This window comes from Nomascus leucogenys, chromosome X (assembly GCF_006542625.1).
Source record: "Nomascus leucogenys isolate Asia chromosome X, Asia_NLE_v1, whole genome shotgun sequence".
NCBI lineage: Eukaryota > Metazoa > Chordata > Mammalia > Primates > Hylobatidae > Nomascus > Nomascus leucogenys.
Genome location: NC_044406.1, coordinates 128,987,153 through 129,059,241, shown reverse-complemented (window position 1 = coordinate 129,059,241; position 72,089 = coordinate 128,987,153). Strand labels below are relative to the sequence as shown.

The following is a 72,089-nucleotide window of genomic DNA, read 5'->3' as shown; positions in this document are numbered from 1 at the left end:
CCTCTAATTAAATTACTAGGTTACTATATTTACTTTTTCTTCTTGAATTCAAAGATATATGTTCGTTTTATCACTGGTATACTATTTTCTAGTTATATTCACAGTATTATTCTGAATGGTACTATTTATATTACCATTGTGTTACTACCTTTGCACTATTTGTGTCTGTTGCTGCATTTCTGTGGATTGAGGATATATCTTTAATTATTTGTTGTAAAAAAGACATATATAACAGATATAAGAAATAACATTAAAATGACATTCTCGTATATTTCCAATTATAAAAATCTATGGTGATACAAGTGAGAAAAATTGCTTATATTTGTCAGCATAGTGAGATAGAGGGTATACCAGTGAGGTTTATGGATTACTGGTAATAATCTATATCTTAATAAAAGTGTTGGTTACATGGATGTGTTTACTTAGTGTTGTTTGGATACTTTTAGTATTTTTGCATATTGTTATGTGTATTTTCTCGCTCTGTCACCCAGGCTGGAGTGCAGTGGCATGATCTCTGCCCACTGCAAGCTCCGCCTCCCGGGTTCACGCCATTCTCCTGCCTCAGCCTCCCGAGTAGCTGGGACTACAGGCACTCGCCACAATGCCCAGCTAATTTTCTGTATTTTTAGTAGAGACGGGGTTTCACTGTGTTAGCCAGGACGGTCTCGATCTCCAGACCTCGTGATCTGCCTGCCTCAGCCTCCCAAAGTGCTGAGATTACAGGCATGAGCCACTGTGCCTGGCCTGTTATGTGTACCTTATACGTTGCAAAAATGTTTTGTTAATGACGTACAAGTATATAAACTTAGATGAACTATGCCTGCTAAATGAGGTGCCATTGAGATTAATCAGTGCAATCTTAGAGTACCTGTGGAAATTTTAATAACATAATAAAATTTGAAAGATGATTTCTGTAAAAATTATGATTAATCTTGCTTTTAATTCTTAATTTTGTTTCTTTTGACATCACTATATTACCCGTGGAACAGCTAATATATGTACAGGGCAAAGTGTCATTAACCAAACATTGAAGAATGCTGATTTAGAAAGTGGATTTCAGGCCAGGTGCAGTGGCTCACGCTTGTAATCCCGGCACTTTGGGAAGCCAAGGCGGGCAGATTACCTGAGGTCTGGTGTTCGAGACCAGCCTGGCTAACATGGCAAAACCCCATCTCTACTAAAAATACAAAAACTAGCTGAGCATGGTAGTGGGTGCCTGTAATCCCAGCTACTCAGAAGGTGGAGGCACGAGAACCTCTTGAACCCATGAGGCAGAGTCTCCTGTGAGCTGAGATCGCACCACGGCACTCCAGCCTGGGCAACAGAGGACAGAGTGAGACTTCGTCTCAAAAAAAAAAAAAAAAAAAAAAAAAAAAGGTGGATTTCAGATACTTTGCTTTCTACTTTGTTAATTTTGCTTAAAGCAGCAATAGTATTTGAAGAACTAACATATCCCATAAGGTGGGTTGACCCATAGTGTCTCTCTGAAGAAAACTTTCAGTGGGCATGATGTTCCAGTTAATTCATAATTAAATTTTCTGACAGATACTAGTTATGCATATATATTTTGTTTGTTGTTGAACTGAACTGAGAGTTAACTTCTTTATCTACCCTTCCCAGTCATTGTTCTTTCCTGCCCTTAGGGGCTTGAGCTGAAGCCGCACACTGCCTCCTAAAGAAAGTTTTCCTTGGTGAAATTGCTACATATACCGCTTCAAGTCACTGTTGAGCCCCGCAACTGGGGACCTGAGCTAAAGCTGCACACTCCCTCCTGGGGAAATGATGCTTTGGTAGAACCATTCCATCCACCTGTTTTAGTTGTGGCTGTGCCCTGCGCCCCCAGGCCTGAGCTGAAGCTACAGCACTCTTTCTTGAGGAAAAAGTGCCTTGGCACAGTTGATCCATCTACTCCTTACAGTCAGTGATTCTGCACAGTGCACCTGGGAACCAGGTCTAAAGTTGCACACTTCATTTTAGGGAAACAATGCTGTCATGGGGCTGTTCCATCTACCTCTCCCAGTCCCTACTGCACCCTGCCCCTTGGGGTCCAACCTAAGTTACACACCCCCTTCCTGGGAAATGGTGCCTTGGTTAAGTTGCTCCATATGCCCTTCAAAGTCACTGCTACGCCCTGTCCATAGGGGCCTGAGCTGAAGCTACACACTTCCTCTAGAGAAATTTAAAAACAATAACAACAGCGACAACAATTAAAAACCTGCCAGCTGCTGCTGCACCCTCCCCTAACCTTGCTGGTGCTGAAACAATGCCAGTCATTCTGGGAAAACTTTGCCTTGGCTGTCCATTATAGTCACCCCCCTCTGTGCTTGAGCTAAAGAAGTATTCTGCCTCCTGGATACAATACCATGGCCACCCACAGCAGTCATCCCCTCCCACTGTCTAAGTTGAAGCAGCAACCTGACTCCCAAGAAAAAGTACCTTGGTCACCAAAAGTGGTCACTCACCCTAGTACCTAAGCTGAAGCAATGCCCTGTATCCCAGGGAAATGGTGCCTTGACTGCCAAGAGTAATCACGCACACTGAGCCTGAGCTGAACATTCCCCCAGGCGAAGTGGTGCTTTGGCCTAGCTGAGCAACTACACATCCCAGAGCTGAGTTGACATAGCATCCCACATCCCAGGGCAAAAAAAAAAAAAAAAAAAAGCAGTGGCTGAGCTAAAATACCCTGTCCCCCAAGCCAGACAACTCTAGTAACCTTCATCCCTGAAGCTGGACTAGGCCCCTGGAGTCTGAGCTTCTGAGAAACCTCTCTCTAGGTAGAGGAGTAATCACTGTGCTACTCCCAGCTCCCCCAGGTGTAAACAATAGCTGCACTCTGCCATTCTGAGGTTCTTGCTGCCACTACACCTGGCATCACAGAGAAAGTCTAGGATATATCAGCACCCCACCATTCCAGGGACTACAGTTACCACTAGCAGTGCCCCATCCCTGAGGACCTGAGTTTCCACTGGGCTCTATTGGCTCAGATTCCCAAATTGCAACCACACCCTGATCCCCAGGTCCAAACATCCAGAATGCCCATTCATCCCTGGAGGCAGACCAATGCTATGCCCTGCCCCAAGTGACGGAATTGCAGCAATAACCTAGCCCTGTGGACTAGGAATACAAATAGACCGAGACCAAAAATTGGTCCTTAGTAGTAGCATGTTGAAAGATTCCTGCTGTAAAAGCTACTATTAGTCTAACTGGAATTCCCTTATATATGACTTGATCCTTTTCTCCAGTTCTTCTTAGAATCCACTCTTTGTCTTTAACTTTTGACAGTTTTACTATAGTGAATCTCAGAGAGAACGTTTTTGGATTGAATCTATTTGGGAACTTTTGAGCTTCCTGGATGTGCAGCATCTAGGAGTAAACTAAAAGTGGAATTTATAATTAGAAGAAAAGCAGAACACAAAAATTTGGAAAATATGTAGATTGGCCATGTGATAGAGAAGAGAAGAAAAGAAGATTATCAGGTAATAAATCCAAGGATTTTGTGGATCAACAACTTGCTAAAGAGATTAGCACAAATAAGAGGGAGCCAGGTGCTGATAGCTAAGACAATGATAAAAAGTCCCTGAAGGCATTTCAGAAATCTTCAAGTTCACCCCTCCCAACAGAGGCGCAGAGGCGTAAGAGGACAGAATGATTTTGGGGTCCAGGCCTGGGGCTGCTGTTGCCTTGGATTGCTTTGGTAAGCTGCTCCCTACATCCTCACTCTAGCACCAGCCATGGTTTAAATGGCCCCAGGTACTGCTGGTGCCCCTGCTCTAGAGAATGCACATGGTAAACCTTGGCAGCTTCCACCAGATGTTAAGTCTGCAGGTGACCAGGATGAAGGAGGCTTGGTGGCTTCCAATTATATTCAGTTAGTCATCAGAAAACTTGAGACTTTGGGACAGTGAGAAAGCAGCATCAGCTCTCCTACCTGGTATTGGGAAGTGAAGAGTTTGAACGCAAACTTAAATGTATTCTAAGTTTGCTTCTTCTATGAAGTAGCTTCTTGTATTGAGAGGTGATAACGTGGTAGCAGCCCTCGCTCGCTCTCGGCGCCTCCTCGGCCCCGGCGTCCGCTCTGGCCGCGCGGGAAGAGCCCTTCAGCCCGCCGCTGCGCTATGAGGGCCCCTCTCTGGGGCTGGCCAAGGCCGGAGCTGGCTCCCTCTGCTGGCTGGGAGGTGTGAAGAGAGACTCGTGGGCGGGAGTCGAGGCTGCGCGCAGCGGCCGGCTGGCCGGCGCGGGTTCCTGGTGAGCGCGGGCTCAGCAAGCCCCGCACTCGGCGCCGCCGGCGCCTGCTGGGCTTGATCGGAGGCTGAATCCCGTGCGTGGACCACCGTTCCCTCTTCCCGGGATCGTTGGCCATGATAGCAGGTCTCCGTCTCTTTTTCGCTTCCCCTCTTGATTGTCTGAGACGAGCTCCCCTTGGGCTGCCGGAGTGCCCAGGCGAGATAGGCACATGGATATGGTAAGTAAGGTTCTGAGGAGTCCATTCTGAAGCACGAGTTTTTTACTAGGATGCCCCCAGAATACCACTCCCCCCTTTCTCCTATTTTATACAATGAAAACTATATTTTAAGATTAAATGGAGTGCGAATGCACTAAGAAAGCTCATTGAGGCACAAACCAGTATCAGTTCTTAGGTGAAAGATGCTAAAAATTGTTGTGGTTCATATGGACTATTGATTTCATCAGCAGAAAAAATACAGTTTCGTTCATTTGAAAAATCACATTCAGTGCTCCATGGCAAGAGTATTAAAACAAATTCTCTTCAAATTCTCCATGTTTGGTGTTCATAACCCACAGGGTCAAGATAGTAAAGTTGGAGCAGTCCCTTTGTCAGGGAATAGAAAAAACTTTGGGAGGAAGTCCAACAGAGTTAAAGAGTCCAATGATTCAAAAACAGGAAGCTGCCCTCTCAAGAATGCATATGCACCAATAGGGTCTAGCCATCAGGTATAAACAGAAATCTAGTTTAGACAGATAGTCAGTACCAGAGAATTCTGGCATTATGCAGCCAGTATCAGAGACATTATTGAGCCAGAGGGCTAAGTCACAATAGCCACACTTCTGGAAGGATTAAGTGATACAAAGTGAAACTCTAATCCCTAATTCTAAATCCTATAAAGCTTGAAGGAAAGCAAACAAGTGAGGAACATACAAACGGAGGGAAAACCCATAGATCCAATTACTGAAATCAGAGTATAAGATAACAGTTTTATTTCCAAGGTGAACAGGCAGGGTCACAAAGTTTGAGCTTTAGTAAAAAGGAAAATATCCTTTCAAGAATGCAAATGTACCCCACTTTGGGAGGCCCACACGGGCGGATCATAAGGTCAGGAGATCAAGACCATCCTGGCTAACACGGTGAAACTCCGTCTCTACTAAAAGTACAAAAAAAATTAGCCGGGCGTGGTGGCAGGCGCCTGTAGTCCCAGCTACTCAGGAGACTGAGGCAGTAGAATGGTGTGAACCCAGGAGGCGGAGCTTGCAGTGAGCTGAGATCGCGCCACTGCACTCCAGCCCGGGCGACAGAGCGAGACGCTGTCTCAAAAAAAAAAAAAAAAAAAAAAAAATGCAAATGTACCAAGAGTGTCAGACTCAGAAAGAATGGTAATATAATGCCATTTCCTGCTAATTCAGAAATTCAGACTTAATTGGTAAGTTTAAGTACAAGACATTTTGTATGTTTTTCTTCCTTTATCCAGAATATATGTGATTAAAGTTTATATAGATTACGATCTCCACAAGCAACTTAGTTTAAGGCTCCTCAGTTTTCCACCATTAGTAGCTAAAAAAGTGGTTCTCAAATAATTTATCTGAGATGAAAGTTAACCTCCACCATGAAAAATTTTGCAAGATGTCTCATTGTAAAACAAGAAAATAACATTGTTCTTAGAAAATGAGGCCAAGAGACAATAAAATCAGCACACAGTGGTTCACAGAAGAGATTTTAAAGTGAATCATTTTGAAGTGAATCTGACCCCCACGTCCTTAGACTTGACTGAAGATATTAACACATTTATAAAGAGAGTGCTGCTGCCAAGAAAGTGTAAAAATGAGACAATCTCTGACACTGAGTCTGAAGCCCAGACACTGGACTATAGTGAATTCATTAAAGTTATTTCTCTCAATAGGGCTTCTATTGGAAACACTGAAATATATATTGAGCTTTTCATAATCTCTCTCTCTCTCTCTCTCACACACACACACACACACACACACACACACACACACCTACTTGACACAGGAGTAGTATACTTTATCAGCAATGGTTCAGAAAGATTAGTTTAAAACTTGCATATCGGAATGTGTTTTGCCAAGGCTGACATCTACAACTCTTTTAACTTTGTGATGTTAGATACTCAGAATAATAGTCTTAGAGTCTTAAAAATAAAATTAGCTAAGTGAAAATATTGTTCAGAACCCTTTAGAATCATTTTCTGAAGTTTGCAGCTCATAGTTTTCCTCTAATTAAACTCTGCTTGTTCTATTCAGCTATTTAAATTACACAGAATTTGATGTTCTGTCAAATGCTCTTAAGGATAATGTAGAATTTCTCTCACTAATTTCCATCTTTCATTCAGCAATTCTGTTCTGCTAACACAATATGATGCCAGAGAAAGAGGTGCTTTCTTGTAGCTTTCTTAGCAAAGTGAAGAGGGCAATGAATGAACAGAAAATGGATTGTAGGAAAAGTTACTGTGAAGACGTTCAGCAACCGTATTTCTTGTAACCCATCAGTTTAAAAAACCCAAAGAGTTTGCTAGAGTGTGTACTTCTACAAACCTGAAACTCCTCGTTCAAAGACAGCTCTCATTTCTGAGCAGGAGGGTGCTTCTAAAATCATCAGAAGAGAGTATTCCCTGTAGCTTCCAGCTGAGAGAGACAACAGGCATTTAGCTTGCCATTAAGGGCCCTTGGTACAGTTTAGGGCCCTCAAAATAGTGACCTAGCAAACTGGAGAATGGATAGGTAGGAAAAGGTGAAATCTTGGCCATGCAAAACTAGTAATTAAAAAAATAAAAAGGAGATCTTGCACTGAAATGCACTGAAGAAGCGACACCTTGTGCTGAAGTGATACACTTCGTCTGTGATAAAGTCGAGGGCAAAAATAACTAACTTTGAGAACAAGGATGGCATGAGAGTTTTTGTGAAGCCTCTCTCTACCAATAAGCATCACATGTCTTTTATAACTTTACCTTTTATTCTGTTTTCTTCTCCTTTCTGTTTCTTATTCCCTCTTCCTCTTCCTCAGCATGTTCCTTTCTACAACTTTCTGGCTTTCCTTCCTCTCTGTGAGTCAGCCTTGTCAAGTGACCTGAGGCACCAGACACAACGGAGCTTAGTTGGAGATAATCACACTAAAGTAACCACTGATCCATCCCTGAAATTGTGCATGACCCTTGGCAAACCTAATATGTGTGACTAAATGCATTATGGTAAACATGTGCAGACACGTTCACCGAGTCTTCTAGAAATGTTTGAATACTCTGTGCCGTGAGTATTGGCCCCATTTCAGGTTCATTTTCAGATGAAAAACGAGTGTCCCTGATTTCTGAATTGCTGCCCTTGCTGGAGCTGAGATCTCAGTGGATATCCTGGTGTAAGAGCCTGACATTTCTGAATCAGGATTGTTGAGTTCTCCTGTTTCTCTTTCTAACACTGTCTCCCTTAACCTTGGAGAAGTTTGTCCGTGGGCTCCAATTTCCTCATGTAAATTAAGGGAGTTGACAAGGAAGGAAAATAAGTTTCACCTTTTTAAGCAATCACCACTGATTGGAAGAAGTTGTTGGAGTCACTGTATTCTGAGTATCCTGGTTCAGTATGGTCACTGTCCTCTATCATGACTGCATTATAATACAACAGCTAGGTGCAGGGGTTAACAGCACTAGATTTGGAGTCAAACTTTTCTGGACCCAGTTATCAACTCTAACCATTATCATGCTACTTAACATCTCTAAGCCTGTAAAATAAGACAAATATTTCCTACATTACAGTTTTTCTGTAAAGAATGCATTAGATAATTCATATAAAGTTCATAGCATAGCACCTTCACAGTGTAAGCCCATAGTATACATATATAGCTAATTCTCTTTATGGAAATCAGTTCACTTACAAGCAGAGGATTGTGGAGTGGTGCCTTGCCAGTACAATCTCTACACCGAATACTTTCTAAGGTGCTTTCCATCTCTGGAGTTACACTTCAATGGGTACCAAAACAGCACAGATTGTGTGATTCAGCAAGTTTGATGGAATTTATGTTAAGAATCAGTGGGCTGTTGACAGCTTTCTTTAGTTAGCTATGTCAATTCAGTTTGTCATCCAACTTTTGGATTTCTTTTAACTAATTGTTTCTCCCCACACAGGAAACAATCAGAACCAGGAGGGACCAGAAAAAAAAAAAAACAGGTGATTTTGTTCAACAAGTAGATTAACGTTACACAAAATTGATTTATATCAGCTTATTTATAATTAACTGGTTATCTTTTTCTGTGTCTAATGAATCTAGTATTTTTATGGTTTTCAGTGAAGTTACCACTTCCATTTAAACATTTCTAACTCTCACTCTTCTGTGGATTCTGGTAAAATAATCGTTTAACAATTTTGTTTTTAATGAATACTTGTGTGTCAGGCATTTTCATAGCCATTAGTGATACAAAATCATATAAGACATTGCTCTTGGGGCATCACTTCCCTTCCAATAAAGTCAATATTAGGTGAAAGTGTCCATGCTCTCTCTTTGCCTAACATTGATACACAGGATGCTCCCAGTTGAAATGGTGGCATCCTAAGATGGTGAACCATGCATTCAGCTGTGAACTACCCTACCCACCCTGTCTTCCTCCCTATTTGTGTTGAGCATGCAGAGTGAGCAAATTATAAGCTATAGTTGTAATATATCACTAAAATTTTTGATACTGTTACTTCAGCATAGTATCAATTACATTTATCCTTTTTTATATAAAGGCTTCCCACCACATAAGGATCATACTCCGTCCTATGCATATGAATTACCTTCTCTTCATTTAACCAAACATTTGAGGTTGAAGAATATTTAAAACATCATTTATGCAACATGGGGCACAGGCTAAAACACCAAGAAAAATTTAGTCCAAATATCAAATTTGTTTCCATCTTATGTGTATTTTATATACAATAGTGCTTTTTACATAATTGTTCAGTTTACCTTCTAATGCTAGTGAATTTTGTGCACTATGTTTAGTGCATTTAATACAAAAGTGGGTGCATTTTTTGTTATGATAAATACATCCAATTCTTCAAATGCTTTCCAAAGAGAACATACTATTTTTACTTAGTCAGTTGTAGAGCTGAGTAACACCTGTGTTGATAATAGAGGGCGTGGTTATGAGAAATTGACTTGGGAGTAGAACCAAGTATATAGATGATAACCAAATCCAAATCATTTCTCTATAGAATGTTATTACATGTGTACTTATAAGCTACTTTTCCAGTATTATTAAAATAGTGTAATTATTCCTTCATAATTAGAAAATTTCTGAGTATTCAGAAGCCTTGATCACCCTCTTGCAAAGAAAGAACATAAATGTATAAATAATTTGTAAATGGTAATAAATTTATAGACATATCTATCATTTTTATATACTAACAAGTTAATAAGTTCATAGTCCATGTTGATTTCCATGTGCTTTTAATTGATAAAGCTCATTATTTCTTTAAGTATCAGGTGGAGATGTTCTCCATAAAATTATACTCCAGGTTGAAATGGAAACATTCAGTAACATACTTGTATATTTTGCTTTTCAATACCACCATATGATTATTTAGATATATCTGTGCAATTGATAACATTCAAAGTTCTCACATTCAACTCATGAAGCTTATAATCTTGTTGCGCACACATAAAAGGAAACTAGAAAGCAATTCACAACCTTATGCCTTTATTAAAACTGTTATTACCTTGTATTAAGGTAAACCTTTGTTTACAAGTCTATCTCCATAAGCAGTGTATGAGCTCCTTGAATTTTGCCTCATATCACTTCCTGCCTGCAGTCCTGTTCCCACCTCGCCCAATGTGTTACCTCACCCTGCATCCAGTCATCTTCAACACTTCAGTGGTCTCCCATTAACAACATACGTAATATCCAAGTTCCTAATCATACCATTCAAGTTCCTCCAGGACCTGGTCCTTGGTACTCCCCTACTTTTCTTTCTCCGATCAAACACACCTTATGTGAGATTAATAAAAGTGTGGTCCACAAATTTATCTTATGGGATTCAGTTAAGATATTACTTCCTCAGAGAATCTTTTTACAACTTGCCTTGTCCCTTCTTCATGTTTTCCCAGTTGCTAACAGCAATTCTTGGTTTGATAATATGAGGAAATGAGCAGAATCACCGCTTGTTTACCATTTGATGGCTGTAGCCTTAAAACAGACAGCCAATGTTGTATTGAAGACAGATCACACCAGCTTCTGAGAGCCAATGGTATTCATATCTTCCTGATTCTTTACAGAGTGACATCATTTTGGTGGATTGAAAGAAGTCAGGGTGACTGAAGATGCCACGCAAATTGGTTACATGATACATATCATATTTTTTCCTTCCAGAAAGCTTGTCATTTCAAGATACCAACACCCCGCTGCAAAATGTTTGACTACATCAGTAACGTGATAAATCGTGAAAATACGCCATTAATTCAAACAAATGAAATAGCTCAGTTACATCAAAATTTGAAAACGAAATTATTATTTTCTTAATTAAAATATGATGCTTTCCAAGTCACAGCTTCACAAATGGCTTGAGGATAATTTGTATTTTTTTCAGTAGTAGTTGCCTAAGAATTTGAGTAATTTTGTGTATAACAACTATGATAATTTTGTTAATTTAGTCATCTTGATAACTGTATCAGATTAGTTGTGCAGAAATCTCATAAATGTCAACATGTACTTTGGTGAGAGAAGGTTGTTATGACAAATGTGAAAATACATTCATTTAGTCCTACCAAAAAGCAGTCAGTCTGTACCCAACCAACTATTTTTGAAGTTTGCTCCAAAGAGAAGTTTCAAGCCAATAGCCCTTCTACCAGATAGCAGTTTGCATAGATCTTGAAGTACTCAAACCTCCAGCTGTGCTGCTATGAAAATACCAGACTGGGACTGCTCTGATCAGGAGTTTTAGAGAAAATAATTTTCTCTCTATCAATTTCCATGATATATAAATAGTGTCATAAGAGGATTCACATAAAATGCTTGAATGCAAACTATCAAATATATAAGAATCCTTCTAGTGAAACTCAACTGTTAAATATTTGCTATGAGGTAGTTTAATAATTCCCAAACATTAACTGATGTTGGCCGGTCGAGATGCATCAGAATCACCTGAACAGCTGGTTACAAATACATATTATTTATGTATCCCATAGCGAGAAGGTATATATATAAAATTATATTTTAACAGGTTGTCTAGATGCTTCCAGTATATTGATTGAAAGCACTAGTGTAGTTTTTGATACAATGTCCTCTCCCACAAAATTTTGTTCTAGTTTTCAAGTTTGTCTTTCTTTTATTTTAAAATATATGCTCTCATATCCGAGTAATGACCATGAAGAGACGCCAGACTTCATCAGTAACATCAACAAATAGCAAAAACAATGTTTTCAGTATAGAATACAAAGTATTGTGCTTACACATGAAAAATGAGCGGGGAAATTTAAGCAATGATCTCAATAATTTGGCCTGCCTTTCACTTGATAAAATGTTCTTTCTGATGACCTGTCCACATAATAGAGGGATGGGTGCTGTGATCATTGACTTCTCCAGGTAATTTCCTCAATTCTTCTTTTTGAATAAAGTTATTCTTTAATTGAATAAACAAAATCTGAGGCATTGGCTTTTGGTCATTATTGCTCTACAAAAAGCTTTGCTTATTTCATATGATAAAACTACCTCTTGATTGTTTAAAAGCCAGACACAAACTAGAATGTATTGACAGAATGGCAACTTAGTCTCTCAAAATATATGTGAGTACATAAACAAAAGTAAACCTGCTTTGTTAATTGATAGATTCATTTTCATATATACTCTTCTTTTCCTGAAAAAGATTTTACTTACCTCCGTTGAGTTTGCCTTTGTATTCACCTCAAAGACTGCATGGAGACTTTAAGGACAGCAGATGGACAGCATCACAGCTATAAGCCAATACTCTGCTCATCTTAGTAATGTATCATTCATTTAGAAAATACACACTTGTTTTAGAAACACAGGGTGTGTTTTCTTTAGTATCCATGAGTACATAACCATTCTCACTTTTGTATTTGGTTACACATTTTTTTTAATGGAAAGCCAGAGGTTTCTGTGTTCCATAACCATAGAATTGTTATATTACTCTGTTGTTGAATGCCTCTGAATGTCATTATAACACCATGTAATTTTCATCTTAATTCATAAAACATTTTAAAAATTTATGCTAACTCTTGGAAACCTGGGGAGTTTTCTGAAAACTTCTGAAAACAAAAATAGTAACACTTAACAATACTACCAGTACTTAATACAGGGATTGCTTTGACTGTGTGTAGGGGGGAGGTTAAAGGTTGGATATGCATTATTGACTTTATCATCTTGGTTCTAATGTCTTGTCCAGAACCACTCATTTAATTACTATTTTGAAACACTCATAACACAACACGGCTATAACTGTACATCTATTGGGCTTTACTTGAAATTATTATGAAGACCAGTTATAATACATGATCTGGTCTTCTTTTCTAAGTGGTGTCATTAATCCAAATTAAAATGCTTAGTTAATGTGCTTTCTGCCATACATGGGAATTAATACATCTTTTATTGACAGTGTAGATGATTTGGGATGATAGGATCAGGGTAGATTACATTATATTTATTTTCACAAAACTAAAATTAAAGGTTAAAATAATAAGAATATTATAAATACGTTGGAACTGAAAGCATCTCTATTAGACAGTCATATCGATACATGACAATAGAATGGAAAGAGCCCCGATGCAGAAGTTAAGAGCCTTGAGTTCTAATTTAGATTCAGTTACTATCAAGCTGTGTGACTTTGGAGAATTTACTTAACCCCTCTGGACATCAGTTTTCTTGATTATGATATAAGGATATTGAATTGGATGTTCTCTATAATCTTATCAAACTCTAGTGATTTCTATGGGAGAAAATGAAATCACCAGCACGACAGTTTGAGGCCACAGAGGGCTAGAAACATGACAGCAAATATTTTCACAGATTTATGTTAAAACATGGCTGGAAATAATTGTTGAACAGGCCATTATAGTGTTAGCTGTGTTCTACAGTTTCAGCTGACAAAGCCCTTAGAATAAGAGCAAATGTGCCTAGAAAGAAAAACATAAAAGCAGAATTAGTTGAAAAATACTTATTTTAAGTTGATTAGGCACAAAAATACCACTGCAATCCAATTTGGATTTAGTTTACAAAAATAATTATAATGTGATTCAATCTAAAGTGGTGGTTCCTGCTGGACAAAGCCAAAGGTTAAAAAAATGATACAACTTTAAAATAGGTCAAGAACTATGAAATGTATGGTTCTCATCTTAGACTGTGAAAGTGTGAAAAATGAGTCGGAATATAAATACAGAAAATGCACATATAATTTGAAGGAGAGACTCAGCTGAGAAACATGAGATGTAGATTCAGAATGTAGCTCATCTTTGAGATTTAAATACTCACAATAAATTTCCAGTAATTGGGAATAATAGAATGAAGAAGCATTTAATACAAAGAGTCCTTTTAGAAAAATAAATACTTAGGCAGTGCTACAGAATGACTTCCATTCAGCACAAACACATATAATAATTCATCAGTTTGCTTCCCTTCATAGATGGATCATCTTTTTGCTAGGTGAGATTGGTTACAGTGGGAGAAACCTAATTCATTCAAAATGTCACTGGCCATGTTAAAGCCCTTCATACATTTATTCTGTCAGAGAAAACTGCTGGTGAATAAATAAAGATAGGGAGAAAGTAGAGTAAAAATAACGAAAAAAATAAAGCATAATAAAACAAGTTTGTAATTTACAGTTGCGTACAAATAAAAGATGTTATTGTCCTTGTGATAGTTTGCTGAGAATAATGGTTTCCAGCTTCATCCATGTCCCTACAAAGGACATGAACGCATCATTTTTTATGGCTACACAGTATTCCATGGTGTATATGTGCCACATTTTCTTAATCCAGTCTATCATTGTTGGACATTTGGGTTGGTTCCAAGTCTTTGCTATTGTGAATAGTGCCGCAATAAACATACGTGTGCATGTGTCTTTATAGCAGCATGATTTAATAGCATTGGGAGATATAGCTAATGTTAAATGACGAGTTAATGGGTGCAGCATGCCAATATGGCACATGTATACATATGTAACAAACCTGCACGTTGTGCACATGTACCCTAAAACTTAAAGCATAATAAAAATAAATAAATAAATAAATATGTTATTTAAAAAGACCTTCATAGATCCCTTTGATAAGAAGATCCGCCCTAATTTCAGGAAACAAAAAATTGAATCTCAGAAATAAAGTGACTGGCTTACTTGTTTTCCCCTCTTCCCAAGCTCATACATAGATTCTATTCAATGTTTTCATTTTATTGAATTATTTTTGATGAGATACGGGTCACTTTTGACACTCTGGATGTGATTGAGCCCAAACTCACCAGAGTCCAAATAATATTTATCTTTGAACCACATTATTTTACCTTCAAATAATTTTTATCACCATTGTTAGCCACCATCTTTGATGCTTTATGGTAGATTGGAATTGAAAACCTTGCTCTGCCACTAAATAGTTTTATCACCTTGGAAGATCGCTTTCCTAGGTCCTCAGTTCCCTCAAGTATAAAATGAAGATTCATAAGATGCCGTTCAGATGCACAGCTCAGTGGATTTTATCTCCTCTCATGTGGATCAGCTGTAGGCTTTGTTCTGTGTATTTACACTTCTGTAATCCTTTGGAGGATCCAGTATAGATTTATTCATGACCAACATCCCAAAAGAAGCATGGTGTTCTAAATGAAAAAAAAAATCCAGCTATTCAAATTACCCACTATTTAATCATTTTCTCATTTAATAAACATTTACTGAGGCCCTACTAATTGTCATTGAGATAGTAGGTTTCAAGTGTAATATAGGAACAAATAAGAAAATAAACAATTATAATAAAACATGACAAGGGCATGATAGGGATACAGATCCTGAAGAACAGGTACTGCAGGAGCATAGAAATGAAGAAGCCAGACAATTTGGAAGTTTTCTAATTAGATACAATTTAAGGCTTTTTAAAAAAATAACCTATATGAATAATAGATAAATTTCCATTTAAAAAAATCCACAACCAACTGGATGAAGGGTGACTTTTATAGACTTATTTAAATGGAAAATTATATACACACATACACAAAAACACACACATTAATGTGGTAAGGCTACTGTGAATATTCAGCAAGGTAACTGGAGTCAATATATAATATATCTTTGAAAGTATCAACCATAAACGAACCAGAATGCACTAAGCAGAAGCAATGACAAGAGGAGAGAAAAGAGAGCGTGGCTGCACTATCTCAGAACCACACTGAATATGCACTTTGAAAGGTACACTGATAATTCATTAAAACCACAAAGAGAATCTTACATTACGTTTGCTGGATTTGACTACCTTGCCTCATGATGTGACTAATTACCTGTCAAATTCAAATCTAAAATTATAAAAGAAAAATTATAGGGTACCTCTAAAAAAAGGGGGGGGGGGAATTTCCACAGATCTTCCCCCACCCTCATTTGATTAACTAATAAACAAACACATTTGTAGATCAAGTTAAAGAAAGGAATGAGAACTGAATCTTTCAACAATTTCTACAGAAGTGAGTGGAATGGAGAACTGAGATAATTAAGTGAACAATCTGGGAATAGAGACCTAGAAAGGCAGAACGAGTTTGGGTCTAGGTCACCTGGATGAGTGATCTATGTAATTATACTGCTTGAACAAATGCTCAGTTTTCTATTTTACTTTCCAGTTAATTTCATAGTCCAAAAATATAACCAAGACAGGGTCCTCATCATAAAAGTAAAGTGTTATATTAAAACAATTTATTCAGATGTTTTCGGATCACAGTGACTATCTGGGACATCTTTAGACAAAAAAATATTTTGTTTGCTTTATTTTTGTTAAAACATAGTTGTAATGTGTAGCTGATTCCTCTGATTCTCCACATCACATCTGCTCAGCCCACATCTTATTTCACCTGCAGCTTCAGTGGACAATTTCATGTGAGCTCAGACTCACCTCATGCTGGCAGCATCTCACCTCAGAAGTTCGCCACAATGTCTTTCTGCTTTCTTCCCAGGGCCTTCTCCAATAGCACAGGAATAAGAACATTCTTTCCACATACCAGAAATGGGAGATTATTAGCCTGAAGAGTAATTTTTAACCAGTGAGGGACAAGAGATGTTATATTGCCTCTGTTCATCAGGTGAAAAATTCTGGCAGTCATTCTGTGCACTTTTCAGGAAGTCTCAACACAATTGAGCCCCTATCGTCCACAGCGAAGGTCTCAGTTATATACCCTAGATTGGCATATTTATTTTTCCACCTTCCTATCTTCCTCTCTCTGCTCCCTTACTCCTGCTCCTGGTAACTCCCAAATAAACTACCTGCACTTTGATCTTTATGTTGGGCTCAGCATTCAGCAGAATTTAAACTAAGATGGTGTGATAAATTGTTTTGTGTTCATCAGAATTTCTTCTTCCTGAGTTTAAATGAAAACAATATTTCTCAGTCTCCTGGAAGTAATGGTAAGGTACCTGTGACAGATTTCTGACTAGTGGAATGTCAACAGAAGTAACCTAAGCTGTTTTTATAAACCTCAAAGTATAAGGAGAGCAAGTTCAACATTGAAGGTCTCTCACCATTCCTATAGCACTCTGCTTTTCTCAACACTAGCTCGAGCACTTAGTATACAGAAATTGTTGCTTTGTTTATCTTTCCCCTTACTCAAACATCACTAGATTGTTAGATTTTCACACAGAGCCTGTCACAGAGGAAATTTTTAGTAAATGTTTTTGAATGCATAAATAAAGCCTAATGTCTGAGCAAAAGCTCACCAAAAATCTTAAGTCACTAAGAAGTTGCAAAAATTAAATTCCCTTACTTTACCCTATATCCATTCTCTTGATTATTTAGCCTTTCTCTATGAGCCTTTCTTTTCAACAAATATTTTTGCTCAAGTCTTTTTCCAAAACCAAACCAAACAAAAACCTTCCTGGATTCTTTTTTATAGCATCCAGGTTAGAGGTTATCCTTCTTAGTCAATTTCACAGCCAGATGTCTTTAATGAGCTGTCTAAATTCAACATCTATGCCTCCTCACTTCCTACTCACTCTTCAACTTACTTCATTTTGGCTTCTGTCTGCACAAGTCTGTTGAAACTCATAAATGTCACTGAAGAATTCTATGACTCTAAAACGAAAGAATATTGTACAATCTTCGTCTTGACTTCTTAGCAGCAGCCTTCACAGTTGGCTATTCCCTTCTCCTCAAAACAGTGTTTTAACTTGATTCCTGTGATATCGCACTCATTTAAATTTCCTCCTTTCTAGTTGCCTTTTTTCAGTCTGTTTTGGGGGCTCATCTTCCTCTCTATGTTCCTTGAAATAAGTATTTCTCTAGGCTTTTTCATTTTCTCTTGGCACACTAGTATATATATATACATATATATATATATATATACGTATATATATGTATATATATATATATATATAATTTTGAGACGGAGTCTTGCTCCGTCGCCAGGCTGGAGTGCAGTGGTGCGATCTCAGCTCACTGCAACCACCACCTCCCGGGTTCAGGAGATTCTCCTGCCTCAGCCCCCCGAGTAGCTGGGACTACAGGCATGAGCCACCACGCCCAGCTAATTTTTGTATTTTTAGTAGAGACGGGGTTTCATCATGTTGGCCAGGATGGACTTGATATCTTGACCTCGTGATCCGGCTGCCTCGGCCTCCCAAAGTGCTGGGATTACAGGCATGAGCCACTGCACCCAGCCTGATATAGAGTTTTAAATATTCCACAAACACTTCATGTGAACATATCAAAAAATGAATCCATTGTTTGTGCACTCAGACCTTAATCTACCACTCCATCTGAGTCTCCTGTCTCAGCAGATGGCAGATGAATGCTTAGTAAACAAAAGTAGAAAATTGATAAAACCCTATCCCTTTCTCTTCCAATATCATAGGATCACTACATACTATCAATGCGGCTCCCTAGGTATCTCCCAAATCTATCTTTTCTTCACGTTCCCAGCAGACATCTCCTCATATTAGGTCATTATCATCTCTTACAAAGAATTCCATATTATTATACCTGGCTACTATGCCTACCTCTCATTATATTTCAGTTATCTCTTCGTAAGTCTGCCTTCTCCACTAGACTGAGTGCTCTGAGATAACAAATATTTCCTTATGCATTTTTACAATTTAGAACTTGTTACAATAGGCACTTGAAAGATGTTAGTTGAATAGATGAATAAAATAATGAATGGATGAAGGCTACTCTGTATTTTTCTCTAATTATTACATGTATGTATATATACTGCTTCTTTATATTCCTAGCAGCCTTATGTTCTTGAAGTTTCAAGATCTGAAAAATTTTGCCCTAGGGATTAATATCCAAAAATAGATAAGGAAGTTATACAACCTAATACCAAATAGATAAACAAATAATCTTGTCTAAAAATAAGCAAAGAGCCCAAATAGATATGTTTCCAAAAAGACATGCATAAGACCAATAGGTATATGAAAAGATGTTCAACATCACTAATCATCATGGAAATGAAAATCAAAACCACCTCACACCTGTAAGGAGGACTATATGAAAAAGACAAGAGATGAAAAGTGTTTGTGAGGGCATAAAGGGAACTTTTGCACACTGTTGGTGGGAATGTAAATTGGTATAGCTGTTACGGAAAACAGTATGATGATTCCTCAAAAAATTAAAAATATAACTACCATATTATCTAGAAATCACACTTACGGGTATATATATGAAAGAAAGGAAATCAGTATATTGAAGACATATCTGCATTCCCGTGTTTATTGTAGCATTATTCACACTAGCCAAGATAGAAAAACACTGAATGTCCATCCATGGATAAATGGACAGAGAAAATGTGGTATTATCTACACAGTGAAATATTCAGCTATGAAAAAGAATGAAATCCTGCCTTTTGCATCAACACGGATGAATCTTGAGAGCATTATTGTAAGTGAAATAAATCATATAGAGAATGACAAATACTATGTGACCTTATATGTAGAAACTAAAAACGTCAAACTCATGAAAACAGAGAGTAGAATGGTGGTTCGCAGGGGCTATGGGTCGGGATAACAGGGAGAAAGTTTGGTCAACATGTACCAACTATCAAATGGGAGATGAATGAGTTCTGGGGGTCTAATTTATAGCATGGTTACTATAGTCAATAATACTGCATTATATACTTGAGTTTTGCCTAGAGAGTCGACACTAAATGTTTTCACCACACACACACACACACACACACACACAAAATGGTAAGTATGTGAGGCGATGGATGTGTCAGCTAACTTGATTCTGGTAATCATCATTTCACAATACATATATATATATATATATATATATATATATATATAATCATCATAGTTTATGTCTTAAAGAGATACCAATTTTGTCAACCACTGCTCAATAAAGGTAGCGAAAAAATTTGTCTTCAACACGCAAAATGACCTACATAATTTCTTGAGAATTGATGAATAATCTGGGCTTTCAAAATATCTTTTTAAAGACAATCACATCATCCCATTTTTAAAAAATCTATTGGTTCAAATAAACATAAGTTTTAAGAAACCAAATATATTTCAGCTACCTTGAGGGTATGGGATCAGCCAGCTAGAAAAAAGAAAAATGATGAGTTAATTCTGTCAAACAACTTGAGAGTTTTTTGTTTTGTTTTAATAAAATATGCTAATTTGTTCAAATGAATCAGTTATGTTGGTACTGTCTAGCACAATATATTTGCTAGATGTCTAGTTCTTTTTTATTATTTTCCAATACTTCTGAAGTTTTGCCTTGCTTGCATGTAATCAATACATTATGAAGGTATTTTTATTAAAGTCACTCAAGCCTTAATTTTTTAATTTTATAATAATTTAATACATCGTGGACTTAATTCTCTTAGGCTCTGTGTGCACAAAAATGCAATCTTATTTATAATGTTAAAGAAAAATGTTAAGTGATAGTAAACTGCTTAGAGGAATAAATGCTTCCAAGGACTTTAGCAAAATCAACTTGAATACAAACAATGAGTCAGTTACAAATTATTGTTAAATATTAATTAAAATGAAACTCATTAAATGTTCTATTAAACTATGCTTTACTATTATTTAAATTAATTAGAGCAAGAAATTAATATAAACAAATTCTAAATACTGAAGACTTTTCACCAATTTAGACTGGCTGTCTCTCTAATGAGTCTGATTTAACAATGCTTTATTGTGTTTGAAAAAAATATTTTGAAAAAAATAATGCACTCTTTATTCTGTGCACTACAGATTTTTATCTTCAGAACAGTTGGATTTTCTATATATAGATATGTGTATACATTTACTTCTATGGAAATACTCAGGCATTTCTACTTAACCTATTTTCAGTTTAGTCTGCATCATATATACCAGAGAGACAAACATTTGACCTCTTGTTCATAGGACTGTTTTTATTAGTAAGAAGTAACTGATTTAAATGAAATTTCCCCTTGTCTTCAGGTAACTTGCAAACATATTTCTTCCTCACAGTTAAATAAAAGAGACAATAAATGTGCCCTGAACACTTAAAGTATGTGGTTATTCTAAAGTAAGGTGACACTCTTAAAATTTAGAAGACTCTTTCTCTATAGTAAGACTTTCATTCTAATAGGTTCAGATCTGATAACATTTGTACATGGATTCACATGAAAATCATTATTAAATATCAACTATATTGAGTAGTTTTGGACATCGTCTACAAGTCACATCTGCATAGTCTGTGGATTGTAGACTTTCTGCCAATAGTTGCTACTTAATTTGACCTTGGAAGAGTTCCAGCACATTAAGCATGACATTTATTTAAGTGTTAAATTTATACTACGCTTTTCTGATCAAAAGTTCAAGGAACCAAGTGCAGTGGCATGATTTGCCATTATAAAACTAGTCTCATTAAAATTGTGATAACATGATACACATTTATTTTCTGTAGTGTCTTTGTCTGGCTTTGATGTCATGGCAATGCCAGCCTCCTAAAATAAGTTTGCAAAAATTACTTCTACTTCAATTTTGAGGGAAGAGTTTGAGAATACTTGATGTTAGTTCTTCTTTAAATGGTTGGTAGAATCCAGCAATGAAGCTGTGTAGTACTGTGCTTCTTTGATAGGAGATTTTTACGGCTGATTCAATCTCCTTACTCATTATTGGTTTATTCCAATTTTTTTATTTCTTCATAATTCAGTCTTTGAAGTGTTATGGGTCTAGGAATTTATCAATTTCTTCAAGGTTATTCAATTTGTTGGTATACAATTGTTAATATTAGTTTCTTATGATCCTTTGTATTTCAGTGGCATCAGTTGTAATGCCTCCACTTACATTTCTAATCATGTTTATTTGGATAGTCTCTGTTTCTCCTAGTCTAGCTGAACGTTTATACAAACCTTTATCTTTTATCTTTTTACCTTTTCCAAAAAAACTAACAGTTTTGTTGTTTTTTTCTATTGTTTTTCTAGTCTCTACTGTCTGCTCTGATCTTTGTAAATTGCTTCCTTCTGCTAACACTAGGCTTAATTTATTCTCTTTTCCGACTCTTTGAGGTGTAACATTAGATTACTTCTGATCTTCATTTTTTAATACAGGCTTTTGTCACTATAAATTTCCCTCTTAAGATAGCTTTTGCTGTATCCCATAGTTACGGTGCAATGTGCTTCCATTTTCATGTTTCACAGAATTGTCTAGTTTCCATTTTCATTTTGTCTGTGACCTATTGATTGTTTAGAAACATGTCGTTCAATTTCCCATATTTGTCTATTTTCCACTATTTCTCCTGGTTTTGATTCTAGTTTCATTTCATTGTGATCTGAAAAGATACTTGATGTGATTTCCATCTTCAAATTTTTTAATATTTGTCTTGTTGCCTAACATATAATTTACCCTGGAGAATATTCAATGAACACTTCAGAATAATATGTATTCTGCTACTGTTGTTGGATGGAATGTTCTATATGTGTCTGTTAGGTCCATTTTGTCTAACATATAACTCAAGACAAATGTTTAATTATTACTTTTCTGTCTAGATGACCTAAAAGTGGGGTATTGTAGTCTCCTACCGTTATAGTATTGCAGGCTATCTCTCCTTTCCGATCATTCAATAACTGCTATATGTATTTAGGTGATCCAATATTCGATGTAGATATACTTACAATTGCTATGTACTCTTGATGAATTAGCTTCTTTATCATTACATAAAGACCTTCTTTGTCTCTTTTTATAGTTTTCAAATTAAAGTCTATTTTGTCTGATATAAACATAGTGACTCCTGCTCTTTTCTGGTTTCCATTTGCATGGAATATATCAATCCCTTTAATTTCAGTCTATGTGTGTTCTACTACAAAAGTAAATAAGCAGAATATGGTTGGATCTAGTTTTTCAAAAACTTTATTCAGGCACTCTTATGTCTTTTTTTTTGCCTTTCGTAAAATGCCAAAGTCATTTTCTCTTTTATTTTATTCTTTTTTTTAAATTTTATGTTAAGTTCTGGGTTCATGTGCACAACGTGCAGGTTACACAGGTAAACATGTGTCATGGTGGTTTGCTGCACCTATCAACCCATCTCCTAGGTATTAAGACCCACATGCATTAGCTGTTTATCCTGATGCTCTCCCTCCTGCCACCCCTCCAACAGGCCCCACTATGTGTTGTTTCCCTTCCCGTGTCCATGTGTTCTCAGTTCAGCTCCCATTTATAGGTGAGAACATGTGGTGTTTGGTTTTCTGTTCCTGTGTTAGTTTGCTGAGGATAATGGCTTCCAGCTCTATCCATGCTCCTGCAAAGGAAATTATATTATTCCTTTTTATGGCTGCATAGTATTCCATGGTGTATATGTACCACATTTTCTTTATCCAAGCTATCATTCATGGACATTTGTGTTTATTCCATGTCTTTGCTATTGTGAATAAAGCTGCAATGAACATACATGTGCATGTATCTTTAGATCAGAATGACTTATATTCCTTTGGGTATATACACAGTAGTGGGATTGCTGGGTCAAATGGTATTTCTGGTCCTATGTCTTTTTATAGGCAAATTTAATTCATTTGCATTCAAGGTAATTATTGTTAGGTGAGGACTTGCTACAGAAATTTTATAATTTGTTTTCTGATTGTTTTGTAGGTCACTTATTTCTTTCTTCCTCTCTTGCTCTCTTCCCTGTGGCTTAATAAATTTCTGCATTCTTTGAATGCTTTCTTTTTATATTTCGTGCAACTACTATAGGTTTTTCCTTTGTAGTTACCATAAGGCTTACATAAAATATATTTTTAACTTTTAAGTTCAGGGCTACAGGTTCAGGTTTGTTACATAGATAGACTTGTGTCATGGGGTTTGTTGTTCAGATTATTTTATCACTGGTATTAAGCCTAGTACCCATTAGTTATATTTCCTGATCCTCTCCCTCCTCCTACCCTCCACCCTACGCAAGACCCTGTGTGTATTGTTGCGCTCTATGTGTTCATGTGTTTATAACAGGCTACTTTAAGCTGATAATAACTTTCCTTTAATTGCATACAAAACTTCACATTTTCACCACCTCCCTAACCTTTTATAATATGATGTCAACATTTACACTTACTTTTGTAATTTGTATCTCTTAACAATTTATTGTAGCTATAGTAGTTACTTTTAGGTTTTTCTTTTAATCCTCCTAGTAGGGATAAAATTGCTTTTCACACCATACTTAAAGAATTAGAGAATTTTGAGTGTAACTATGTATTACTGACATTGAATTTTTTCAAATGCTTTTGTTACTAATTAGCAGCCTTTCATTTAGATTAAATAACTCCCTTTAGTAATTTTAATAAAGGGGGCCTACTGGTGACAAACTTTCTTCACTTTTGTTTGTCTGGGAAAGTTTTAATTTTATCCTCATTTCTGAATGACAGCTGTGTCTGTAAAATATTCTTGGTGGGCAGTTCCTTCTTTTGTTCCCTTCAGCACTTTGGATATATCACTCTGTTCACTCCTGGGAATTATCTGCTGATAAATTCCCTGAAAGTTTTATTGGGGTTACTTTAAATGTGATATGTTATTTATCTGTTGCTAATGTCAGTGTTCTTCACCTTTGATTTTTGATAATTTGATTATAATGCCACCTGGTGCATCTTTTGGGCTAAATTTGATTGGTGACATCTGAGCTTCCTGTACCTGGATGCTGTCATTGTTCCCCAGATTTGGAAAATTTTCAGCCATTATATACTTAAATATCCTTTCTAGGCCTTTTCTTCTCCTTCAATATCTCTTATTATGCAAAAGGCAGTTCAACTGATAGTGTCTCATAATTCCCATAGGCTTTCTTTTTTATTATATTGTGTTGCTCCTCTGATTGAATAATTTCAGATGTTCTGTTTTCAAGCTCATTGATTCTTCTTCTGTTTGATCAAGTGTGCTGTTCAAGCTTTCTATTGATTTTTTTTTAGTTCAGCTATCGTATTCGTTATCGTTAGGATTTCTATTTGTATTTTTTATTGTTTCTAATATGTTGCCAAACTTTTCATTTTGTTCATGAATTGTTTTCCAAATTTTCTTTTAGTTTTCTTTTTATTATTATTATTATTATACTTTAGGTTTTAGGGTACATGTGCACAATGTGCAGGTTTGTTACATATGTATCCATGTGCCATGTTGGTTTGCTGCACCCATCAACTCGTCATTTAGCATTAGGTATATCTCCTAATGCTGTCCCTCCCCTCTCCCCCCACTCCACAACAGTCCCCGGAGTGTGATGTTCCCCTTCCTGTGTCCATGAGTTCTCATTGTTCAATTCCCACCTATGAGTGAGAACATGCGGTGTTTGGTTGTTTATCCTTGCGATAGTTTACTGAGAATGATGTTTTCTTTTAGTTTTCTACCATTACTTTTTATAGTTCCATGAACTTCCTTAAGATTATTCTGAATTCTTTGTCAATCATCTAATAAATCTTCATTGTTTCTGGGTCCATTATTAGAGCTTTATTAATTTCTTTTGGTGGTGTTATATTTCCCTGATTTTTCATTATTATTGTGTCCTTATGTTGGAGCCTGCACATTTGAAAAAACAGCTGACTCTTCCAGCCTTTGCAGGTGCCGCTTGCTGGTGATAGATATTTACTATTTAGTCTGTCCTGGGTTTCTGTATGAGTTGGCAGTAATGCCTAACAGGCAGACCTTCGTGTCAGATTCCCTAGAGGGGCTGGACCATCTCCTATGGTCTGAGGTTGAATGGTAATGCTGGCCGTATTCCATGGTCTGGTGAAATCAATGGCTGTACTCTGCCATCAAATGATGTTATTGCCAGTGATCTGTAATTTTCTCTGATCAGGTAAGGTTGAAGGCCGTCATCCCTGGCTCAATGGTACTGTTACTTGGAATCTGTAGCTGAGCAGGTATGTGTGGTGGACTTCAAGACTGGTTGAAGTCTTTGGGGTTACTACTGAGCCACATGGGGTGGGAAAACCCAGAGGTTCTGGTCCATGGTTATGTTTAGACTTGGGCTTGCCTCCTGGCCTAGGGTAGGCTTCAGCATAGCACTGAAATTTGGTGAAGTCACCACTCTGCAGTTGGGATTGGGTGAAGCCAGATGCTTTCTCTGTGGGTGATTGCTGACCTTCAGTTGCTTCCCAGTCTGAAAAAGATTGAATGTAAGCATTGGAACTTGGTCAGATTACCTATTCACTGCTAAGATTAAGCATGGTCACATGCTCACCCCACATGTAATCACTGACCTGCAAATACTTTCTAACCTGGGGAAGAATTAACATGAGCCCCAGAGCTTAGATTACCTCTTCACTACTAGGGTTGAGTGGGGTCCAGATGCTCCCTCTATGGGTAATCACCAACGTACAATTGCCTCTCAACCTGAGGAATACTTAACAAGAGTACCTAGGTTGTGTGGGGAAGCTCGCTAGGGATTCAAGCCTGTAAGATCAATGGACCACGTTTCCAGCAGCATGATGCTGTTGGTTAGCTTCTCTAGTGTGGTGCTTTTCTTGGCCAGAAGGCATAGCAATCATCGGGATCCACACATTGGTAACTGTGTGTCTCACCGGCATTCTTTATTTCTACCTGAACCCGGGTGATCTAGCGCTGCTGGTACTCCTAATGTTGCTTGTGGGTTGAGACATGAGTGACCCTCCTTTGAAGGGGCTCAGCATGGTAGTGAAGCTTCATGTGCACCTCCAACTCACTTTTCCCACTGTGGAAACTATAGGACCAGGCAAGTTCTTTTTGTGTGGTGCTGTGCTAGCTAGGAAGAGGGGCAGTCTGATCAAAAAGAACCATGTCTCTTATAATTTCATTGTGGCTTTTCTCAGTTTTGCATCCAAGTGGCTCGGTCTCATTGCCACATTCTGGGATATTTGGGATGGGATTCTTGCACGTGGGTAGTTGATAGTTGAATTTCTGTGCTGGGGAGTAAAGCGCAAGAACTCCTATTCTTCCAATTTGCTGACATTACTGATCTTGTTTTGCCTTTCCTTTAATTTTATATACATTGAATAATACATTATGTAGTCTCTTTTAACTTTTCATGTAGCATAATTTTTATAAGATATATTTATGTAGTTGAGTCCACCAGTGGTTTATGACTTTCAATATAGAGTATTTTTGCATTGTATGAATATACCACATTTTGCTTATCCTTTCCCCAGCTGATGAAAATGGCCTCTTCCAGTTTTTGGTGATTATGAATACATTTACTCTTACCATTCATATAGAGGATTTTGTGTAAATACAAATTTTAATTTTCTTTACCAGGGAGTGGAATTGCCGTTGGGCCATGTGGTAAGACTATATTTAACTTTATGAGAAAATGCAAAACTGTGTTCTAAAGTGGTTGTCCATTTCGCATCCCCACCAGCAATCTATGAGAGATCTCTTCACTTTGCATCCATACCAGCATTTGTTATTGCCAGGTCTTTCATTTGTAACCATTCTAGTACATATTACTGATATATAATTGAGGTTGTTTTAATTTGTATTTCCTTAATTAGGTAGTAGTATTTTTGCCCAGAAATGTGTATTCCATTTCTTTTGTCAGGCTGTTGTTAATATGTGGTGTTGAGTCAGTCTAGTCAGTAGTTGAGCTCAAAATGCTTGAAGTATTTTCTTGGTAATCCTGTTCCACCCTCAGCTTTTGGCAAGCCTCATATGCCTCTGCAACAGAGTGTTCTCTCTCCACATGCTTGCATTCTCTCAGCAGTAGACTGCTTTTGCTTGTTACTCAGTAAGAGACTTGTGCTGTTGGCAGGGGAGGTCCTCATTCCTCAATTGCCTCCTCAGTTTTTAATACTGTGCACATGAGCCTCAGAGATGGGGATTTCATAGTGCTCCTGCCTTCTTTTCTGGTGACAGTCAATCTCTATCTTTCTGTCATATCAGTCAGTGTATTGGATGGAAGAAAGTTTTCTGCCCCTTTTCCAGTGGTAGCTAATCTCCTAGGATTGAGAAGGTTTTCTACTCTTTTCCCAAAGGCAGATGAAACTTGTGCCTACCTTTCTTCCAGAAATCATAGGACTTTGTCCTGGGGCAGTAGGATTTCCTCCCCTTCTTTCTGTAGCAGGTGGCTTATGAATGGGATGCGAACAAAGTCCAGGGAAGTAGGCAAGATTTTCTGCCTGTCTCCCAGTGGCAGCTTATCACCACCTATTTGCCTGCAACACAAATAAAGGGCACCCTGTTAGGTCTTGTTGTTTTCAACTTTTCTTATGAGCAGCTAGTGAAGGCCCAGGAAAAAACATATTATGAGTCGGGACAGACTCTCATTTTGTCTGAGTCTTTCAAGTGCTCTAGATTAATTAGTAGCCCACAACAGATTTTTAAGAATCCATTAAAATTCAAGTTATTTTCTATTTGCCTGCTTTTGGTGGGCCACCCCTTTCTCCCATGCTCTCTAAAAGATAAAATAGTATATGTTCTTTGCCTCTCTTCAAAGGCAAAGGGGCTTGTCGCTCTTTGGAATTTAGTTCATCTGGTTGCTTTGAAAACTTTGCAAACTGAGCAACTCAGAAATAGTTATGGTTTTGTAAATTATCTGTTTTTTTACTATTGTTAGGATAGAAGCAACACGCTCTTGCAACTTTCTACATCCTAAGTGGAAATATAACTTCTTTCAATGCATGCTTTTTGTATTTGGTCACTCAGCTCACACTATATTTCTTGGGACAGACCATGCTACCTTGCAGGTCACTGCTATGGCTACTGTCATGCTGGGCAAAAGGCACTCTACAGCCTTCTCAAGTCCTCAATATACTACTGGCTCTTGCTCCTAACTGAACATGCTAACTCTGAGAAGGTTATGAGAACGCTGATGTAAATGGGACTTAATATGGACCTTGAAAGGAAGAAAGAATGGGGATATACCGTCCGAAGGATATATATAATGAAAAAATAGATAAGCTTTCTTCTCACTTTTTCATCCTCTTTATATCTGAGACATGTCAGCATTGATCCAACTATGGCACAACCTTTTTAGGGCCCTTCCATCTGATGAGGAGCACTCCTCTCTCCACACAGTCTTTTTCCATTTTATGGCTATGTCTTCATCCAAAATAACTGGCAGTGTAACAACTCCTGTGAGGTAATTTGCATGTATCCAGAAGGAAACATTGCCAGAGAATCGCCCTCTGGCAAAGCCTTGGGTTATACAAATCATAGATTTGTAACCTGCCAAATATCAACAGGCTTTAGCAGTGGGCTTGAAAAGATGGTGTTTTCCTGTGATTTCCAGCCCATGATTTGTACTAGTCTAAAAACCCATTCCACTTTGAATAAATCCTCTCTCCCAGTGGAGCTAATTGATACCTGATGATTCTCCAATTATAAAGTGCATTCCTTTGTCTTCTATGAACACATAGATATGTCTAGAAAAACCGATTTTTTAGGCCTTATCAATTGAAAACATCTCAATGTGAATGAGTATATCATGACCGTTCCTGAGATTCAGGTAAGAGAGAAGAGGTGCAGAATAAAACATGTGCTTACTGGCATTCTAATTGGGTGGGGTATGGGCAGACCTTATGAACATAGAATAAAGAAAGGAGAACAGAAAGAAGAAAATAAACTCATTGAATATGCATTTCTTGTATTTGACCATGTGCCCAACCTAGCTGGTCATAAATTACTGTGAGGAAGAAATGTTCTAAGTAGACAAGTATCTTGTTAACAAAGAAATGATGAGTCAGTCATTACCTTGCCAAAGATGACAAGGTTTCTATTTATCCCACTGCTCTAAAAAGAACTCAAGAGAAGAACTTGATGTGAGGTACTGAGCAGACACCTTCTGCTCTCCACACCTCAGTTTCCTCATCTGAGAAATGATGACATTAAATTTGAATATTTCTCAGGACCCTTCCATATGTACTGTGATAAGTTTCTAATTTGTGGTGCTATTTCATTTGAGTGATATGAAAGTTATTACTGTGGATACATAATATGGAACTGACATTTTAGACTTTTTTTCTAGCTTTGCATTTGCCAGTTAGAAAACCACGTATCAGTGGCATTGATTAAGTATTTCATTGCCTTTCCTTCCATGATTATTGATCATCTTCCAAGTAAAATTTATTTTAAAACACCAAGGCAATGGTCTTGGAAATGAAATAAAGATGAATTGTAATTCTTTATGAAAAAAATGGGTTTTATTTCAGACCTGGTTTCTCATCATCTCTTTTGGCACATGCTACAAGGCACTGTGAAGAGAAACTACGCATAGCCTGAGTAAAGAAACATCTCATATTCTTTTTACACTCAACCTCCTTGCCAAGAATAAGAAAAACACATGTGATACAGATGGAATCCTGCACTTTCTATGATAATTTTAATTATACTATCTTAATAAACAGATTGTATCAAGTCACAAATATATCCTAAGTATATATTTACCATATAAATATATCGATCTGTCTACTTATCTAATCTTTTATTGACTTTCTTTACTTTCATGGTCACCATCAGGAATTGATTTGATGTAAAATTTACTATAAAATCAAGATCTGAGCTTCCAATACTGGAGAACCTTCAATTGGAGAGTTAGGACCTATGCTAGGCATGTTACAAACATCATCCCATGTAGTAACCAAAACAACCAAATGAGTTCATTATTATTGTACCCACATGTCAAATAAGTTATCCAAAGTGCACATAGGTAGGTGAATAAAGCATGATTTGAAAATGGCTTTGTCTGATTCCAAAGTGAATGTTTGTTCCCTGCTTTCTCTCAGTTTTAATTGGCAGTGTATTTTCGAATCTTTTAAATGTATTTTTTTTCTGATAACAAAAGTAATACATAAGTGTGGTGGGCAGAATTCTAAAGGTGCCTTCCCTCCCCAAGATTCTCATCACTGGTTATTCAATCAAACATGAATTGAGGTACTACTATGATGGGATTCTACACATACAATTCAAGTTCCAAGTAAATTGACTTCAATAGATGGAGATTATCTGAGTGGACTTGACCTGATCAGGTGAACCCTTTAAAAGCACTGAGTTTCTCTGGCTGCTCATAGAAGTGGAAGACAGAGAGATTTGAATCATGAGGGAGATTCAATGTGAGAAATCCTGCTGCTCACTGTTGAGACAGGACCTACAAGAAGGCCCATAACAAGAGACTGTGAGAAGCCTGTAGATGAGCCTGATACTCAAGCTGAGAAATGGGATTCCAATCCTATAACCATAACAAACTGATGTAAGTCACATCTGAGCAGAAGCTTTAAGTGTTATTGTGTGGTTCAGATTAAGCTCATAGTTCATGCTCTTCCTTTTTAGCACAAGAATAGGAATGCCTGACACAGGGGCTATTCTTTTAGCCAAGGTCCCAGAATCAGAACATGTATGGAACTAAATCAGAAGTAAGGAAAACCAAGCAGAGTCACAGTAGCTACCAGTGCCCTGAAACTTATAACATGTAATGCAATTTAAAAGTAGATGTTTTTTGTAAGTCATTGAGGTTTGGGGGCTGTTATTGAGAAGAAATACAGGCACAATACACAGTTTTCATCCTGCTTTTTCACTTAGTATTTTGTAATACATCAGTTATCTATTGCCACTTAAAAATATCAACAGAAACTTAGTTGATTGAAAGAATACATACCATCACACAGATTTTATGGATCAGGAGTTTGATAACAGCTTAACTGGATCCTCTCTTTCAGCATCTCACAAAGCTGCAGTCAAGATGTTAGCCAATGGTGTGGTCTTATCTGAGGCTCAACCAGAGGAGAATTTCCTCTCAAGCTCCAGTGGTTGCTGGCAGCATTCCATTATTTGCAGGCTATCAGACTAAGGGCCAAAATTTCTCAATGGCCATCTGCTGAAGATACCCTTCACTTTTTTGCCATGTGGCTTTCTCTACAGGAAAATCTCATGTCAATTTGCTTTATCAAATCCAGAAAAGGAATTTATGTCCTCTAGTAATATTGGTGCTATGAACTGTGTAGCATTATCACAATAATGATATTCTGTCACATGTGCTGTATTTTGTTGATTATATGAAAGCCGTAGTTACTAACCATACTCAAGGGGAAAGATTATACAAAGGTGTAAACTCCAGGAGGAAGGGATCATGAGGGACCACCTTACAGCCTGTTCACCGCACATAGAATTTCTCATGTTACTAAGCATTCTTCAAAAAGGATGCTTTCTGCATTTATTAAAATGTTCATGTATATTTTTCTTTATTTTGTGATTCTCATAAAATATGACAAACGGTTTTTCTGGGGTTCGCAAAATATATAAATTTTAGTGTTTACACAAGACCTCATATGAATGGATAATAATGTAATTAATCAGTGTATTGTTCAATAATTAGGTGGTTTACTACTTTTAATTATTTGAGCTATTCTGATAATTGTGTACTTCCATTTTTTCCACATCTTTACTTATTTTCTTTATATTGCTAGATGACTACTAGATCAAAGAATATGACTTCTTTTAATGCCCTTAATGAATACTGTCACAATAATTTCCAGAAATGTATAACAATTTACAATTTAAATGCCCATCAGTAATGCACTGTCTTACCATAACTCAGCATGTGTGTGTCTCTTCACTAACAATAGGATTCTGTACCACAAAATTGCTAAAGATTCTGCCAAAAGTCCCTTAGACCTAATAAATGACTTTGGTAAAGTTTCACGTTACAAAAGCAATGTACAAAAATTAGCAGCATTTAGTTTTTTCTTTCCTTTTTTTTAAATTTTACTTTAAGTTTCGGGATACATATGCAGAACATGCAGGTTTGTTACATAGATATATGTGTGCCGTGGTGTTGCTGCACCTATTGACCGGTCCTCTAAGTTCCCTCCCCTCACCCTCCACCCCCCAACAGGTCCCAGTGTGTGTTGTTCCCCTCTCTGTGTCCATGTGTTCTCATTGTTCAACTCTCACTTATAAGTGAGAACATGCGGTGCTTGGTTTTCTGTTCCTGTGTTAGTTTGCTGAGAATGATCATTTTCAGCTTCTGATTTTTTGAGATACTTTCCATCAATACCTAGTTTATTGAGAGTTTTTAGCATGAAGGGGTGTTGAATTTTATTGAAGGCCTTTTCTGCATCTATTGAGATCATCATGCGGTTTTTGTCATTGGTTCTCTTTATGTGATGAACTATGTTTATTGATTTGAGTATGTTGAACCAGCCTTGCATCCCAGGGATAAGGCTGACTTGATCGTGGTAGATAAGCTTTTTGATGTGCTGCTGGGATCAGTTTGCCAGTATTTTATTGAGAATTTTCACATCAATGTTCATCAGGGATATTGGCCTGAAATTTTCCTTTTTTAATTGTGTCTGCCAGGTTTTGGTAACAGGATGATGCTGGACTCATAAAATGTGTTAGGGAGAAGTCCCTCTTTTTCTGTTGTTTGGAATAGTTTCAGAAGGAATGGTACCACCTCCTCTTTGTATCTCTGGTAGAATTCAGCTGTGAATCTGTTTGGTCTTGGGCTTTTTTTGCTTAGTAGGCTATTAATTACTGCCTTAATTTCAGAACTTGTTATTGGTCTATTCAGGGATTCGACTTCTTCCTGGTTTCATCTTGGGAGGGTGTATGTGTCTAGGACTTTAACCATTTCTTCTAGATTTTCTAGTTTGTTTGCAGAGAGGTGTTTATGGTATTCTCTGATGTTAGTTTGTATTTCTGAGGGATCAGTGGTGATATTCCCTTTATCACTTTTTATTGTGTCTATTTGATTCTTCTCTTTTCTTCTTTATTAGTCTGGTTAGTGGTCTACCTAGGTTGTTAATCTTTTCAAAAAACCAGCTCCTGGATCCCTTGATTTTTTGAAGGGATTTTCATGTCTCTATCTCCTTCAGTTCTGCTCTGATCTTAGTTATTTTTTGTCTTCTGCTAGCGTTTGAATATGTTTGCTCTTGCTTCTCTAGTTCTTTTAAGTGTGATGTCAGGGTGCCAGTTTTAGATCTTTCCTGCTTTCTCCTGTGGGCATTTAGTGCTGTAAATTTCCCTCTAAACACTGCTTTAGCTGTGTCCCCAGGATTCTGCTACCTTGTGTCTTTGTTCTTATTGGTTTCAAATAACTTATTTATTTCTGCCTTAATTTCGTTATTTACCCAGTAATCATTTAGGAGCAGGTTGTTCAGTTTCCATGTAGTTGTGCGGTTTTGAGTGAGTTTCTTAATCATGAGTTCTAATTTGATTGCACTGTAGTCTGAGAGATGGTTTGTTTTGATTTCTGTTCTTTTACATTTGCTGAGGAATGTTTTACTTCCAATTTTATGGTCGATTTTAGAGTAAGTGTGATGTGGTGCTGAGAAGAATGTATATTCTGTTGATTTGGGGTGGAGAGTTCTGTAGATGACTATTAGATATGCTTGGCCCAGAGCTGAGTTCAAGTCCTGAATATCCTTGTTAATTTTCTGTCTCATTGATCTGTGTAATATTGACAGTGGGCTGTTAAAGTCCCCCTCTATTATTGTGTGGGAGTGTAAGTCTCTTTGTAGATCTCTAAGAACCTACTTTATGAATCTGGGTGCTCCTGTATCAAGTGCATATATAATTAGGATAGTTAGTCCTTCTTGTTCCATTGATCCCTTTACCATTTTGTAACGCCCTTCTTTGTCTTTTTTTTTTTTTATCTTTGTTGGTTTATAGTCTGTGTTATCAGAAACTAGGATTGTAACCTCTGTTTTTTTTTTTTTTTTTGCTTTCCATTTGCTTGGTAAATATTCCTCCATCCTTCATTTTCAGCCTATGTGTGTGTCTTTGCACGTGCGATGGGTCTCCTGAATACAGCACACTGATGGGTCTTGACTCTTTTTCCAATTTGCCAGTCTGTGTCTTTTAATTGGTTCATTTAGCCCATTTATATTTAAGGTTAATATTGTTATGTGTGAATTTGATTCTGTCATTATGATGCTAGCTGGTTACTTTGTCTGTTAGTTGATGCAGTTTCTTCATAGTGCTAATGGACTTCACAATTTGGTATGTTTTGCAGTGGCTGGTACCAGTTTTTCCTTTCCATATGTAGTGCTTCCTTCAAGAGCTCTTGTAAGGCAGGCCTGGTGGTGACAAACTCTCTCAGCCTTTGCTTATCTGTAAAGGATTTCATTTCTCCTTCACTTATGAAGCTTAGTTTGGCTGGATATGAAATTCTGGGTTGAAAATTCTTCTCTCTAAGAATGTTGAATATTGGCCCCCACTCTCTTCTGGCTTGTAGGATTTCTGAAGGGAGATCCACTATTAGTCTGATGGGCTTCCCTTTGTGGGTAACCCCATCTTTCTCTCTGGCTGCCCTTAACATTTTTTTCCTTAAATTCTACCTTGGTGAATCTGATGATTATGTGTCTCAGGGTTGCTCTTCTTGAGGACTATCTTTGTGGTGTTCTCTGTATTTCCTGAATTTGAATGCTGGCCCATCTTGCTGAGAGGTGACAGCAGGCTGGCAGCCCCCGCTTGCTCTCAGCATCTCCTTGGCCTCGGCGCCAACTCTGGCCATGCTTGAGGAGCCCTTCAGCCCACGGCTACACTGTGGGAGCCCCTCTCTGGGCTGGCCGAGGCCAGAGCCAGCTCCCTCTGCTTGTGGGGAGGTGTGGAGGGAGAGGGGTGGGCAGGAACCGGGGCTGTGCATGGCACTTGCGGGCCAGTGCGAGTTCCAGGTGGGTGCGGGCTCGGCAGGCCCTGCACTTGGATTGGCCCCGGGCAGTGAGGGGCGTAGCACCTGGACCAGCAGCTGCGGAGGGTGCACCAGGTCCCCCAGCACTGCCGGCCCGCACTGTGCTCAAATTCTCACCGGGCCTCAGCTGCCTCCCTGCGGGGCAGGACTTGGGACCTGCAACCAACCATGCCTGAGCCTCCCCCCACCCACCCCGTGGGCTCCCACGTGGCCAGAGCCTCCCTGATAGGCACTGCCCCCTGCTCCATGGCACCTGGTCCCATCCACCACCCAAGGGCTGAGGAGTGCGGGTGCATGGTGTGGGACTGGCAGGCAGCTCTGTCCATGGCCCTGGCATGGGATCCACTAGGTGAAGCCAGCGGGGCTCCTGAGTCAGGTGGAGACTTGGAGAAGTTTTATGTCTAGCTGGAGGATTGTATATGCACCAATCAGCATCTGTGTCTAGCTCAGGGTTCGTGGATGCACCAATTAGCACTCTGTATCTAGCTAATCTGGTGGGGACTTGGAGAACTTTTATGTCTAGCTAAGGGATTGTAAAATCACCAATCAGCTCTCTGTGTCTAGCTTAAGGTTTGTAAGTGCACCAATCAGTGCTCTGTGTCTAGCTAATCTAGAGGGGACTTGGAGAACTTTCATGTCTAGCTAAAGGATTGTAAATGCACCAATCAGCACTCTGTGTCTAGCTCAAGGTTTGTAAACACACCAATCAGCACCCTGTGTCTGGCTGAAGGTTTGTAAACGCACCAATCAGTGCTCTGCGTCTAGATCATCTAGTGGGGACTTTTGTGGTGATTGTAAATGCACCAATCAGTGCTCTGTGTCTAGCTCAAGGTTTGTAAATGCACCAATCAATGCTCTGTGTCTAGCTAATCTAGTGGGGACTTGGAGAACTTTTGTGTCTAGCTAAAGGTTTGTAAATGCACCAATCAGAACCCTGTCAAAACGGACCAATCAGCTCTCTGTAAAATGGACCAATCAGCAGGATGTGGGTGGGGCCAGATAAGGGAATAAAAGCAGACTGCCCGAGCCAGCAGTGGCAACACACTCGGGTCCCCTTCCACACTGTGGCAGCTTTGTTCTTTTGCTCTTCACAATAAATCTTGCTGCTGCTCACTCTTTGGGTCCACCCCACCTTTATGAGCTGTAACACTCACTGCGAAGGTCTGCAGCTTCGTTCCTAAAGCCAGCGAGACCACAAACCCACCAGGAGGGATGAACAACTCTGGATGGGAGGAACGAACAACTCCAGACGTGCTGCCTTTAAGAGCTGTAACACTCACCACCAAGGTCTGCAGCTTCACTCCTGAAGTCAGCGAGACCACGAACCCACCAGAAGGAAGAAACTCCGGACGCATCTGAAGGCACGAACTCCAGACAAACCATCTTTAAGAACTGTAACACTCACCGCGAGGGTCTGTGGCTTCATTCTTGAAGTCAGTGAGACCAATAACTCACTAATTCTGGGCACATTGCTAGGCTGTGGAAGTTCTGCTGGATAATATCCTGAGAGTGTTTTCCAACTTGGTTCCATTCTCCCTGTCACTTTTAGGTACACCAACCAAATGTAGGTTTGGTCTTTTCACATTGTCCCATATTTCTTGGAGGCTTTGTTCATTCCTTTTCATTCTTTTTTCTCTAATCTTGTCCTCACACTTTATTTCATTAAGTTAATCTTCAATCTCTGATATGCTTTCTTCCACTTGATCAATTCGGCTATTGATATTTGTGTACGATTCACAAAGTTCTTGCTCTGTGTTTTTCAGATCAGGTCCTTTATGTTCTTCTCTAAACTGATTATTCTAGTTTTCAATTCCTCTGACCTTTTTTCAAGGTTCTTAGCTTCCTGGCATTGGGTTAGAAGATGCTTTTTTAGCTTGGAGGAGTTTATTATGACCCACCTTCTGAAACCTACTTCTGTCAATCCGTCAAACTCATTCTCCATCCAGTTTTGTTCTCTCGCTAGGGAGTTGTGATCCTTTGGAGAAGAAAAGGCGCCCTGGTTTTTGGAAGTTTTAGCCTTTTTGCCCTGGCTCTTCCTCATCTTCATGGATTTATCTATTATTGGTCTTTGATGTTGGCAACCTTCAGATGGGGTTTTGTGTGGATGTCCTTTTTGTTGATGTTGATGCTATTCCTTTCTGTTAGTTTTCTTCTAATAGTCAGGCCCCTGTGCTGCAGGTCTGCTGGAGTTTGCTGGAGGTCCACTGCAGACCCTGTTTGCCTGGGTATCACCAGGAGAGGCTGCAGAACAGCAAATATTGCTGCCTGTCCTTCCTCTGGAAGCTTCGTTCCAGAGGGGCACCTGCCAGATGCCAGCCGGAGCTCTCCTGTATGAAGTGTCTATAAATCCCTGCTGGGAGGTGTCTCCCAGTCAGGAGGCACGGTGGTCAGGGACCCACTTGAGGAGGCAGTCTGTCCCTTAGCAGAGCTCGGGCACTGTGCTGGGAGATCCATTGCTCTCTTCAGATCCAGTAGGCAGGAACGTTTAAGTCCGCTGTATCTGCGCCCACAGCCACCCCTTCCCCCAAGTGCTCAGTCCCAGGTAGATGGAGTTTTATCTATAAGCCCCTGACTGGGGCTGCTGCCTTTCTTTCAGAGATGCCTTGCTCAGAGAGGGGGAATCTAAAGAGGCAGTCTGGCTACAGCAGCTTTACCGAGCTGGGGTGGGGTCCGCCCAGTTGAAACTTCCCTGCAGCTTTGTTTACACTGTGAGGGGAAAGCCACCTACTCAAGCCTCGTAATGGTGCACACCCTTCCCACCAAGCTGGAGCATCCCAGGTCGACTTCAGACTGCTGTGCTGGCAGTGAGAATTTCAAGCCAGTGGATCTTAGCTTGCTGAGCTCCATGGATGTGGGATCTGCTGAGCTAGACTACTTGGCTCCCTGGCTTCAGCCACCTTTCCAGGGGAGCGAACGGTTCTGTCTCGCTAGCATTCCACGCACCACTGGGGTATGAAAAAAAAACTCCCGCAGCCAGCTTGGTGTCTGCCCAAACGGCTGCCCAGTTTTGTGCTTGAAACCCAGGGCCCTGGTGGCATAGGCACCCGAGGGAATCTCCTGGTCTGCAGGTTGCAAAGACCATGTGAAAAGCATAGTATCTGGGCCAGAGTGCACTGTTGCCGACAGCACAGTCCCTCACAGCTTCCCTTGGCTAGGGGTGGGAGTTCCCAGACCCCTTGTACTTCCCAGCTGAGGTGATACCCAACCCTGCTTTGGCTTGCCCTCTGTGGGCTGCACCCACTGCCTAACCAGCCTCAATGAGATGAGCCAGGTACCTCACTTGGAAATGCAGAAATCACCTGCCTTCTGCATTGATCTCGCTGGGAGCTGCAGACCAGAGCTGTTCCTATTTGGCCATCTTGCCAGCCACTCCCTTTAATTGTTTATTATTCATTTGGGTTGAAAATATAATTACTAAAGTTTTCAATAGGAGTTACTTTATAAAGTACATTGTAATCTTTCGATAGAAATATACACTAAATGTTTTCTTAACATTTGGATTAATTTTGCTTGGATAGTGATATACCCATCAAAACATTTTTGGTAAACAAATTTAGAAAACAATTTTAAAAGGTAGTAAGATAATTGAAAGCTGTTATTTTCAAAAACTGTAATCAGTTTCTGACTTACTGTGTTTGATGTGGCATATGCCTTTTGGTTTTCTGTTTGTTTTGTTTTCCGTAACATGATATGACAGGGTGTTATTCTCACTGTTGATTGCAGGCGAGAGTACAAAAAATTATTAGAAGTTAGCTTGTGAGCATTTAATAAATGGAATTGTTGAACTCTAGACAATGTCTGGGGTTCACTAAAAATGCATACCTTAATAAGAATCTTCTTTTGATTTGTTAATGTTTAGATGACAGTCATGAGAATGCAATAAATACCTTGTGTCTGGAGGTCAGTGGGGTATTTTTCTAGGGCCTTTCTTGTTTTTATGGTTATAAAATAAAGTTACGTGAGCTTGATGAACACTGGAACAAAATTCCAGGGTCTACTTCTCTTTTGTCTTATTTTTAGATTTTTTTTTTCATTATCAGGTTTTGTGACTTCTTATAGAGAATGAGACAAGTGTCAGTCAACCTGTGGGAGAAATCTTGGGCCATGCCTTCTCTATTTTTGGTCCTCTTTCTTACTGTCTTTTAAAATATTTTTAGATTTTTATTTCGAAACAATTATAAATTCACAAGAAATTTCAAAGATACGTACATGGAGGCCTTTTGTACCCTTCAACCAGTCTCTCCCAATAGTAAAATCTTTAATACACTACCACATTACACTATCAAAACTAGAACACTGACAATGATACAACCCAGAGCTTTTTAAGATTCAACACTTTTCTTTTGACTATTCTAGGCACTTTATATTTCCATATGCATATTATAATTATCTTGTCAATTTCTATTAAAAAGCCTTTTTAGAATTTTGATTAGAATTTAGTTAAATCCACAGATGAAATGGGAAATAACTGCCATTTTGCAATATTGAATCTTCCAACCGAAAATCAAAGTATACATCTCGACTTTTTTTCTTATGTCATTAATTTATCATTGTAATTTTTTGTAGTTTTAAGAGTACAAGTCATTTACATCTTTGGTCAGATTTATCCCTAAGCCTTTAATATTTTTAGTGATATTTTAAATTGCACTGTTTTAGTTTCAACTTTCAGTTGTTGAAATTAACTTCCAGTCCACCCTAGGACTACCACTGGCTAAAACATTGCCTCTTCTAATATAGAAACTTCTCATATATAACTGCTAATATATAAACATACAATTGATTTGTGTGTTGATTTCTTACTTTGCAATCTTGCTAACCTCAATTATTGTAGAACCATTCTTTTAGATTGACTTTTCTACATACACTCTCAGGTAGTCTTTGACAAAAGATACTTTTACTTCTCCCCTTCCAATCTGAATGCATTTTTTTTCTTTTGCACTGGACACAATCTCCAGTACAAAGTATAACTATGCCCATACTGGTGCACATGTTGGTCTTAGATTGTAGTATCCTGCATATAAACACTGAGAACAACTTCCAGCACTTGAATATCTACTCCTTCCCCCACCCACATACTGGCAGAATTCATGTTGGGAGACTACATTTACTATGAACATACACCCCTGATTTGAAACAAGACTAGGATACACGGTAAAGAATGTTTATTCACTAAAGTTTTGACAGACTGAAGGCCATTATTTCAGATTGAAAATGGGAAACTTAAAGGAACTACATGGACATTGGGTAAAAGAACATGGGTTGAAATTTGCCTGGCAGTAGCCTAAAAGTAAATGGTCTTCAAGGTGCATTTGAAGGAACTTTAGAGGGAAATGAGATAATTCACATCTCCACCAATAATTAAATGTAGCCACACTAGCTTGGAGGGATTTGAGGTGAGACATCGAAAATACTAAGTCATGGTGAGGGCTGGAAGACAAAAGAATGAATCACTTAATAGGAATGACTGTGGGGAAGGGCTTGAAGGAATCATCCTCTCGCTCCCATGTGAACCATGAACATTAAACATGGAGAAATGAGGAGCGGCGGCAGATCGGTTTGGGATGCATCTTCAGGGGATGCTGAAACAACAACAGCATTTGGTTTCCTCTACACCCCTTTCACCCCTCCCCCACAAGCCCAGGGAGTGGTCAGCAGTGGTGATTTGTGATGTCTAAACCACCCTAGGACTGCCATTGGCTGGGACACTGTCTGTATGATCAAACAAAGCTCAAGGGTGTGGCTTTGCCTTGTCACCAGGAGGGTATATATAGGGAGGGCAAGAGCTCTGGGACATCCTCCTGGGAAGCTTCAATATAGCTGTGCAAGTCTGCAGTCTACAAGAGCCTACTATAGACATTCTACAACCAACCAGAATCATGGAACAGCCAACTTCCAGCACCAATGGGGAGAAGAGGAAGAGCCCCTGCGAGTCCAACGATGAAAATGATGAGGTAAGACTGTTAGGTTTTGAAGGGAAGGCGAGGGTGAAAGAAAGACACACAGAGCAGGGACGGCTCAAACAGCAACACAGGAATATTGCAGGCAATTGTGGAAGTGGGGGACGTGCTTAATGCCAGAGCCCACCGCCGCTTACAGGCTGGGGTGCTTATAGGTATGGGCGGGAGGGGCCTGGGCAGTATGGCTTCCTGCCTGGCAGGATATTGATAAGATGTTTTTAGGGTCAGTCTGTTTGGCCCTTTTTCCAGGGGGATGTCATTGTGGTGTTTCTTGGAACTTTGCCCAGCAAGATACGATAGCAAAGTTTCTTTAGTTGGACCTTTGTCTGCCTTGTGTTACGATGATTAGGCAAGATTTTTCTCAGGGCCCAAACCCCCGTGGAATGTTTCACTTTGACCAAGGTCTGCAAAATAGCAGGGAGCTTACAAAATGGTGGTTTGGACTCACATTCTTGCCTTCTACTTTAGTATAAAAGGAAGAGGGACGTTGTTGATTATCTGGCTGCTTCCTGCTGAATAGGGGAGCTTTAATCAGGGTTTGGGTTTTGAAGCAGTGGGTGTTGGACTTCAGAGTTGTTTTCCTGGAGGCACTGGTACCAGACTTGGCAGAGGAGAAGGATGGTATCAATGTGTTGCTGGGTGGCTGCCTGGACAGGGGAGTTTAGCCTTCGAGAAATAAAGCAGGATATGAAGGTGAGTATACATGGGCCAATTGTAGTATTAGGAGGAAGAAAATTAATGGCCCTAAGAAAGGGACCACCTGCTATCCCAGTGCTGAGTGCAGCAGAGAAGTTTAGTTTTGCTAACACCAGAATGAGATGTAGAGCCTGCTTAGTGTGTGTGGAGGAAGATGAGACAGAAGCTACTAAAGGAACCTGGATGGTCTGGTTGTTAGGCAAAGTGTTAATGTTTAGATTGAAACACAAGGGTGCATGTTCCTGACCAATTGGCCGGTAGGCAGAGATAAGAGTTTGTGCCGCAAAGGAAGAAGACAGTGGGGATAGACAGACAAAAGTTGTAGGTTATGGTGGCAAGTCATGAGAAGGTGGGGGTTGAATTCTGCACAAACCCTTTGTTTTAATTTTTATGTTTTTCCAAGTTGAATAGCTGCCAGCAAGGGTAGCCCCTCTGAAGGCCTGATAGGAAATGTTGGTAGTGGAGGAGGTGAAGGCTGTTTGCTTTTGGAGAGAGAGCAGGAAATGGGTTTTTGTAACTAATAGCCATCGCGGTCCTGATATGGCAGAAGGATATAGGTTGCAGTTGAGGGAATTGTTTGTGGATATTTTCCAGGGAGCACCCTTGATTTGGATACATGGAGAGTGGCTCCGGCAGAGAGGGGAGGGGTTGGTAAGAGGTATTTTATGGAATCCGACTGGCAACATGTTTAGTTAAGAGGCTGTGAGGCGAAGGAGGGTGACAGCCCTGTGTGTGACTGTGTGGGTGGATTTGATGGATTGCGGGGGGAAAAGGTGATTAGCAGAGCAAGATTATAAGCAGGTTTTGGGAATGAATTGGTCAATTAGGTGAAATGCAGGTTTATTTTGGACCGGGTTTATGTGACCAGGTTAACAGGAAGGGCTGTGAACTACTGGATTTGTGTGGACAAACAAATTTAACAGTTGGAAGGAAGAGGGGAGTGTGAACGATTTAAGAGGCAATGTGTGAGGCTGATGAAGGGGGCTCATCTGTTAGACGTTTGGGGTGGGGACTTAGAATATCCCACAGATAAAGAGGACAAAAGGAGAAAGAGATTTGAGCAGGAGTGAAATTTTGGAAGGTGCCCTGAAGTCGTGTCTCCTGGATTAGTGTGACAAATTGGCATGGACTATTCAGGGACATGGGGAAGGGAAACCAGGAAAGATCTGAAATAAAGTAGGAGATAAAAGATTGGAAATTGGAGATGGAGAGTGTTACGGACTAAGGTGTTCTGGATTGGCAAATTCTGGAATTCTTGTTAAGTACAGTGAGGCTGGTCCTGTGAGGGAAGGAGAATAATTTGGGGGTGAACAAATTTCTAGATGTGGATCTGGTGCTCTTTTTAGTTTGGAATGGTGTATTCAGTGTGGAAAGGATGTTAGCTTTGGCGCCATGGGAGTAGTTAGCATCACCTGGTGAGAACCCCTCCACTTAGGTTGGAGAGAGGAGGAGGAGGAGTCTGTGATTCAGACCCAGTCCCCTGGTTGTAGGGACAGGGAGGAGTGTTTTAAGGATGGACTTTTAGGCTGGGTCAAGTAAGCATTTGCGTACTGTCTTATCAGATGTTGGGTGAGGTGTAACATTGGCCAAGTATTCCATATAGAAGGGGGAGAAAATACAGGGAGATTTTGGAGGATAAAAGGGCATTTGTACACGAGTTTAAATGGGCTTAGGCTGAGGGGCTTTTGGGAAATGACTCATAATCGCACGAGGAACAATGGGAGAAGTGAAGTCCAGGCCATTTTAACCTTTTGGGAGAGTTTGGATAGTTGTTGTTTTTTATAAAATTTTTCCTGAAGATTGGAAGTGGTAAGGAATATGGAAAGCCCATTTAATGTTTAGGGCCTTTACCAGCGGTTGGTTAAACTGAAACAAATTGGCCCATTGTCTGACTGGATGCAAGAGGGGAGTTTAAACCGGTGGAAAATATGGGTGGAGAGAATAGAAGCGATGGTGTGTGCCTTTTTGGTGGTGGTAGGAAAAGCTTTTATTCATCCAGAGAATGTATCTAATATTGTTAGAATGTACAGGAATCATTTTATGGGTGGCATGTGGTTGATGCTGATTTGCTAGTCCTGCCCAGGTAAGTGACCTCAGGCCTTGTGTGTTGGAAAGGAGACGGTTTGATAGCTTCCTGAGGGGAAGTTTGAGTGCAAAGGGAACATGCCTTAGTAATACCTCTGAGATTGGCAGCCATGGTGGAAGAATGTCTATAAGTTTTTAAAAGTTAGAGTAGGGGCAGTAACTGGCATGGAAATGGTTGTGCACATATAAAAGTACAGATAGTTTTTAAAACTTGGGCAAGACACTTTATCAGTGAGATCGTACCATTTTTTCCTGAATGGCACCAGCCTGGGCAAGTGGGGTTTGTTCCTGCTGGGTATATACAGGGTGTATGCTGGGAAAAAATGAACAATAACGATGGGGTTTTAAGGGCTGCCTGCCAGGCTGCCGAATTTGTTGAAAGGTTTTTCTCGGTTTTGGCATCTGTAGCCTTTCGGTGTCCCTTGCAATGGATAATGGTGGACTTTAGTGGTGGTTTATCCACCCCCAGTGGCTTATGTATAAGTTTGCCATTTCTTATGGGGGTTCCTTTTGTAGTTAGGAGACCCTATTCCTGCCAGATGAAGGCATGAGACTGTAGGACATGGTATGCATATTTGGAATTGGTGTAAATGTTGACCCTCTTTCCCTTTGCTAGGGTGAGGGCCCTGGTTAGGGCAGCTAGCTTTGCCTATTGAGAGGTAGCATGGGGTGGGAGAGCATTGGATTCTAGGAGTTTATTTTCAGCAATGATGGAATAGCCAGCTGCTGGACATGGCTCCCTAAAAGAGCTTCAATTAACTAACCGTGTATGTGTTCCCTGCAAAGGGGCATCTGAAATGTGTTGGAAGTGGGAGGACAGGGAGTCTAAGAGGTCCAGACAGTAGTGAGAGAGCTTAGAGTCGGAAGTGTTTACAGGGAGGAGGGTGGCTGGGTTGAGAATTTTATGGCTCTGGAAGGTGATTAGAGGATTACCTATGAATAAGGCATGTACCTGCTGTAAGCGGGATGGTGGGAGGGATAGAAGGGATTGATGGTTTATGAGGTCCTGTAGGTAATGGGAAGATGCAATAGTAATGTGTTGGTAGAGAGGGAGTTTCCATGCCTCTAAGGCCAGCAATGTGGCCACATCCAAGATTTTTAGTCAGAGTGAACAGCCTTGGATGACAGAGTCTAGTTGTTCTGAGAGGCGTGCAATGGCTTCTGGGGCATTGCCGTATGTTTGGCAGAGTAGTCCAAGGGCAAGGCCCTGGTCAGAATGTACATACAAAGGAACGGGCTTGGTGAGGTTGGGCAGTCCTGGTGCCAGGGCCATTAAAAGGGCATTTTTAAGTTTTTAAGTGGGAGTTGATGGGGCAAGCTGGGTTTAGGGGTTTTAGGATGGGCCCATGTGAGGCTACGTATAGTGGTTTGGCCAGCAAGTCAAAGTTGGGAATTCACAGCCAGAAGTAACCCACAAGGCCCAAGAAGGAGGGGAGGTACTTTTTTATGTGGGGAAGGGGCATGTCCCAAATTAGCTCCTTTCATTGGGTTGGGATGGCTCAAGAATTAGGGGTTAGGACAAACCCAAGGTAAGTAACTTTGATTTGGGCTACCTGAGATTTTGTGGGTTAGGCCCAATATACTTGATTATGAAGAAAGTTTAAAACCTGAGTGGCGTGTTGAATGGACAGGTTAAGGAAGGGGCTACAGAGAAAGAGGTCATTGACATATTGAAGGAGGGTACTAGGAGCAAGGCGAAGTTCAGCTAGGTCCTTGATGAGGGCCTGTCTGAACAGGTGGGGCCTATCCCGGAACCCCTCTAAGAGTACACTCTATGTGTAAGTTCATGTATAAGTCCATGTGTAAGTCCTATAAGAGTACAGGACATGTGAGTATTAGGATTTGACCAAGTTAAAGCAAAAAGACTTTGGTAAGCCAGATTTAAGGGAATAGTGAAATAGTCGTCTTTTAGTTCAATACAAAGGAGTGTGTGGTAGATGGGGGAATACGGTAGAGTATATTGGTTGACGACCACTAGATGGATTGGTACCACTGCCTGGTTAACAACTTGGAGATCCTAGACAAAAGGGAAAGTCCCATCTGTCTTTTGGAAAGCCAGAATAGGGGTGTTGTGGGGAGAGTTGACAGGCTTGAGAATTTGAGCTTGTAAAAGTTTACAGAGAATAGGTTTGAGACCCCCTAAGCAAGGCTGGATTAAGGGAATATTGAGACTGATGAAGGAAAATTGAGGGGTTTTGAAGGGTTATTTTAACTGGAATGTGATGTGTGGCTATTGTGGGTTTAGAAATATTCCAAGCTGTAGAATTAACAGAAGGTAACAGGGTGGATAATGAGGATGAGTGGGGGGAGACGGAAGCATTTGGGTGGCAGAGTAAAATAAAAGGGGTAGAACTGTAGGAGCTGCATTGCATGGAGGCCTGGGATTTACTTAATATGTCCCACCCTAAGATAGGGGTAGGGGACTGAGGGATGACCAGGAAAAAGTGGGTGAAGGGGGGTGTTGAATAGGTTGCATAATAAAGGACCAGTCTGTTTGTGCCTAGAGGGGATTCTATTGATTCTCACAATAGAGATGAAAGAACTGAAAAAGGGTCCAGAATATTCCGGTAAAACTGAGTAACTAGTTGTCCTATGGAGTATCCAGTAGGAAAGACATGGGCTTACCAGAGACTGACAGCATTACCCTGGGTTCTGAGGTGGTGATGGCGGTGGGGGCAGTGGACTCCTGGCCCCACCTGTCTTCAGGTACAGGTGGTGAAGCAGGATGAAGAGTTTCAGTGAGCACAGTCTGACTTCCAGTGTTGCTTGATACCACAGATGGGGCAAGGTTTCCAGAGTGTCCTGGGATTAGGCTAGGCTTTTGTCCCTGTTAGACGAACTTATAACAGGCTCCTGGAGTTGACTGTTGCCAAGTTGAGGAATTCTGTATGCCTTGGGAACCCTGTTGAGTGGCAGCTACCAGCATTTGGTATTTAGCCTGGTCCTTTTTTAGGTTTGGATTTTTTAGTTCTTCCTCTCTAATCTTATACACCTTGAAGGCCACTTTGCTTAAGTCTCTTTGGAGGTTTGAGGGCCATCCTCCAGTTTTTTAAGTTATTTTCAAATGTCTAGGGCTGACTGGGAGATAAAGTGTAAATGGAGGTAGATTTTGCCCTTATTGGTATTAGGGCTTAAGGTGGCATATTTAGTTGTGACTTTTGAAAGGCAGGAGAGGAAATGAGCAGGGACAGCTTTATTTATGCCAGCTAGAAGGCATGATATCATATGGCCTGATTTCTGTCTGTCTATGGAAGTTGCCTGATAATTCCAACTGGGCTCAGTTCTGGGGACAGCTAGGGTCCCTGTTGGATTATGAGAAGCATCTTGTTGGTGGAGGGTGTTCTTATGGGCCTAGGCACCCATAAAGATGTGTTCCCTGTCCTCCAGGGTGAGGGTAGAGGAGAGGATGACATATATGTCATGCCAGGTAAGGTCATAAGATTTAGGGAAGTACAGAAATTCCTTGTGGAAGGAGGTAGGATCCATTGAAAAGGAGTCAAGTCTCTTTTCAATATGGGAAAAGTCAGCTAGAGAGAAGAGAACTTGAATTCAGATTATGCCTTTAGCCCTCGCAACCTCCTACAAGGGAAGGACTTTGGAAGGCCTTTGGGCACGTGCCTGGTTTCTAGCGAAAGGGAGTTGGGCGTGAGACCTGGTTTGAGGTGGAGAAGGAAGGGTGATGGAGGGTGACAGTAAGGGGGTGGAGGAGGCGGATCCGAAGGAGAAGGTGGAGAGAATGGTGGTGGGTAGGAGGCTGAAGAATGGGTGTGTTGGCCAGCTTGAAATTCAGAGGAAGAAGCCTTGTCTGGAGGAAGAGGCATTTTGGGGGGTTTCTCCTTGAGGAGGAAGATTTGAAAAGGTGAACAAGATTGACAGAGAGAGAGAGAGTGAGGCATGAAAGGAGATAAGCAAAGCACTTCAGATTATTTACCATTGCGTTGAAGAAAGTTTTTTAGATTATGTTGAATTTGGAAGTTGAATGTTTTGTTTTTTGGAAGAGGGGAGTGAATACTCTGGATTGGAGTGACTACCCCTGAGGAAAGTGAGTACCCTGGAAGGGAGCGAATACCCCAGGGGGGAGCGAGTACTCCAGAGAGAAGTGAATACCCCATAGGGAAGTGAGTACTTGATTCCTCCTGGGAGAAGGGACCTGGAGAGTCGGGGCAGCCCTATAGCTATTCATGCTCCCCAGAGGCCGGAGCAGCCAGAGTGGCAAACGTTCTGAGGGTGTACCCTAAGAAGGTAGGCTGCAGTCACCTGGTGACTGGGGAGACCTCTCACCGAGCACTGGAATTTTTTGGAGAACGGGCAGAAATAGAGAGGAATCCAGAAAGGAGGAAGAGACAGACTCACCCACTAATTGAAGCCCAGTGTTGGATGTGATGTCCAGCAATGGGGGTGATCCTTGTTGCAGCTGCCCGGAAAAGAGGAAAGAACGAAAAATAAGGTGGTTTGTTTGATCAATATCTGGAGGTTAGCCCAGGTCTGGAGAAGACTAGAGAATAAGGGGAATGGGACTGGGAACAGGGAGTACACTCAGGATCTGGAAGCAGGCCCTGGTCTGCTTCCTGCTTTGTGCTGCTGGTTTGTGCTGCTTGCTGCTTTCCAGGTTGCAAGAGAAAACTTACCCATTAGAACCCAATCACCACTCCAGGTTTTGGCACCAAAATGTTAGGTTTTGAAGGGTTGGCGAGGATGAAAGAAAGACACACAGGGGGCAGCTCAAACAGCAACACAGGAATATTGCAGACACCTGTGGAAGTGGAGGACAAGCTTAACGCCAGAGCCCACCACCGCTTACAGGCTGGGGTACTTACAGGTATGGGCAGGAGGGATCTGGGCAGTGTGGGATGCTACCCGGCAGGATATTGATAAGATGTTCTTATAATCAGGTGTTTTGGCCCTTTTTCCAGTGGAATATCATTGTGGCGTTCCTTAGAACTTTGCCAAGCAAGATATGATAGGGATGTTTCTTTAGTTGGGCCTTTGTCCGCCTTGTGGTCAGGTGGTTAGGCAGGATGTTTCTCCCGGCCTGAACCCCCATGGAATGTTTCACTTTGACCAAGGTCTGCAAAATAGCAAAGAACTTACAAAATCATGCAGTTTGGACTAACAGATGACCCTACCCATGTTCCTCTTCTTCTTCCCCATAGATCCCTACCCTATGATTCCACCTTGTTCTTCTCTGGCACAAACCCCTTCCTCAACCTGCATTCCTTCTCATAAAGCCCCCCTTGCTATCCAGTCTCTACCCCATTCACCCAAAATAATGTCTTTCTGGCTTGTCCCTGTTTTCTTACCAGATGCAGGAGGCACCGAACAGTCTCAACCCCCTAACAGAGCTTTCAAAAGACAAAAACAATAGAATATCTAACAATAATAGTGTATTACTACAAGCATAAGAAAATAAATTCAAGTCAACTGGAGAATGACCAGTCCTGAGAGAACTCCATCGATCCAGTCCAAGAGGAGGAGGATGAAGGCCTAGACTCATCTGAAGGATCTTCCCAGGAGGGTTGGGAGGACTAGTCAAACATAGAGAAACCAAATTGGACAAATCCTCACTACCAATGGCGATGATTACAATAAAATCAAGTTTGAAGAGCTGATGGCTGTATATATCTCTGCCTGTTGTCTGAATATATCTCTGCCTGTTGTCTGATGGTGGGAAGGAAGGGAAGGGAAGAGGTAGGCATCTGAGAAGGGAAGAATATGAGATCCTGTAGGGTTGGTGGACAGACCCACAGGTTGACAGTTACCCAGACATTGTAAATAAAGCCTGGGAGAGGACTTATTCCTAGAGACAAATTTTCTTCTTAAAATTTTATTTAACAGGAGAGGAAGAAAAGGACCTGGTGTTTGGAGCATGTGAATGTGTAGAAGAGCATTTAAAAAGATCTGTATTGGCCGGGCGCGGTGGCTCATGCCTATAATCCCAGCACTTTGGGAGGCCGAGGCAGATGATCACCTGAGGTCAGGAGTTTGAGACCAGCCTGTCCAACACGGCAAACCCCAGTCTCTACTAAAAAAAAAAAAAATACAAAAATTAGCTGGGTGTGGTGGCAGGTGCCTGTAATCCCAGCTACACGGGAGGCTGAGGCAGGAGAATCACTTGAACCCAGGGGGCGGAAGTTGCAGTGAGCTGAGATCTGGCCACTGCACTCCAGCCTGAGGGATAGAGCGAGACTCTGTCTTCAAAAATAAATAAATAAAATAAAATACACAGATCTGTATTGTATATAGGTGACAGTGACACTCTTTCCAAAATGAAGACATCAAAATCACCACCTCCAGGCCACATACCTCATAGTGATTTGGGTTGCAACTCAACCAATACTGTACACAACTGAAGCCCCTGAAATGGACAAAAAACCTCACCCTACATAAAGTAAGACAGCATGTCACACACACCAAAATAATGGTGTTTGGAGGCCATGGTCCCAATACTAGGGCATTTCCTTGTTAAGAAACTAGTGGCCATTGTCTACTGCGGGCAATCAATGAAAGCATAGTCTACAGAGAATTTGAATATAATGATACAAGTAAAAGTTGGTATTTTTATTACCACCTCCATACACCAGCATTTCTACAGAATGTCAATGATTAAGAATTCTTGAAAAAAATATTGTTTTTATTGAAGGGAATACAATGGAGTGGTTTGGCATCAATGTAGAGGGCTGAATTATATTCTTTGAGTTAATTGCTCAAGACCCTCTCCTATTTATTTACTCATTCACTCTCCTTTATTTCCATGGCCCAGTTTTATTTCTCTTGTCTACACTGGCAATCATTGTAATACGTTTGATGTGTATTCTTTTCTCTGTATGAGTGTTAATACATGTTTTTTATTGTTTGTGGACATTTGTTTTCAATTTATGTAGCCATTGTCAATATTTAATGTTTCACTCAGGCCTGTTTTTAAGATCCACCTATGTATATATAATCTGTTCTTCCCTTGTAAATTGATATATCAGGTACATTTTTGTATTTGGTAAATTTTAGAAAGATATTTTGATATTTAATATTTGTACCCACCTTCTGGTCCATGTTTTGTTTAATTTATACCTTAGTATTACATTTTCTTTCAAGTGAATGTAAATAGTATCACGTGTTTAATTTTGATTTCCACATGTTCAATGTTAGTATATAGAAGTGTGATGGATTTTTTATTTTTATTTTTTTAAAAAATTATTGTGTATATTTGAGGTTTACAACATGATATTATAGGATACATAAAGTAAAATGGTTACTATGGTGAAGCAGATTAGTATACCTGTCTTCTTAGTTTTTATGTGTGTGACAATAGCAGCTAAAATCTACTTATTTAACAAAAATTCATGACGCAATTTCATCAGCTTTAGTCCCCCTGTACATTAGATCTCTATACTTGTTCATCCATATTGTGGCAAATGCCAAGATCTCTTTTCTTTAAGTCTGAATAATATTTAGTTCTGTATAACTATAAATACAGACACACACACACACACACACACCACATTTTAAAATCCATTCATCCATTGATGGGCATTTAAGTTGTTTCCATATCTTGGCTATTGTGAATAATGCTGTAATGAACGTGAGAGTGCATATAGCTATATGAGGCTATGATTTCATCTCCTTTTGGTATATACCCAGAAGAAGGATTGCTGGGTCATATGGTAGTTACATTTTAATTTCTTTAGAAACCTCCATACTGTTTTACATAATGGTTATACCAATCTACATTTCCACCAAGAGTGTACTAGATTTGTTTTTTCTTCACACTTTCATCAAAATTTGTTATTTATTGTTTAATTGATAATAGACATCTTAACAAGTGTGAAGTGATATTCTGGTTTTAGTAGGCATTTCTCTTTTGATTAATGATGTTGAACATCTTTTAATGTATCTGTTAGCATGCCATTGTAAGAAATAATATGAAGAGATACCACACCGTATCTTTTACTCAGTTTCCTCCAATTATAAGATCTTGCAAAAGTATAGTATATCGCAACCAGAAAACTGGCATTAGTACAGTCCATCTGTTCAGATTACCAATTTTACATGTGCTCATTTCTCTGTGTGTGTGTGTGTGTGTGTGTGTGTTTAGTTATATTCAGTTTTATCATATGCCTACATTCAAGGGACAACCACCATAATAATACAGAAGAGTTTTATCAACACAAAGATCTTTCATTTTTACGGTAATAGCCACACCCAACTTTCCTCTCAAGTTCATAATCCCTAGTGACCACTATTCTCAGCCTATATAATTTTGTTATTTTGAGAATCTTATAGAAATGGAATGATTTGAACTTGAGAAATATGATTTAGGATATCTGGTAGGGGAAATTTCTAAGCAGCAAAGCACTCAAGGTGTATGTAACCTGGATAATTCTGAAAGCATTCAGTTATATGCATTCACAAAGAGATGGTTTGCTACTGGAACATACATTTGAAAGGGAAGCAGAGCATAAAAGTTTGAAAAATTAGCAGCCTGATGATGTGATAAAAGAGAAAACATCATTTTCTGGGGAGGAATTTGGCACACTGCAGAAATTTGCATAAGTAATGAGGAGCCAAATGTTAATCACCAAGATGATGGGCAAAATGTCTTCGGGGCATGTCACAGATCTTGGCTGCAGCCCCTCCCATAACACGCCAGGAAGCCTAGGAGAAAAAATGATTTCTCTGGGCCCAGGGCCCCCGCTGCTCTCTGCAGCCTCTGGACATGGCACCCTGCATTCCAGCTGCTTCAGCACCAGTCGTGGCTAAAAGGGTGGCTTCCATATGTTGTTGGGCCTGCAGTGAACAAAAGTCAAGAATGGAGGTTTGGGAACCTCCACCTAGATTTTAGAGGATGTATGAAAATGCCCGGATGTCCAGCCAGAAGTCGGCTGCCTTCTTTATAAAATTACAAAATTTCTGAGGCCTTGCCAGCCATGCAGAACTGTAAGTCAATAAAACCTCCTTTGTTTATAAATTACCCAGGCTCAGGTAGTATCTTTATAGCAGTGTGAAAATGCACTAATACAAATACTTAACTGAGAACCTAGTTCAGGTGAGTTGGGATATAGTGAGAAAACATAAAACTACTCAAAGCATAAAATAACTAGAATTAGATCTTTTTCCTGGATGTATAGTTCTATTTTTATCATTTGGATTACCCTTTGGCAATCTCACTTTACTGTATTATGCTATGCATTCCTAGCAAGAGCATCATGTATAGCTACTTACAAAAGAGATAACTTAAGCATACATATCCATGATTAAAATTGTAGCTAAATTAATTATGAAACACATGAGAGGGAATCTAAATATTGCTACTGCTGGATTAAACAGGCAATGCATATCCTTAATAAACATAGCCGTGTTCTTTGATCTGTATCTTAGAGTCTGTTAAATCTATTAATACTTCTACCTTAAAAATAATGCATTGTTTTGTGTAGTCATATAGCACTGGATGAGTGTCAACTGAGAACACACTACCAGAAATACCAAAATCTCTCACATGGCTTTCTAGAATATTCATAATCACCCTCCATTTTCTTTCTTGATATTTCTACCAGGTTCTTTCCATTGCTCCCATAAAGTAAAAAGTTTTAAAGACTTTCATGGAGTACTGACTTCTCCTATGATCCATTGCTTTGACCTCCAGCTCACCCCAACACAGCTTACAGAAACATTATAAGAGGGAGAAGAAGCATAGGACATTGCAGTTAATGGCATGCACTTTGGAACCACTGTCTAGTTTGTGATTTGGGGCAAGTAATATATCCCTGTATATGCTTCATTTTCTCCACCTCATGGAGTTATCAGGATAATTAAATTAAATTAATGATAACTTATTTGTAAAGCACTTAGAACAATTTCAGGCACATAACAGGTATTACGCAGAAAGTTTTAAAATCACCAAATAAGTCTCTCTAGGCTTAGCACAGACATTACTACCTCCAAGAATCTTTCCATAATTTTGCTCTCACAAAACCAAGTTACATGCCCCTTCCCCTTAAATTCCTCCTCCGTGTGCTCTGGCTTCTCGTTATATTCATCACACTATAACGTAGTTATCAACTGCTCTTAGGATTTCCCCATTGGAGTGATAGACAGGGAAGATGTTCTACAGCTGATAAATGGAAGTTTCCTTATGGCAGGAATTTTATCTTTTTTCCATCAGATCCCCAGTGCCTAGGATAGTATCAAGTACAGACACATGTAACTAAAAAAATTTATTGAATGAATTGTCTAAATTTTTCATCTGCTAAGATTCTTACTCCTTTTATATGCTCACCTATTATAGTACTTCACATTATAGATACACAATAATAATAACATTAATAGTAATTAATCAATATATACCTGTCATGAACTGCCTTGGTCTGTTTCGTGCTGATACAACTGAATATCTAAGACTGTGTAATCTACAAATACAAAAATGTTTCTCCCACAGTTCTGGAGGCTGGGAAGTTCAAGACCAGGTCATGAGGATCTGATGAAGGTCTTCTTGCTCTATCCTCACATGGTGGAAGTGAAATTTTCTGATGACATAATCTTACATAATTACAAATTTGCTGATGACATAATCTTACATAAAAAAAACCTAGAGACTTTACTGGAAAACTGTTAGAACTAATAAATGAATTGAGAAAAGTTGCAGGATACAAAATAAACATTAAAAATTAGTAGCATTTCTATGTATTAGTAACAAATAATCTGAAAAGTAAATTATGAAAACAATATGATTTAGGGTAGTAACAAAAAATTAAATACCTAAGTGTAAACTCCACTAAAGAGCTAAAATACCTGGGTACTGAAAACTGTAAAACACTGATAAAAGAAATGTAAAAGACACACATAAATGGAAAGATTTTCCCTGTTCATAAATACTATGAAAATGTCCATATTACTCAAAGCAATCTAAAGTCTTATTGCAATCTGTATCAAAATTCCAATGCTGTTTGTAACATGAATGAAAAAGAAATGTTATGAAATTTTTTGGGTATTGCTTTTCTGGTTGTAATCCTCTGTGGCCAGGGGTGCCTATGCTCAAGTTCTTGTCCTGTGTCCAGGAAGAATGAGGTATGAACACAAGTAGAGGGTGAGCAAGATGAAGAGGAGCTTTATTCCGTGTTAGAACAGCTCAGAGAAGACCTGCAGTGAGTAGCTCCTCTCTGTAGGCAGGTCATCCTGTCATCTCTGCAGTTTTCAGCAGAGCAGGGGCCTGAAGTGAATGGATCCTCTCTGCCAGCAGGGCATCTTGAAGAGTGTTCAACTCTCAGCAGAGAGGAGGCACTGGAGAGGGTGGCTCCTCTCCGCAAGCATGTCATCCCAACATCTGCAGCAATTAGCAGACAGAAAACCCTGGAGAGGGTAGCTCTTCTCGCCAGCTGATCACCTTGATGTCTGCTCTGCCTTGGCTAAGTCTGGGGTTTTTATGGTCTTCAGAGGGAGAAAGTGCATGCTGATTGGTTCATGGACAACCATGGGAGGGCCTGGGAAAAAGCACCACGAGTTCCCTCTCTGGTCTACAGTACTGGCAGAGGAGCCCACAGGCTTCAGGACTTTCTGGCCTGAAGGTGGGGCTTCACCGGGGACCTGCCGTCTTCTGCCCAGAGTCTGTCTGCCTCCCACTACCATTCATGGTACCCAGACTGTGCCAACTGGCACCTGCAGGCCAACACTGTGCTGCCCACTCCCCAGCTGCCTCGGCTTCCCTCCTATATTCATCAGTGCCTAAAATTCAGAGGGGGCCAAGGTGGCAGGGGCCTAGTGTCAGCACTGCCTCAAGCGTGCACTCACCCAGCTGGGCCGCAGTAGCACCAGAGCTCAGCCCCAACTTTGTTCCAAGATCAGAGTGGGCTCTGGTAGTGGGGAGAGGCCAGGCAACGGGAACAGGCACTTCTGAACCTGGAGGGGTACGGAGACCTACCCAGGTCCCCAAGAGTACAGAGAATCCTGGGACTGCAGCCAGACTTGGATGGCTACAGCTGCACCCAGGGACCTCCCACCAACCCAACTTGAAAGGGGTGGGGCTCCCACTTGTACCCAGCTCCTGCAGGCTCTGTGGAGTGTGCATCCTCAGCCATACCTCTGTTATTGGAGCAGGTGCCAGCAACGGGGAGAAGCCAGGCAGCGGGAGAAGGCACTTCTGAGTGTGAGGGGTAAGAGACCTTCCCAGGACCCCAGTAGCACAGAGACACCCAAATCTAGAGCTCCAGTGAAGCTCCTGCCTGCTCTGTGGAGGAAGAGGCCCCAGCCCCATGGGGACAGGGCTCCTGCCTGCTTAATGGAGTGTATAACCCTGGCTGCACCTCCCCGCTGCAGTGGCATCTTGGCAATGGCCACTCTAGATGGGCCACTGCTACTGTCAAAAATACTTCAATTACTACGGAACCACAAGAGACTCTACATAGCCAAAACAATCTTGAGCAAAAAGAACAATGCCAAAGGCAACACACTCCCTGATTTTAAAATATATTACAAAGCTACAATAAATAATGCAGCATGGTACTGGCACAAAGACAGACAGACAGACAGATAGACAGACAAATGGAACAAAATAGAAAACCCCCAAAATAAACTAATCTATTTATGGTCAACTGATTTTGACAAAGGTACCACGAACATACAATGGGGAAAGAAGAGCCTCTTCAATAAATGGTACTGAGAAAACTGGATATACACATGCAGCGTAATGAAATTAGACCCTCTTCTCACACCATATATAAAATTAAATCAAAAATGAATTGAAGACTTTTTAAACTTATAAATTCAGGGGTGTATGTGCAGACTGTGCATGTTTGTTACATAGGTAAATATTTGTGATAGGGGATAGTTATACAGATTATTTTATCACCCAGGTATTGAGCCTAGTATCCATTAGTTAGTTAGCTTTCCTGATCCTTTCCCTTCTCTTACCTTCCATGCCCCAGTAGACCCCAATGTTCTTTGTTCCCCTCTATGTGTCCATGTATTCTTATCATTTAGCTCCCACTTACAGGTGAGAACATGCTGTATTTGGTTTACTGTTCCTGCTTTAGTTTGCTAAGAGTAATTGCCTCCAGCTCTATCCATGTCCCTGAAAAGTACATGGTCAAAGATATAAAGACAGAAATACCATTCAATCCAGCAACCTTATTATTGGGTATACACCCAAAGGAATATGAATCACTCTATTATAAAGATACAAATGTGTACATTCATTGCAACACTATTCACAATATCAAAGACATGGAATCAACGTAAATACCCATCAATGATACACTGAATAAAGAAAACAAAGTACATACACACCATGAAATACTATGTAGTCATAAAAAAATAAATACTTAAATAGAATACCTGAAACTCTAAAACTGCTTCTTAAAAAGCATAAAGAAATAGCTCTGGCCGGGCATGGTGGCTCATATCTGTAATCCCATCAATTTTCGAGGCTGAGGCAGGTGTATCACCTGAGGTCAGAAGTTCAAGATCAGCCTGGCCAACAGGATGAAACCCCATATCTACTAAAAACACAAAAAATTAGCTGGGCGTGGTGGCAGGTACCTGTAATCTCAGCTACTTGGGAGGCTGAGGCAGGAGAATTGCTTGAACCCAGGAGGCAGAGGTTGCAGTGAGCCGAGATTGCGCCATTGCACTCCAGCCTGGGCAATAAGAGTGAAACTCTGTCTCGGAGGGGAACAAAAAGAAACAGCCCCATGACATTGTTCTTAGCAATGGTTGTTTGGATATAATCCTGAAAACAAGCAATGAAAACAAAAGTAGACCAATAGAATGGCGTCAAACTGAAATGCTTCTGCACAGCAAAAAGACAATTAACCAAATGGAAGGACAACCCACAGAATGGGAGAAATATTTGCAGACCATACATCTGATAAGGGGTTAATACCCAAAATATATATGAAACTCAAAAAACTCAATAGTAAGAAAACAAATAATGTTATTAAAAAGTGGGCAAAGAACCTAAACAGATGTTTTGTAAAAGAAATACAAATGGAAAATCAGCCCGTTAAAATAAATAGAATTACCAATCACTAGGGAAATGCAAATTACAACTAAAGTGAAATATATCTTCACACTGTTACAATGGCTTTAATACAAAAGATGAAAGATAACATGTTTTGGAAAGAATGAAGAGAAAAGGGAACTCATACACTGTTGGTGGATTGTAAATTAGTACACTCAATATGGAAAACAGTATTGAGGTTCCTCTAAAACCTAAAAATAGAACTACCCTATGACCCAGTTCTTCCACTTCTGGATATGTACTCAAAGAAACGGAAAGCAATACATCGCAGTAATAGCTGCACTCCCATGTCCATTGCAGCATTATTCGCAGCAGTCAAGATATGGAAACAACCTAAGTGCACATCAATGGATGAATGAATAAAGAAAATGTGATTGCATACACAACAAAATACTATTCAGCCTTAAAACAGGAGGGAATTACTTTTTATTTGTATATATTTAGGATGCAGTTTTGTTGCATGGATGTATTGAATAGTGGTGAAGTCTGGGCTTTTAGTGTAGCCATCACTTGAGTAGTGTACATTGTATCCATTACATAATCACTCATCCATCACCCCTGTATTAGGCCATTCTTGCATTGCCATAAAAAAATGCCTGAGACTGGGTAATTTATAAGAAAATAGGTTTAATTGGCTGACGATTCTGCAGGCTGAACAGTAAGCATACTGTCAACATCTGTTTCTAGGGACAAGTCAGGAAACTTTCAATCATGACAGAAGGTGAAGGGTGAGAAGCTTCCTCCTATAGTGAGAGCGAGAGCAAGAGCAAGAGAGAGTGCAGTGGGTGTACCATACATTGAAACAGCCATATCTCATGAGTACTCACTCAGTATTGCAATGGCAACATCAAGCCATAAGTAATCTGCTCCCATGATCCAAACCCCTCCCACCAAGCCCCATATTCAACATTGGGGATAACATTTCATCATGAGATTGGGGTGGGAACACATGTCCAAACTATGTCATTCTGCCCCTGGCCCCGCCCCTCCCAAATGTCACATCCTTCTTACATTGCAAAACATAATTATGCCTTTTCAACTTTCCCCCAAATTTTAACTCATCCTCTCATTAACTCCAAAGTCCAAAGTTTCATTAGAGATGAGACAAATTTCTTCCACTTATAAGACTGTAAAATCAAAACAAGTTATTTACTTCCAAGATAGAATGGAGATGCTGGCATTGGGTAAACACTGACATTCCCAAAGGGATAAATTAACCTAAAGAAAGAGGCTAGAGACACTATGACAATTCAAAACCCATTAAATCTTACAGCTCCAAAATAATCCATGAGTCCATGTCTCACACCCAGGGCATACTAATGCAAGGGGCTGGCTCCCAAAGTCTTAGGCAGCTCCATTTCAGCCCCTGTGTATCTGCAGAGTACAGCCCCCAAGGCTCCTCTTATGGGCTGGAGTGGAATGGCTGTGGCTTTTCCAGGCCCAAGGTGCAAGCTGCTAGTGGATCTACCCATTCTAGAGTCTGAAGGATGGTAGTTTTCTTCTCACAGCTCCACTAGGCAGTTCTCCAGTGGAGACTCTACGTGGGGCCTCCAGCCCCACATTTCCCCTCCACACTCTCCTGGTAGAAGTTCTCTGTGAGGGCTCTACCCCTGCAGCAGCATTCTCCCAGGACACCCAGGCTTTTTCATACATCCTCTGAAATCTAGAAGGGGACTACCAAGTCTCATTCACTCTTGCACTCGGTGCACCTGCAGGCTTAGCACCATGTGGAAGACACAAAAACTTATGGTTTGCACCCTCTGAAGCAGTGGCCTGAGCTGTACCTGGGCCCTTTTGAGCGAAGACTAAAGCCAGAGTGGCTGGAATGTGGGAAGCAGTGTCCTAAGGCTATACAGGGCAGCGTTACCCTAGGTCTGGTCCCTGAAACCATTTTTTCCTCCTAGGCCTCAGGGCCTGTGATGAGAAGGGATGCTGCAAAGGTCTCTGAAATGACTTCTAGGCCTTTTCCCCATTTTGCTGGGTATTAGCACTTGGCTCCTTTTTAGTTATGTGAATTTCTCTAGCAAGTGGTTGCTAGAGATTAAATTCCTCTCCTAAATAAACTTTTTCTTTCTCCAACATGTGGACAGCCTGCAAATTTTCCAAACTTTTATGCTCTGCTTTCTTTTAAAATATAAGCTCCAACTTTAACTCATTCCTTTGCTTCCACATGTGAGTTAGGTCATTCGAAGCAGCCAGGCCACATCTTGAATGCATTGCTGCTTAGAAATTTCTTCTGTCAGATACCTTAAATCATCACTCGGATGTTCAAACTTCCACATATCCATACAGCATGAACAGAATGCATGTAAGCTCTTTGCTAAGGCATAATATGTGTCATTTTTGCTCCAATTACCAATGAATTCCTCATTTACATCTGAGACCTCATCAGCCTGGACTTCACTGTCCATACCAATATCAGAATTTTGGTCACAACCATTTAACCAGTGTCTATGAAATTCCAAACTTTCTTCTGAGACCTCCAAACTCTTCCAACCTCTGCCTGTTACCTAGTTCCAAGGCCACTTGCACATTTTCAGGTATCTTTATAGCCTCACCCATCTCCTCAGTATAAATTTTCCATATTTGGGCATTCTTGCATTGCCATAAAGAAATACCTGAGACTATATAGTTTATAAGAAAATTAGTTCAATAGGCTGATGTTTCTACAGGTTGTACAGGAAGCATTGTGTTGGCATCTGCTTCTTGAGAGGTCTCAGCAAGCTTTCTTTCATGGTGGAAGGCAAAGGGGGAGCAGGCATCTCATGTGTTGGGAGCAGGAGCAAGACAGAGTGGGATGGAAGATGCCCCACACTTAAACAGCCAGATCTCATGAGTACTCACTCACTATTGCAAGGACAGTGTCAAGCCATAAGGGGTCTGTTCTCATGACCAAACACATCTCACCAGGCCCCACCTCAAACACTGGTGATTACATTTCAACATGAGATTTGGTCAGGAACAAATATCCAAACTGTATCAACATCCCTCCCACCATCCCACCCTTCCAAGTCTTTGATGTTTATTATTTCACTCTCTATGTCCATGTGCACACATTATTTAGCTACCATTTATGAATTAGATCATATGGTATCTGACTTTCTGTTTCTGAGTTATTTCATTTAAGAGAAAGGCTTCTAGTTTCATCCATGTTGTTGTAAAAGACACGATTTCATTATTTTTTATGGCTGAACAGTATTCCAAGGTATACATACACCACATTTTCTTTATTCAATTATCCACTGATGGACACTTAGGTTGATTTAATATGTTATCATGAATACTGCTGCAATAAACCTATGAGTGCAGGTATCTTTTTAAATAATGATTTATTTTCCTTTGGGTAGGTACCCCATAGTGAAATCACTGAATCAAATGGGTAGTCCAATTATGAGTTGATTGAAAAGTCTCCATACTGTTTTCCACAGAGCTTGTGCCAATTTACAGTCCAATGAACAGTGTATAAGCATTCCCTTTTCTCCACGATCTCACCAATCTCACCAACATCTGTTATTTTCTGACTTTTCAATAATAACCACTCTGACTGGTGTAAGAGCATATTTCGTTGTGCTTTAAATTTGCATTTCTCTGATGATTAACGATGGTAAGCCTTTTTTTCTGTAATTTGTGACAACATGGATGAGTATAGTGGGCATTATAGTAAGTGAAATAATCCAGGCACGGAAATACAAATATCACAGGATCTCACTTCCACGTGAAATCTAATACATTTGAACTCATAGAAATAGAGTGTGGAACAATAGTTATCAGAGGCTGGGGAGGGCTTCAGGAGAGAAAGAATGGGGAGTTTTTGACCAATGAATACAAAATTTCAGGTAGACAGGAGGAAAAGGTTTTGAAATCTATTGCACAGCACTGTGATTATAGTCAATAATAATGTAAGATATATTTGAAAATAACAAAGTAAACATAAAATGTCTCACCATAAAAATAATAGGTAAGAGATGTGATGGATGTGCTAGCTTGTTTAATCATGACACATTGTATACATATACCAAACATCACATTGTGCCCCCTAGATGCATATATTAATAATTATTATTTGCCAGTTAAACATAATATTAATAATATTTTTAAAAGTCAAAACGGCAGTGATAGAAACTAGTTTTCAGTGGTTGTCACAGTCCAGCAGGGGAATAGCAGGAAATTAACAGACATGAGGGAAATTTGGGGGCTGACGAAAATATTCTCTATCATAACTGTGCTGGCTACATGATATTTGTCAAAGGTCATCAAATTATATACACTAACAATAGGTGAATTTTACTGAAGGTAAACGATACCTTAATAAGCCTGACTTTTAAGAAAGAAATAAGTCAGAACAAAGAGTAAGGAAATTAAAGATTGGACTCTAAATGGATAAACTTTTATGGGATGTAGAGACAGCAGAAAGGAGTCTGGAAGAATACCCTGGACCGTGGTTTAGGTAGTCACAGTAACTTCTTATGTGGTGCCATTGATTCCTGGTAAAAAACATTCGGGGGAGGGGGGAGGGATAGCATTAGGAGAAATACCTAATGTAAATGATGAGTTAACGGGTGCAGCACACCAACATGGCACATGTATACATATGTAACAAACCTGCACGTTGTGCACATGTACCCTAGAACTTAAAGTATAATAATAAAAGAAAAAAGAAAGCAAAAAAAAAAAACAAAAACATTTCAGAAGCAGTTGACAAGGCTGACAGAATAGTCAGAGTCATAGTATCTAAGAAGCACAGGGAAAATGTTTGCAATTTGACTCTGGCGGTTATGTGCGGCCACCAAACTATTCCCAGTATACTCTCAGTATTACATACTTGTAATTATTTTAGCTAAGGACATTTAGTAAATATGTAACACAATCTAATGCTTATACATTCCCATAATCATCTTACAATACATGATTGAATCATCTTACAACTGATAATTGGATCATCTTACAATCATCTTCAAATAGATTTGAAGTATATCTTACCTTAACAAATGAATAAATTGAGGCTATTAAATATTAAATAACTTTTGGATGGCCATACAGAGACTAAGTGCTAAAGCCATATGTATTTGACACCTCAGTTTGTGCTCTTTCTACCTTGCCCTTGAGTGTTTACATGAGGCTAAGAGAAGCCTGGGTACTTTTATAAAAATTCCCACCGTACTACCAGAGTATTTCAGGAGATAAAAAGACTTTATCAATTATTTAGTCTAACGTCTGTTTTTTACAGATGAGGTACTTAAATTTGAAAGTGTGTTAGCAACTTGGCCAAGGTTATAGGGGCACATATTGAAACAGCTCACTTAGAACCTAGATCCAGTAACTCCCAATCAGATACTTTCTTTTCTATTTCTGTCATTGGAAATCTAGGACCACTCAACAAAATGCTCATCAGACCAAGGAGATAAACTTGACTCTAATACAGCCATAGAGCTGCTCCTCTGCTCATCATGGGGGCAATGTTGGAAAGTACAACCAAACAAATACATAATGTAAAAAGAATTTCTATATTCATAATCTGCTAAGCATGTCAATGAAGCTATCTTTACCATCAAACCACCTCTACCCACCTAACAATTTTACTAAAAGGAATCTCTTACCAAGGATCCCAAAGGTGGAATGAAACTAGCTGCTGAAAAATGGTTAACTTTCTTCTAACAGGTTACCTACAGAATCTCCCAGAGAAACCGCTCATCATAATCCAATCTCTAAATTAAAGTAGGAAGATTTTTTTGTGAGGATCAGTGTCATAAACAAATACGACATTTATTGACTCTTACCATGAGCCACACACTGTTCTAAGGTCTTTACATTATTACTTTTTTTAATCTTCATCATGATTCTATGAAGCTAATTATTATGCTAATGTTATAATTGAGGAAACTGAGATGAAGGCAATTTAAGTAACTTGCCCAAAGTTATACAATGATAAGAGACGGAGAGCAAGTCAGGGACTTTAGATTTTGCATTCCTAGCCATCACACCGCACCTGAAACTTTCTAATACATCTATAGTACGTTTGGAGGGAGGTTCAACTCAATTTTAAAATCAGTTATACCCATTTACATCTATTCTGAAATACATCCCCTTTTCATTCAGGTTTCCAGGTTTCCTATGGATATAATTAATATTGTTAATAGGATGTAGCTTGTGGAACAAGCTCCCCATAGAAGAGTCAAGACGTGAAAGTTAAAAAAGACTTTTATTTGATTTCTAGCTCTCTTACTGAGCTATTTATTTAATTGTCTTAGCCTCAGTTCTTCAGCAATCAAACCAATATAATTTTATTGGCTTTAGGATTTCTACGTATGCCATTCAGAGTCCTAGTATGACTCACACTAAAAAGGAGTGATCAGGAAGTTTCAGTGAAGATATTGTTTATAAGACGTGGGAAACCAGCACGGCTTCTGATCAATAATGAGGAGCCATTATCACTCCTTAGCTTGAAGGATCAAAGAAAAGGAGTTATAAGAACCCAAAGAAATTGTCTTTCACTGTGGATAGGATAAGGCTGCCAAAGTGGAGCTGGAAGCTTTAGTTGATGGGCACCCACAGGTTCTTGGTAACCATATGGGAGGAAGCCTGGAGAACAGATTCCTGCCCTTTCTCTCCTCCCCTGCTACAATCTCCTGAGTCTTTTTCACTGAATCCAGCAGAAGCCAAAGGGAAAGAGAACCAAGTTGTTGCAGCCTATACAAATCAGCCTCCTGGGGTACCAGGAAAACAAGGGTGAAGAAAGGATCCACAGGACACACACTGATAGCATTATAAGATGAACATTACATGTGAAAATGCTGTAATGCAGCATGGGCTTAAGAATTATTAATTTACTTTTTTCCTATAGTGGTCATTTCTTGTTTCTGCCAGCTCTGCATTGCATCCTCTTCTTTCAGTAAAATCACCTTTCCTTCAATAAATACACTAATCCCGGGATAGTAAGAGGGTTGCATGTAAAAATATGTCAGTGCTTGAAAATTTTACTTTTAGGGAGAGATTCTGTAGCATAATGGTTTAAATCAAGGGATTTAGAATGAGAGTGCCTGGATCTGAATCACAGTTCACTTATTAGCTGTGACCTTGGGTAATTTTTAGGAGCTTGCTGAGCCTCAGTTCTCATTTCTGCATAAATGGAGCATAATACTAATAATAGTGACACAACAGGGTGATTTTGAAAATTATATAAGTCTATATATATATATATATATGTACATTATATAGTGACTATAAAAAATAGATGAGTCTGTATGCAAGACTTACCTATTATTATTCCATGTGGTCTTGTTAATATTGACAATCAGGTAATCCACCCACTGCCTTCATGACTGAACCTCCCTTTGGATAGGTATGTGTCTCTGGCTGGGCCAGTCTGACTTTTTCTCCTGAGAAGCTGAATTATGCACTGAATGATACAAGGTTAAAACAAACTGTTGATGCCGAAGTCACTCTGACAGCAAGGCCCTTAAGAAACGGCCAATTATTTCTCACTATTCAATCCCTGGAATTATCCTGGTTTTATACTTCCAGATTGGTCACTTATTCCTTTGATTTTTTTTTTTTTTTTTTTTTTTTTTTTTTTTGAGACGGAGTCTTGCTCTGTCGCCCAGGCTGGAGTGCAGTGGCGCAATCTCGGCTCACTGCAAGCTCCGCCTCCCGGGTTCACGCCATTCTCCTGTCTCAGCCTCTCCGAGTAGCTGGGACTACAGGCGCCCGCCACCACGCCCGGCTAATTTTTTGTATTTTTAGTAGAGACGGGGTTTCATCGTGGTCTCGATCTCCTGACCTCGTGATCCACCCGCCTCGGCCTCCCAAAGTGCTGGGATTACAAGCGTGAGCCACCGCGCCCGGCTTATTCCTTTGATTTTTAAACAAATTTTTTACTTTTTATATTTTAAACAACTGTATGGAGATATAATTCTCATATACTACAATTCACCCATTAAAGGCATACAATTTAATGTTTTTAGTGCATTCATAGAGTTGTACAACCATTGCCAAAATCTAATTTTGGAACACTTTCATCACTCCCAAAAGAAACACCTTACCTTCTTTGGTACTCACCCCTCATTCCCTTCAACCACCTCTCTCTAGTGCCTGACAATCATTAATCTACATTCTGTTCCTACAGATTTTAGACAAGGGTGCCAAGAAAATTCAATGATGAAAAGGTAGTATTTTTAAAATATGGTGTTGAGACAACTAGATGTCCACATGCAAAAGAATGAATTTTGACTGGTACCTCACAGTCTATACAAAAATTAATTCAAAATGTTAAATTACCTAAATAAAGGAAGTGAAATTCTTAGAACAAATGTAAGTACAAATTTTAGTGCTGTGATTTGTGAGTCACCTAATATCCTTTCAACAATTTCCTTTTAGAGTTTGGGTTTGTCTAAAATTCTGTTTTGTTTTATTGTTATTGTTGTTTGCTTGCTTGCTTGCAAGCAGAGGACTCTACCATACAGCTCTCCACCCGTGACTCCCTTGCAGTTAGAATATCATACTACTGATAGGACTAATATAGTGTTTCCTTCCTCAAAAGCATCCCCACTACCACCCACATTTCCACCCCAGGTACATGAAGATGAATGTATAGCATGATTGAACTAGAACATGCTATCTCAGCTTATGTCTGATTGGATCTGAGAACACCATTATAGGTATCTTCACCTGCCAAGTGGCAACTGACTAATTTCTTCCGTAAAATATAACACTGCTAAGAATATTCGTGAAAGTTTTTATTTTGCAATTTGACCGTAAGATTCTTGCCTAATACTTTGAGCAGGACTATTTTTCTACCTCTTAAGAAACAGACCGGACCCCCTGAGTTGTTGACCCTAGGTTATTACCCTTATTGAAAAGCTAAATTTAGGCTTAAACTCAAGAACATTTTTTCTAAGAGTTTTCCTGAGTCGGCAATGCTAATCTCCATGGTATTTAACTAGTCAATCTCTGGCAGTGTTTTGGCATGTGTTCTTACAGGGCTAAATGAAGTTGCAATGAACTTAAAATAAAAGACAAATAAAAGTTAACAAGTTGTTCAGTTTGGCACCGTGACCATTAAACTCAATGTAAGGAACCAGACAAGGCTGCTGTGAATTATGGAATTAAGAGAACTTATCACAAAAGAATACTGGTGACTTGCTACTTAGTGATAGTCTATTTATTAGGAATTTCAATTTAACATATGTCAGCAATTTTAATTTTCTAAACAAATTGAATAAGAATATGAAAACCCTTTAAACAGTAAAACCATATATATCTCTCTGTGTCTGTGTGGTGGTGGAGGAGGTGGTTTTGGAGGAAGAAATCAATCTGATATTACCATCAGTAATATGGCATTCTTACTGTAAGGGGGTCAAGGATGAATATGTGTATTCATAGATCTAAAACAAACTGGTCAAATGATGATGGTGTTTGCTGCTTTGCTGCTTGAATCATAAACGGTAACATTCTTTTACTTTGCACATTGCCACAGCTGTTCGTTAAATCGCATAAAAGAAAATGCAAATTGCCTTCCCCATAAAGTAAATGCAAGAGTATTCTCAAGGTTGGACCATCTTGCTGAGAAAGTGTACAACAACTGCAGAACTCAAATAATAATAATAACAGTAACAAAACCTTCTGTTGTATAGGATGGAAGATGCACAGTTTCAACAATTTGCAGGGTTCTTTTTTTCTGAGCAAGTCAATTGAACCACATGCTTGAGAAAACGTATTTTTGTTATTCTAGAGAAATTATTACAGATTTTTCACGTGAGAAAAGTACAGATAAAAAAACAGCAATGAGTGCACTGATATCCATCTAAAGAAGAGAATAAGCTTGCTGTCAAGTGTGGGCAATAAGACAGATAAGGATGTCAAGTAATGCATCAACATATGTGGGGAAAAAAATAAGAAAATGTAAAAATAGGAAGTAAACTAACCATCTCTTCTCCTGCTTTTTTCTCTTACACCTTTTGCTGCTCCTGCAATGAATTTTTTTTCTTCCTAAGCATAAAATGCTACAGTCTCTTGTTATCCAGTCCTATATACATTTATACTTTACTATGCCTTCTTCTTGATGATTCCATTTAGTCCTATGGCTTCAATTACTATCTATTCCACAAATACCTAACTTCCACATGTATAACTCCAGCTCAGACATTTCTTCTGAATTCTAGAACAAGTCTCCATTTGTCTCCTGAACGTGTCTACATGGGTACCTGAAAGGCATATCAAATTCAGCATGTCTGAAACTAAACTCATGATCTTCTTTCCCCAACATGCTCTTCTGGCAACCCCATCTCAAAATGGCACCACCATTCATTTATCTGTGAAAGTTAGAAACCCAAGACTCATCCTTGATATTCCCAATTCATTCATATCCCGCACGTCATTCATTAGTGGAAGAAGCACAATTTAAACCAATATAGTAACTTTCAGTTTAGTACAACTTCACTATTCCACAGAGTAATAAGGACCCCAGAGTCTAATAAGCAAACATTTGATAGATTTCATCTCATCAGACCTATTTTCTCTATATTTAGTCACCAGTATTTGTTCATAATGCATTCCCAGGGGGAGGGTAAGGGGACATGTACTAAAGAAGAATTGTGAAAACTAGGCAATATTCCCAGAGAGCTAATTTTAAAATGTTAAAAGTTCTTAATCACCTTTCACTTTGAAACTTAATTTTTTATTGTAATGTTATGGGATACTGAGTGAGACTTTTCCTAACTCTCCAGAATGATAACCTCCAGTCTATAGCTGAGGATAAAGAGGATCTAAGAAACCTTTATTTTTAAGCTACCTGTCAAAAATTTTGGCCCAACACTTTCCTAACGACTCACTAAAATTACCAAGTGGTAGCACATATTGTACTAGTACCTCCAACAATCATCCCCAAATTTTCCTTTCCTCTAACTTAGCAGTATATTTTTAAAAACTGCAGAAGAGAGAGCAAAATAATCAAAGTCAAAAACAATTGTTGCAGGAGTGACCAGGCTTGTGTGCAGGTATCACCCAACCAGAGTGTACTCTTGCCTTGGTGCTGAATCAGGATACTGGGGGCCTCTTGCTATGCCAGACAGCACCTTCATATTTGCTGGATCTTATAGTTGAGAGGCTGAATGGGATGCTTCAGAGGAGCATTGATGTGAGAGAGGGAGGGAGAGAGGTGATATAAAGTTATTGGCTATTTGCCAATGAATAAATAAGTATTTCAGTATTTCAACAATGCTTCTCAGTGAAGGGAAGATATTGGCATTGGGATATCACTATTCTCCAGGGACTGCCCATGCACTGCAGGACATTTAATATCTCTCACTCTTGGAAATTAAATGCTGTTTCAGTCACTCCAAGACAATCAATAATCCCTTCACACATTTTAAAAGGCTCCCTGAGTGGTAGGGCAGTACTGCATACCTTGTGACCCACTTCCACATCTACCACACTAGGGAACTATACAACTAAATAAATCCAGGGAGCTTCTGAAAATCTAAAACATGAGCCAAAAAGGGAGGCAGCACTTTGATTCCTCTTTTGCAGAGAAACCTGATGGCCAAGACAAGTTAACAGAAAAGACGCAATACAAACAGCAACAAAAATCATCACAGCCAAGAAGTAAAGAGAGACTTGTTAATATGTTCATTTGCTCCGCTGTCTGTCCTCCTCAACACCCTGAAAGAATTAGGTCTTGAAAAATTAGGACAGAAGTATCTACCTCAGATCCTGCCCTGCCACACCTAAACTATCAGCATTCCAGTTTAAGCTTGTGATGAAGGGAAAGGAAAAGAAAGAAAACTTTGGGGATTCAGGGGGAAGTATACTGCTCAAGTGATGGGGGCACCAAAATCTCACAAAGCACCACTAAAGAAATTTGTCATGTAACCAAACACCACCTGTTTCCCAATAACCTATGGAAATAAAAAAATATATAAAAAACAGACACATGATCATCAGATTCTCCAAGGCTGATGTGAAAAAAAAAAAAGTTAAATGCAGCAAGAGAGAAGGGACAGATCACCTGCTAAGGGAATCTCATCAGGCTAACAAGAGACCTGTCAGCAGAAACCCTACAAGCCAGAAGAGATTGGGTGCCTATATTTGAAATTCTTAAAAAAAAACAATTTTCTTTCTTTTCTTTCTTTTTTTTTCTTTTTTTTTCTCCTGAGACAGAGTCTCGCTCTGTCACCCAGGCTGGAGTGCAGTGGCTGGATCTTGGCTCACTGCAAGCTCTGCCTCCCAGGTTCTCGCCATTCTCCTGCCTCAGCCTCCCGAGTAGCTGGGACTACAGGTGCCCGCCAACACGCCAGGCTAATTTTTTGCATTTTTAGTATAGATGGGGTTTCACTGTGTTAGACAGGATGGTCTCGATCTCCTGACCTCATGATCCACCTGCCTTGGCCTCCCAAAGTGCTGGGATTACAGGTGTGAGCCACCGTGCCTGGCCAAGAAAACAATTTTCAACGAAGATTTTCATGCTCAGCCAAACTAAGCTACATAAGCAAATAACAAATAAAATCCTGGTGGGGCACATTGGCTAACGCATGTAATCCTGGCACTTTGGGAGGCCAAGGCAGGTGGATCACCTGGGGTCAGGAGTTCCAGACCAGCCTGACCAACATGGAGAAACCCCACCTCTACTAAAAATACAAAATTAGCTGGGCATGGTGGCACATGCCTGTAATCCCAGCTACTTAGGAGGCTGAGGCGGGAGAATCGCTTGAACCTGGGAGGCAGAGGTTTCAGTGAGCTGAGATCATACCACTGCACTCCAGCCTGGGCAACAAGAGTGAAATTCCATCTCAAAAAAAAAAAAAAAAAGAAAGAAGATTCTTTTCATACATACAAGCAAATGCTAAGGGAGTTCATTACTACCAGACCTGCCTTACAATGCTTTACAAGAGATCCTGAAGGGAGTGCTGAATACCAAAAGGAAAAACTGTTACTGGTTACTACAAAAACACAATCAAGTACACAGACCTGTTATGCTATACAGCAGCCACACAAACATGTCTGCATAATAATCAGCTAATAACATGATAACAGGATCAAATTCACATCAATACTCACCTTCAGTGTAAATGAGCTAAATGCCCCAATTAAAAGGCACAAAGTGGCAAGTTGGATAAAAAATCAAAACCTGACAGTATGCTGTCTTCAAGACACCCATCTCACATGCAATGACACCCATAGACTCAAACTAAAGAGATGGAAAAAATCTATGAAGCAAACAAACAAACAAACAAAAACAGGAAAAAAAGCAGAAGCTGCTATCAGTTTTAATTTTTATTAGTGAAGGTATAGGAAACTGGGTATACTTTTGTTATCCTCATGGGAGCATTAAAAGATTGAAAAAGAGAGTCAATCATTCTTAAGGTAAATTTGACATCATATTTCAACAAACCTGAAAGGTACAAGGTAGTTGAGATGACTTCTATCGGTAGGCACTTACCCCAAAGAAATGATCAGAGATGAGCATAAACATTGTTGAAATATTGTTTAAACATTGATCCAAGAGTTATTCACAAGTGAAGAAATTTAGAAACATCTGAAATGGCACAAAGAATGATTGAGGTGAATATACAAATAGAGTTTGACCAAAAAGTAAATGTCATACAGTTGTTAAAAGGTTTTTTATGGAGAATCATTTAAAGACATTGGGAGATATTCATAAGATTAAGCAGAAAAAAAAGCAAAATGTGAACCAGAATATACAGTATTATCCTAGATTTGCTTTAAAGAAAGTGTGTGTCTGTGTGTGTGTGTGTGTGTGTGTGTGTTACACATCAGAATATTAACAGTGGGGATGCAACTCTTACTATTTTTACATTTCACTGTCGTAGTAAAAAATAATGAATAAGTTTACAATAATGAATATTTATTACATATATAATTGGGAAAAATAAAGAGGAAAATA

The 72,089-nt window shown here is 39.5% G+C and overlaps 1 pseudogene; it reads left to right on the top strand.

Annotated features, from left to right (window-relative positions):
- The first annotated feature begins 41,325 nt into the window (after positions 1–41,325).
- Positions 41,326–49,716, top strand: LOC115833231 (annotated as a pseudogene).
- Positions 49,717–72,089: the final 22,373 nt, after the last annotated feature.